Source organism: Diadema antillarum, unplaced genomic scaffold (genome assembly GCF_040938485.1).
Source record: "Diadema antillarum isolate AM-2024a unplaced genomic scaffold, OU_Dant_1.0 seq00000891_RagTag, whole genome shotgun sequence".
Lineage (NCBI taxonomy): Eukaryota > Metazoa > Echinodermata > Echinoidea > Diadematoida > Diadematidae > Diadema > Diadema antillarum.
Genome location: NW_027271755.1, coordinates 194,376 through 250,180, shown reverse-complemented (window position 1 = coordinate 250,180; position 55,805 = coordinate 194,376). Strand labels below are relative to the sequence as shown.

At 38.6% G+C, this 55,805-nt stretch overlaps 1 protein-coding gene across 1 annotated transcript; it reads left to right on the top strand.

The window, feature by feature from the left end:
• The first annotated feature begins 16,019 nt into the window (after positions 1–16,019).
• LOC139740927 (bifunctional apoptosis regulator-like) lies at positions 16,020–38,692 on the top strand. The gene is made up of 7 exons (XM_071651515.1): positions 16,020–16,469; positions 26,035–26,236; positions 27,092–27,251; positions 32,000–32,154; positions 34,444–34,620; positions 36,706–36,902; positions 38,048–38,692. The coding sequence occupies exons 1-7, from the start codon at positions 16,027–16,029 to the stop codon at positions 38,208–38,210; spliced, it is 1,497 nt and encodes a 498-aa protein (XP_071507616.1). The 5' UTR covers positions 16,020–16,026; the 3' UTR covers positions 38,211–38,692.
• The last annotated feature ends 17,113 nt before the right edge of the window (positions 38,693–55,805 follow it).

Here is a 55,805-nt window from a genome sequence, read left to right as displayed (position 1 = left end):
CGGCGACTGGTATGCCTCCGCCATAATGCTTGGTTCTCCTAATAGGTCTATAGTACAATGTCTTGACAATGTGTGATGACAGTTTCACACAATTGGCAAAATATTAAAATGACAGGTTTGCCACAAATCAATGTCTTGACAATGTGTAATGACAGTTTCACACAATTGGCAAAATATTAAAATGACAGGTTTGCCACAAATGTGCTGAATGTTCACTTTCCTAGAACTAGGTTAAATTGGATGAATGATTAAAACGTCAGAGTGCAGGTATTTGGGGAACTGATGATTTTTACTTGACTTTTGACCCTTTTATAAGTTTATGCATTGAGTAATTTTCAAGGTATTGAGAAAAAGTGTAATTTCAGTATCAAATGGTAAAATAGCATTATCTAAACCTGGCCTTTGACCTTTGACCTCACAGTTCCCAAGAGAATCACTGTCAGGTAGAACACGCATAAATATGTAAGTTTCATGATGATACCTTGAGTTACTTTCGAGATATGGAGGAAAAAGTGCAATTAAGCACTTTCACTTGACCTTTGGACTTTTGACATTTGGCAAAAACTTCCCACAGAATATATATTTGGTAATACATGCATACATCAAGTTAAAAAAACAAACCTTCAGGCATTGCATGAATATAAGTAGTGATATTTTGAGGAGTTGACCTTGACCTTTGACCCCCCTGACCTTTGACCCATGACCCCCAACTTTCCTAGATAATCACTGCCCATCGGTACAAGCATATATATACTAAGTTCCATGAAGATACCTTGAACCATTTGCGAGATATGGAGAAAAACATGAAATTTCAACCTTTTTTTCACAAAATAACCTGTGACCTTTGACCTTTGACCCCATGACCCTAAAATCCAAACAAAGTATTATCCCCCAGGATATACCCTCATACCAAGTTTGATGTAAAACCACCACACGGTTCTTGAGATATCGACAAAAACAAAACGGGACGGACGAGACAGACGTACGGACGGACGGACGGACGGACGATCCGGAAGCATAATGCCTCCGGCCACTTCGTTGGCGGAGGCATAAAAACATATCAGAACAATCTACTTTGAAATAATAACGATCAGCGTCACCTGAGCTACCACTTGGTATGAAAAGTTAGTTTGCAGGCACAAACTCTTGTTTGTCAAAAAAGTCTGCGCGCTAAACCTTTGAATGGTTTCATTTGACAATACTGAATCACATCTTTCAATAGTCGAATATTTTCTCCAATATAACGATTTTTTAAAAAGCCTGTCTGATCAAAATCTATTAAAAAAGGCAGGACTTTCTTAAGTCTATTTGCAAGAACTTTTGCTAGAATTTTATAGTCATTGTTCAGAAGTGTGATAGGTCTCCAGTTTTTCAAATGGAGCTTATCTTTACCCTTTTTTGGCAATAAAGTGATGACACCCCGCTTCATCAGTGTAGACAGCTCTCCATCTATAAAACAAGTGTTAAAAACTTGACATAGTATATCTTTTATGTCTTGCCAAAATACCTTGTAGAAATCTATAGGAAGGCCATCACAACCCGGAGTTTTTTCACTTGGAATTGATTTAACAGCCTCGAAACACTCTTTTTCAAATACCGTGCCTTCACAGAGGTTTGCCTGTTCTTCTTTTAACATAGGCATTGAAATATTATCAAAAACTTCTTTAATGTCCCTTTCTTCAACTTTACATGATGTATATAAATTTTCATAAAAATCCTTTTCCATAGTCAAAATTTCAGATGGGTCACAAACGATCTCGTCATTCTTTTGAAGTTTTTGAATATGTTTTTTGTTGTAATTTCTCTTCTCCAAATTAAAAAAATATTTTGTATTTTTTTCACCATCACTGACCCAAGAAGCCCGGGTTCTAATCATTGATCCCCTAACAAATTCTTCTTGAATTTTAGTTAATTCTGCTTTCTTGTTCAATAACAACTTTTCTAGATCATGATCATCAGGATTTTGATCAAAATCGTTTTGAAGTTTTTCTATTGATTTTACTAATAATTGGAAGTTATGTTTTAAATCTCGTCTAATCTTTGAAGATAATTCAATACACTTTTGTTTTACTTTAAATTTAACAAACTCCCATAAGTTACAAACACTCATATGAGAGTGCAACTTAATTGTAGATATTATAACTTTTCTTATTTGTTCCCGATTGTATTCTTGTGACAAAAGAGATGTATTCATCTTCCAGAACCCTGGTCCTCTTTTAGGGACCTTCTTAATAACTATTAAGGAAATAGCTGAATGGTCACTCCTGTGCCCATAATGTATATTACAATCCTCAACATAGTTACAGATATTTTTAGAAACCAAGAAATAGTCTAACCTGCTACGTGAGAGTTTGGAGCGCCAAGTAAATTGTAGCTTACTGGGGTTTCTTTCACGCCAAACATCCACAAGATCAAAATCATCTTTTAAGGTTTCTAATGCATCATAACAACGAGGGTGATATCGAACATGAACTGGATACCGATCTAAAACAGGGTTTTGAACAGTGTTCAAATCACCACCTATGAACAAAGGTTCTTCACAATACTCAGTTAATACATCATGTAAATTTTGAAAAACATCCACCTTATCTTTGTTTGGGCCATATAAATTTACAACTGTAAACTTTGTAGTTTCACCATAAGACAAATTAAGCAAAAGTAACCTTCCTTCTTTGTCTCTGTGTACTTCCAAAACATCTAAACCACAGTTGGCTCTTAATAAAATACAGACACCTGCACTGTCCGACTGACCGTGACAAAAATATATTTTATTACCCCATTCACTTGACCACACTGCTTCACAGTTCTCTGTACTGTGTGTCTCTTGTAGTAAGAATAAATCATATTTTTGCCTTCTAAGCCAACTAAATAAACATCTTCGTTTCACATCATTAGCTAAACCTCTGACATTGAGAGAGTATAACCTAACCTCTATATTTTCACTCATTGTTCAAATTTGTCATCAATTTAGTTTTCATAGACCTGTACATGCAATCAATTTGCCATTTTATCTGAAGAAGCAAAACTACATACATACAAACTACAAAACTCTGTAGTAAATCCAATAGAGGGTGCTTATAATTAAAACAAAGCAAAGTCTTACTTTGAAACCTTTCATCTAGGCACTTATGACAATCCATTGTTTCTTCTCAAAATTCTCAAAAAAAATTCTGAAACTCAGGAAGACAAAATAATGCTCGCAAAATTAACTTTCCTCTGCCATTCAAAAAGGCCCTAATCAATGTCCAGTGTTGAAACACGTTCATTTGTACGAATATCATGCTTTTCCCGCATCAACTATACTCTGTCTATAGATCGCGAATAGTCTTGAGTGGTCCTACTGCTCCCTTCCCTCCTTCCTTATACTTGATGACACGGGGGACAGACCAAGGAATAAATGCAAAATGGCCATCATCGCGCAATTGCTTCACTTTTTTCATCAGCTGTTGGTGTTTCTCGCGCGTCGATTTGTGTACGTCGTCCGATACGAAAATACGGTTCCCACCGAATTCTGCACCACGTTTGATAATAGCAGTCTTCAGCACCAATTCACGGTCTCCATAACGCAAAAAGCGAACGTGGATGGGGCGCGGTCTTTTGTTTCCCCTGGGTTCATCTGGTCGTACCGTCATCCTCATCGGAGTGCGATGGGCACGATCCATCTCCATAGAGTGCGGGATACCAAGAGCGTCGCGCACAAAGGCATGTACCACTGCCTTACAATCTGAGGCATCCTCCTCCGCACCTTCAGGCACATTGTGTAGGACTACATTGTTCCTTTTGTTTCTATTGACTAAATCTACGATCTGTGTCTCAAGCTTGACAATGGTGGACTTGTTTTTTATTTGTTTTTTGTTTTTTACCATTGCAAAAAAGAAAACATTATACGGTACTTATATATGCAGCAATGTCAAAATTCTGTATCTGTTAATCTGTGAAGAAGCAAAATAAAGACGGAAAAAGAAAAAAAAAAAGTCTGCGCGCACCAAGACTACTACACGCACCACTGGCAATGCTGCAAGCATCAGTGCCAGTGGTGCGTGTAGTAGTCTTGGCGCGTGCAGACTCTCTTTACGACCAACAAGGTCTTGTCACAGCTAAAGTGGAAATTTTTACACAGTGAGTTTTCAAGTTTGAGACATTATAACTCCTGAACCGCATATGGTACTGACCCCTAATTTTCTCCAAATATTAATTATATGTTAAGCAAAATTCTTAAAAACGTTTCAAGATAATCCTTTAGTCTTTTTCTGATTTATGCTGAATCAAGCATTTTCATGATTTTCCTTTTTTCAGAAAAATATCAAAAAATGAGTGTTTTTCCTTTATATCTCAATTCAGTTATCACAATCGCCCATAAAAATGGTATCAACTTGTAGGAAATTTTATTCTCTTTCATATGACATCACATTTGTTGAAATCTGATGTTTCTATCAAATTCTATCTTTCAAATCGCAAATTCAGTGAATATGGCGGCCATCTTGGACGCCATTTTGGATTTGGAGGCTTTCGCAACAAATTTTTTGAGGTAGACCAGTGGAATGTTGTTTGTTACAATAAAAATTTGAAAATAAGCATGGTCTACTTAGTTTGTAGAGAGAGTGGAACTCACTTGTTAAGTAAGCAAGTTTTTAGGGTTTGGCCCTCCGGTTACTATGACATTTATTAATTTCGGGAGCTGCGTCTGGCGGCCATGTTGGATTTTCGCAATAAAAAAGAAACTGATTTTAATTCTAATTCACTGAATCTTATTCCTCTTACCATTTATCATCAAATAGAGTAAAAAAACCCATCCCCAGACAAATCTTAACTACAGAAGGCACTTTTTAGGTCCTCTGGCGGCCATTTTGGATATTTGGCGGCCATCTTGGATTTGGGACAGATTTCAAGATGGCGCAGAAGCTTATTTTGTTAAGTATGGTCTAAAGTACCAGAATCAAGTGAGAAAACCTTGACTGAAAAAAAGGCAGTTTTTGCCTGGCTCTGCCCTGTCTATCAGTATGCCTACATCATCTTTTCATTCATTTTTTTTTTTTTTTTTTTTGGGAGGGGGGGGGGTAGGTTTTGTTTTATTTAGTAAGCAAGCTGGTATACTCTGATTTCAAGAGCAGATATTTATGGTAAAATCAGTTGAGCCATGAATTTGATGAAAAATCTCCTTGTGATGGGTTTATCGCACGAGTCATCACAAACCAATAGCAACCGCCGGAATCTGTGTAAAGTATATACCCGCGAACAATGTGTCAATTTCATACTCTCCCACAACAGTGAATTGATGGCGAGACAGAATTTAGGCTTTAATGACCTTTATACTATAAATATTGGTTTTATGATAGATTATAGTTGGTGTAATATTAGTATGCACAAACGGTAAACAAAACAACAACAAAATCGGACATTTATTGCCAACGTGATGTATAATAATCGCTATATTCACGGCGTTTGTATTGAGGAAGGCAATGAGCAGACAATGGTTCAACAGAAAACGAGCATTGGGCGCCTGTCCTGAACGGATACAGTTCGGTTTAATCCGCAAATGAAATAAGGTTCGTCAGTTCAAAAAAGAAATAAAGTTCCGCGTTAATCTGAGAATGTAATAGTGTTCGTCATTCCGAAAAATCTATAATACTAGTAATCTTGTATTTCAAACATGTTAGGATATCACAAAATGAAAACGGTATATTGCCTCTGGGGAGGATGACAGGCCCTATATACATGTGTTTATTTTCAGTAAAGCACTATTTATGAAGAAGGGGAGTGGATCGTAAATCTCGATTTTTGATTTCATCCGCAATTGCCGACTTATACAATTTAGATTGGATCTAGAATATAAAATGTGCGTGGCTTATATTGCCTACCTTCAGATTGGAAGGAGTTTTATGTCTGTCTGTCTGTCTGTCTTTCTTTCTTTCTTTCTTTCTTTCTTTCTTTCTTTCTTTCTTTCTTTCTTTCTTTCTTTCTTTCTATCTTTCTTTCTTTCTTTCGACCGGGATGGGTTGATATTCTTAACGATGATGAAAGTAACGCCAACAAAATAACAGTGTAAAAATGATAATAAATACATGAATCCCACACTTTCTCATATAAAGTTATTCTTAGAGGTAAGGAATACCTTTGAGAATAAGATATAGAACATTTTCAAAGCTCGATATTGCAGCATTCCTTCTGGACATACGGTAATATCTTGTAGGAGTAAGCATGCAGATAAATAAATGCATATGTTAGACTCTCAACTTCAGATAACTACATAGGACCTGACATCATGCACGTCAACGTTTGCTTCGATAAAATACAGATTGTTTAAAGTAAAGCGGACTGGCACGTGATGAACTGAGTTTTTACAAATTTCGATTCAAAATACTACTATACTACTCGTACTACTACTACTACTACTACTTCTACTACTACTTCTACTGGGCCTATACTGTACTATACTTTGCTATACTTAATACTTGAGTAGAAGTAGTAGTAGTAGTAGTAGTAGTAGTAGTAGTATAAAGTAGTAGTAGTAGTAGCAGTAGTGTAGTAGTAGTAGTAATAATAATAATAACAATAATAATTATACATAATAAATATGATAATATATGTATGTATGTAAATTAAGTAAAGTTTTATAATAACGAAAATGAGATGAGGAAGACTGGTTACTTTTAATAATTATTGTTCTAAGAAGTCACGTGTTGACTATCTCGCTTAACATGCTTAAAGGACAAGACTAGTTCACCTTCATAGACATATTGGTCGAGTGAATGCAGCAATATTAGTAGAACACATCAGTGAGAGTTTGAGCAAAATCGGACAATCCGTTCAAAAGTTATGAATTTTTGAAGTGTCTGCTCAGTCACGGCTGGATGAAAAGACTACTATAGCTTGTGATGTCACATGAGTACAACGATATAAACAAAGAATAAAGAAAATTCAACATATTTCTATTTTTCTCGCATAACAAAAGAACACTTGACTTCCCTCTTTCAGAAGGCAGGGGGAATAATATTACCCATGCTTAACATACGTCAGTAACAAGTCGAAGAAATGTGCACTTTATTCAAAAAGTAAAGTTTTGTGAAATTCTCTTTTAATTTTCCTTATAGTTGTACGCATGTGACATCATACACTGTAGTAGTCTTCTCTTCCTGCAGTGACTGCGCAGATACTTAAAATATTCATAACTTTTGAACAGATTGTCCAATTTTCCTCAAACTTTCACTAATAAGTTCTACTGATATTGCTGCATTCTCTCAATCCTTATGTGTATGAAGGTGGACTTGTCCTTTAAATTAACCTATACACTTCTTGAATTCATTCTTTTGAAGTTAAATGAAAAGGGGAAGCTTATCCTTCGCATCAAAGGTTGTGTTGCAACCTGGCCATCATTTTTTTTTTAAGAGGGAAATAATAGATAATGCCATTACCGGTCAAAACATTGGTTTTATATTTCAAAAAAAAAGAGAGAAATAGAAAGTTATGAGTTTATTGTGGTTATACCTCAGGAGATTTTCACGTCTGAAGAGAAGATGCAAACAAGATCAACATTCGGTATATATGTGGATTGAAGACGTGTGAGATTGTGATCTCCACAACTTTCTGCATTATTCAAAATCCATTGCCCGAGTGAGACCTCGGTGCCTCTACGTTTGAATGATTGTATTACATTAATCAAGGTCAACTTTAACATACTATACGGTTTGTAGAAATTGAACTTTAAGCCAACGTTGGATTTTTTTTATTTCTAAACAAAATAGAATGAAAAGCAATCACGTTATCATTGTATGCGTTTTATTGTGATTTATTGTATGATTTCAGACTGCCCCCGTCATTTTGTATGAAAAGAAAACTAGAATGGAGATTGTTACAATCATGATAAAACGTGTCCACTGCAGTTAATGAGTAATTTCATGGATCAATACAATTAGTATTATACATTAGTCTTCTGCTGGAATTTTGCACTAGGCTTTATCAATCCCCCAAACAACATCTGATTACAGCTCTCTATTCACGTTTTATTTTCGTTAATTGCATGGTTAAGCATTAAGTTTCACTAGCATACCACAGTGTTGTGTTATTACTGAGGGCATTGTTGTTCCTTTTACACTAATAGTAGATTGAATCACTTGATAATCACACAAGTGAAATGGAATCATTCATATTATGACAACGATGTTTGAAATATTTATTGATCATAATTTCCCCTAACTCACTTTCTTCACTCACTCACTTTCTCTCCCTATTTTCAACTGTTATTTCAATATATAATCTCTGAATCTAATGAATCGGAATCCGGACATCGCCGATGACAGCACTAGCGTCCAGAGTTGGTTGCGGCTGCTGCGCGGCGTATTGTTTTACTTGAGTTGAAAATGCTTTTCAGTTTGGTTTTTGAAGGCCGATGAAGAATTTGCCTTTTTAATTTCTGGGGTTAAATAATTCCAGTCCTTAATAGTGTTTGGGAGGAAGCTGTTTAGGTATGCTTTTGTTCTGCATTGCAGCGGAATGAAGCGTTCAGTATCCTCTCTCAGGGGTCTGGATGTACTTCATACGGGGGAATGGTAACAGCAGCTTCCTGGTGCAGAGCTTTGTAGAAGAGGGATAGTCTTGCAACGTTTCTTCTTTTCTGTAGGGAAGGCCAATCTAGAGAGTCCATGTATTCTGAAACCCTTGTGACTCGGCGGTAGTCATTGAACTTGAAGACAAAGCGAGCTGCTCGTCTCTGAACCATTTCTATAGTTTGTTTATAAGAGTGGATTGATGGGGATCCCAGACAGATGCCACATATTCTAATTTAGGGCGAACTATAAGAGCTTTGTAGGCAGCTGCCTTAACCTTGGTGTCACACCTTGACAGCCTTCCTGCGTATAAATCCTAATGTCTTGCTGGCATTATTTACAGTGTGATTAATGTGGTTGACCCATGACATATCATTAGACAGCTGTATTCCCAGGTAAGTACACTTGTTTACAACTTTCAGGTCGACACCTAGCATGTTGTAAGTTCCTAATATTGGGTTCTTGTTTCTGGTTACATGCATTGTTTGGCACTTAGAAGGGTTGAAGCTCATCTGCCACGAGAGGGCCCAGTCCTTTACACGCGGCATCTATAGGTCTTTCTGGAGTTGGGTTTGGTCATCTTGGTCATGGATAGGACGAAACAGGAGGCAGTCGTCTGCAAAGAGCTTGATGCTTGTCCCCGGGCTTAAGCAATCACCAATATCATTAATATACAAGAGGAACATCAGGGGTCCTAGGACTGTCCATTGGGGCACACCGGACGTCACATGGATTGGTTGTGACATCTCGCCATCCTCGAACACATTGAGAGCGTTTTGTGAGCCAGGTGTCAATCCACTTCAAGGGGTCACCATCAATTCCATAGTGCTTGATTTTACGTAGAAGCTTTGGATGAGACACAGTGTCGAAGGCTTTGCTGAAGTCGAGTATCTGCATATCAATCTGCCCTCCACTGTATTCGTCAAGATAATGCATAATTTCTTCGATAATATTTATAAGCTGAGTTTCTCAGGAGTGGGCCTTGAGAAAACCATGTTGATAATGCTTGAGTATTTGTTGATCCTCAAGATGATCCATGATATGGTGAAAAACTATGTGTTCGAGTAGCTTGCAGAGGATGGATGTGAGTGATATTGGTCGATAATTGATGGGTAGAGATCGATCTCCTTTCTTATAAATGGGGCATACATTAGCTGTTAGCCAATCATCAGGGAGATTACCATCCATGAGTGACTGATTGAAGATCCTAGTAAGGAGTGGTGAGAGCGTTTTATACCCTCAGTATGTAGGCAGGAATCTCGTCTGGGCCTCTTGCCTTGTGAGCATCAAGGCCTTTGAGAAGCTTGAGGACCCCTTCCTCATGAATTGAGATGTTGCCCATAGATGGATAGGGAGTTGAGTGGAATGATGGTTCAATAGTGGGATCGTCTACTGTAAAAATGGATTTGTAGTGGGTGTTCAGTACTTCAGCCTTTTGGAAGCTACTACCAGTGATTTTGTTAGGTGTCTGTAGCGGTGGGATTCCACTATAATCTTTCTTCTTATGAGCGACAAAAGACCAGAAACGTTTTGGTGCTGCACGGAGATTGTCGGTATTCAGGATACCCTGGACATACTTATTTTGGGCAATGCTATTGCGTAGTGTGCGAAAGTTCTCCCAGTCTTTTGCGTTGCCTGTTCTCTTGGCTCGATTGTATAATCTCTTTCGTTTCCTGATATTTCGTTTTATCCTGACATTGATCCATGGAATATCCTTGTTTCGAAGTTCCTTACATTTCAGTAATGATGTTATGCAATTACCTATCATGTGAATCTGTGTCAATCCTGGTTTACACCTCCCTGAATAGATTATAATGCATTTCCAATCAATCAAAAATCATAACAAGTTAATACAGAGAAAGCTGAAGGTTTATAAAGTCGCATACACAGGATTTCGGACGATGGCAACCTGTCAAAAGAAAACTGCTTCTCCATCAGAAATAGCGCCCTCTAACCAGCACTAAGGTCCAGTTTTCTCACAGCCAAGACTCCTTTGCGTAGAAAACTGAAAGTACGGTACTACGGTAATAAACGTACTTAGTATACGTACGATTATTCGATCGTGTACGTACAATGCTAATGTACGTGAACATACAGTACAATTTTTAAGTTTGAGTATCCTGTGACGCAATCGGAAGAAAATTCTGCTGTCTTCAACTGCATCATAACTCCTGTCAGAATTGGTTCGATGTGATTCTCGGATTTCTTCACTGAGATGTAATCTACCGTATTCGAAAGATGAAGGTGAGTAAATCATACACGATCCCAGCAGTTATCTTCCTAACTGACTGCTGTTTAAAATGTGTCTTGCACAGACTCGTCTGCTGCACGGGTACGGCCGCCGTGGTGGATAACACTCCACTCGCTCTGAGGATTACCGCCACTGCACTGCACTGTGTCCGTTCTCTGACGAGCCTCTCGCAGCTGCAGGTTGGGTTTCGTTTGGTTTAGGTTTCTAACGTTAGTACAATATAATTCATCACTGTACCTTGACCTCGCGGCTTTAATCTTCATGTATGCCTACGTTACCGTAGTTGTGTATTTTACTTGCGTTGATGTATGGTTATAGTAGGTAGTTATATTGACCGAAAGATCGGTCTGTATCTGTCCGTCGGGGAATGTTCCGCGGAGACTGCGTCTGGCTTCACGGATCCCCTCAAAGGAGGACAGCGTTAATGGCAAAATACAAAAGAGTCCTCCGGACAGACGGATCTTTCTGTCTAGAGTCTAGTAGTTATAGAGCCCTATGTTTGGTTGGGGCTGGCTGCGGGTCAGCATTACATACCCACTCCCAGCCAGTCCCAGGTGTTTTCATTGGACAATGCAGTACAGTACCATCATACATCAGTAGCCAGTAGTCGTAGGCCTACACCTGTAACTGTTAGTAGGTTAGAGAAAAATGAAAGAAAAAAAATGCAGACTACAGTACAATGTAGCATCTACTAATGTTAGTTTAGAGTAAAGCCCCAATTTTCGGCCGGCCTCCAAAATCCAGACACTTGTCACTAATATCATCACAACTTAAGCCAGCAAATTCTATACTGTCACTTGTCAGTGTCACTACATACAACACATACAACACATACAACACACGGGAAACCCGCTCACAAGGCCTGCTCCCCCGTATGAGCACTCCCCGCCTCACAAGGCCTGCCGAGTACCTCCATGAGGCCTCCGGGGAGAGAGCCTCCAGAAGCTCCAAATTCACTTTTTATTCATGTCACATCTGACATACAAATTGTCGCAACTTTGCACGGTGATTTTTTGTTACACACACACATGTCCACTATCCATGATGAAAAGAAGAAAAAATTCTGTCTGTTTCTTTTTACAAAAATCGAGTTTTAATCAACCGATGCACAACGACCCATCAAAACACGGGCACCAGCGTGTTCGCACAATGCAAGACTGCCGCACCTAGCGGCCTGATTCGACTAAATATTATTTTTTCTGCGGCTCTCACGTGCTCACCTCTCCGCGCGCTAATCAGCTTCGTGAAGCTGAAGTCGTGACATCTTTTTACAAAAATTTGTAACGAGAAAAATAAAATCAGTACTAACCTGATCTTGTGCATATTATATTCCAAATTACTATTCCACATTGATAGAGTAGGTAGGTTCTCCAGTTTGTTAGCAAACTAATCACTTTGTAGATATGACGAGTTCACTTTCTTAGTCAATTCCGCCGCCTGCTAACCTTTGGTCAGTTTGGGCGCTTTCCTGGCATTATCCCGCTGTGCGACGTCACATCACATCACGCATCCAGAACATACAGACAGCGCGCAAGAAGTGAGATTTTCAGTAGTAGTGCAGTGTAATGTTTGCAGGTTTGCGTGCCTGTACAGTGACTGAGCATTTAAACAGCACATTACTTGATATGAGACCGTTCTGGAGCAAATAATTTTCACACAACAATAGATAATGTACCCTTTGATGAATCCCACAAGAATTGGAACAATCTTCCCCCAGCATTCCCACTGATCAGTTACTAGCCATCCCCTTTAAAGTGGAGATGACTGCACACTGCATTGAAAACAGAATAACATTGATAAATTACTTGAATATTTCATGTTAGGAAAGTAAAGTGTAGCCAAGTGCTGCTTACACTTGTATTGCATCTTTATTAGATTGAGGTAAATATACACAGCCCAGTTGCTGTATGAATAGCAACAGGGCTGTACCGGCACGGCCCACAACACAAAGAGAGCTCGGCAATCGCTTTACGATCGCTTTTGAGTTTTGATACTTGACATCATTTTTTGTCACCTCAAACTCATTCAATGTAATCTTCATTAATGACAAGTCCTATGTTATCGATATTGACATGTATTACACATTTCACAACTTACCGAAAATGAAGATTTATGCAGCATATTTGAACGGTACATCTGGGCCCTATTTCATTAAAGTTGTTAGGATGACAAGTCTTGCTGGAATTACAACTTCCAATAGCAACAGCCAATCAGGAAGCTGGATTTTGTCATTACTATAATTGCCATTCCAGCAAGAGTTGCTGTCATATCAACTTTTTATGAAATGGGGCCCTGATAATCGGCAGTTAATGCGATCTATGCACTTTTAAAGGTCACACAGTCGACCGTGCTGCTACCAAAGAGCGTATGCACCCCATAGATCGCTGCACTTCCAGCCACGCATGCGCACGCATAACTTGCTGAGTGGTCAACGCGCCTTTTTGAATTCTGCAACGATGAACCCCGACGGTCCGGGATTGCGCTAGAAAGTGCCATTTTTTTGTTCAATCGACTTGCCGTGCGGGCTCTCTATAGACTTGTACATAAATGTATCTACCTTCTGTTTAAAGCATGCACTTTATGTGAGTAACATACAATTGGTGTACAAATGTCTATAAATGAATTGATAAGTTTTGTAATTGTGTTGTGGTGCTCCACTTTGATGGCGAGGCTCCGTCTGTCTGACGCTGTGCATCGGATAGCGTCTGGTCGGGCTAAGATTGATGTCAACATTTGTGAGTGATATTTATGTTTTTGTGCTCGTATGAAATCATGTTGTTTAATAGCAGTTTAGAAGGTGTTAGCCCAATTCTTCTTCCTGTCTGGTACAGTCGGCTGCCGGCGCATTTAGCATTGTACCTTGCTGCTTGTCAAAGGTTGAGTGTACAGTGGGCAAATCCTCTGACACAATAACTGTATGTGCAGCTAAAAATTCAGTTCAATTTGTAATTAGTTTCTAGTTGATATGACGATTCAACAGGAGGTTGCCCACAAATTTGCAGGTCATACACATTCTGTGTGTAATTTAATTAATTTCTTTGTTTTGTACCCTGATGTAATTAGAAGTCAGTTGTCACTCTTTTTTTTTAATCATTTCTATCACAAGGTTTCCCAACAGTGATAGATCATGGAAATACACATCGTATCTTGTAAACACTTTTAAAGGGATAGTATAGTTTTGGTTCAGATGGGGCTTCAGTTTCCAACTTTTTTTGTGAGATAATGAGAAAACTCTTTTGAAATATGAAAGAGCATAATTCTGAGAGGGATTCATTAATTTGTTATTATCACTTTATCTTACATTGTACTTTGTTTTTGGATATCATCTCAGCCATTTCAGAACCAGTTTGCATGAAATAAATTTGAAACTCCTCGTAAAATTGTATGCTCTGAAAAAATTTCGTTTATAAGTGGTTTCTTACATGTAGTATCTCGCAGAAATTTAGTTTGAGCTCAATCCACATCTCACCATCCCTTTAAAGTCTTGGCATTGTCGGTCTCTTGCATAAACTTCTCATGGATTTTAAACTGCTCACTGTACAATGTTTACATACGTGTGTAGTGTCTATTGAAAATTGTCAGATTGCAGCTATGGAGCAGTAGTAATAATTTCAAAATTATCCACTGCCTCTTTAACCTTTTGGTCTCCCATGCATGGCCTACTTAGTACATGTAGATCATGCAAGCCTCCCCCCCCCCCCTTTTTTTTTGAAGGCCATAGGTCTAGACATGACAGTGTAGTGCAGGTCCTGTCGTACATTGTACCTGAGTACTGTTCTCAAGTACCAAGTTTTTAAAGATAAGGCAGTCCTCAAGCAAACAGTCTGCTTGCTTTGGTTAGATAATTGTTTAAGGGCAGATAATACAGCCACCAGGAGTAAAATCCAATACCAGTAGGTACAACTGTATAAGAAAAAGATGGCATAGGGTCCGCCTAGATGATGATTATCAGGCATGCTACTGAATATGCATCATCAGCAGTTGCCGTAAAGACTTCATGTTTTGAATAAGTGTGTGGTACACATTGTATCTTACAATATACTTGACCCTGCTTGAAGAGATTGTTATGATAAACATTGTTCAGATGACAGATACAATATATGTAGGCCTATATGTACATGTATGTGCATGCAATAGTTTGAAGACTTCACCAGAGCTACTCCTTTCATTGTGATAATAGAAGAAGGAGAAAATGGACGGTTAGATGAAAAGGAAAAAGAAATAGAAGAAAAAGAAGATGAAGAAGATAAGATTGCAGTCTCTCAGTCCTGGTATGCATTTTGCTAGTAACTTGAGTCAACATGAGAACAAGGGTATGATGAATACCATGCAGGGAGATGGGAAATGTCTTCTGCTCTTTGAGTAGCAGGACATATGTATTAAGTGTGACCGTCTTTTCTTTCTGTGGTTTTTATTTGTATTTAATGCTGAAATAATATCACGATACTACAACTGTATGTAGCTGCAACTATTGTAAAGAATTGTAATTTTAGCATCTTAGTTACTATTGTTTTGGCCTCTTAAAATTCTGTTTTAATTTTTATATCAGATACATTTATGATTCTATGGAAAACAACACACTTTACAATGTAGTAGTTTTCATGAGAATGATTAGTAGATTGTGCAAAGACATGCTGGGAGCTAATGTACACAGCTTGAATGAAGAGACATTTTATACACAGCCCTATGCCATGAGCAGAGCTACCAAGTCTCACGCATTCTGCGTGAGACTCATGCCTGTAGGGTTCATCTCACGATATCATGCATGGCACCGTTTTTCTCACACATCAGGACCATACAATGTAACTCAAAGGATTAAAATGATAATTGCAATTGAAGGTATATATTTCCCTTTTGTCTTTCAAAATAAGTAAAAAATAATCACTTACTGTAAGTACATTGTATGCACCAGATCGCACCATTAAGAGCTAAAAATTCAAAAAGCTCCCTACCGTGGGAGGGGGGACACCCCCCTCCCACACCCTCCCCCTGCTCGGTCGCTTTGCTCCCTCAATCGCGCACCAAGACACAAAGTCATGAAAATCTTATTCGTGAAATTTTTTTGAACTTGCCATCTCTGCATGAGAGTTGAAAAGTTTAATGCCCTTATGTAAGTGTTTTTTCTGTTCTTTCCACAGACCGGGATATCAACCATGACAGCAGATTACAGCAATGGCGGTTGGCAATCTCTTGCCGCGGAGACGTTGGCGTTCATGTGACACATACCCTCCAATGAGAATGAGCTCACAACAGGACAAGTCATCCAGCCGTCACTCAAAGAAACGGCAGCCATTAACAGCCATGAAACTGAATGGGAAGTTGCGTCACCAGCACTCCGCGGATCGGTTGTATGCGACGGACGATATCCCAGCCGCCAAGTTGCGGGGCAGGACACTCCCCCCGTCGGGAAGATTTGGACCGGAGGACTCAATTTCGGTTCCGTCCGCGAACGTTGAGGACGAGGAGTGTGCATACGAGGAAGAGACGAGCTCGTTGGATAGTAACTTTCTCTGTGCGTGCTGCTACGAGCTCATGGTGCAGCCCACGACACTGAACTGCGGCCACAGTTTCTGCCGGCTGTGTCTTGCTCAGTGGTGGAGGACCTCACAAAAAACCACATGTCCGCAATGCCGGCAACCGTGGTCTGGCTTTCCGCATGTGAACATTATCATCAGGTATCTATTGTGAAGGAAAATAGTCTCTGTGTTGGCACACAAACGCAGTGTTACATCAGCGTTTAAGCAAAGTCGAGCTTAGTCGGTACAACTGTCCATCGCGCTTGAAATTTTGGCATTTGTTTTTAGCTCACCTTAGCCAAAGGCTCAAGTGAGCTATTGCGATCGCCCTTCGTCCGGCGTCCGTCGTGCGTCGTGCGTCGTGCGTCGTGCGTCGTGCGTCGTCCGTCGTCCGTCGTCCGTCGTGCGTCATGCGTAAACTTTTTACATTTTCATCTTCTTCTTGAAAACCCCATGACCGATTTTCATCAAACTTGGCAGGTAGCATCCCTAGGGGGTTAGGAACTCAATTTGTTAAAATGGGCACCATGCCCCACCCAGGGGGCCCCCAGGGGGGCCCAAACCCCCCAAAATTAAGGAATCTGTAAAAATCTTCTTCTCTAGAACCAGAAGTGATAGAGCTAAGTTAATACTATGAGTTAGTACATTGATGACTCTAGTTTCAAGTTTGTTCATGGCAGAATCAGGGGTGCCCCCCTTGGGACCCAGGGGAGGGGGGTGGGGAAGGGTTCTAATGGGGCCTAAATTGTACATTTTCATCTTCTTCTTGAGAACTCCATGACCCATTTTCACCAAACTTGGCAGGTAGCATCCCTAGGGGGTTAGGAACTCCATTTGTTAAAATGGGCACCATGACCCACCCAGGGGGCCCCCAGGGGGCCCAAACCCCCCAAAATTAAGGAATCCGCAAAAATCTTCTTCTCTAGAACCAGAAGTGATAGAGCTAGGTTAATACTATGAGTTAGCACATTGATGACTGTAGTTTCAAGTTTGTTCATGGCAGAATCAGGGGTGCCCCCCTTGGGACCCAGGGGGGGGGGGGGGGTGAGGAGGGGTCCTAATGGGGCCTAAATTGTACATTTTTATCTTCTTCTTGAGAACCCCATAACCCATTTTCACCAAACTTGGCAGGTAGCATCCCTAGGGGGTTAGGATCTCAATTTGTTAAAATGGGCACCATGCCCCGCCCAGGGGGCCCCCAGGGGGCCCAAACCCCCCAAATGAAGGAATCTTTAAAAATCTTCTCTAGAATTAGAAGTTATAGAGCTGAGATAATACTATGAGTGAGTACATTAATGACTGTAGTTTCAAGTTTGTTCATAGGAGATCCAGGGGTGCCCCTCTTGGGGGTAGGGGGGGGGGGGGGGGGGTGGTTGGAAGGGTCCAAATGGGGGCCTGAATTGTACATTTTCATCTTCTTCCTGAAAACCTCATGATGGATTTTTGTCAAACTTGGCAGGTAGCATCCCTAGGTGGTCAGGATCTCAATTTATCAAACTGGGCACCATGCCCCACCCAGAGGGCCCCAGGGGGCCCCAATTCCCCCAAATTAAGGAATCTTGAAAAAATTGGGCCCTTATTGTACATTTTCATCTTCCACTTGAGAATGCCTCGTCAAATTTTGGTAGAGCTGTGAATAATTTAGATTAGTGACTGCGTGAAAGGTGAACTTGCGATACTCAGGTGAGCGCTAGACCCGCGGGTCTCTTGTTCTTTTTTCTTTTTGCTTATTAAATATTTTGTTGCACACAGCTCACCAAGCTATATTGTTGGCAGACATTGGCAACATCACAACACTTTATGCTTGTTTGTTTGTATTTTGAGGGCCTGTATTCCTGTGCATTGATATCTTGTAGTATATTCTAAACCTAACCAGCTAAACTAACAAAAGCACCAATTATTTAAAGTTTATTTGCTTCCGCCACGTAGTGGTGCTGGAGGCATTATGTTTTCGGGTTGTCCGTCCGTACATCCATCCGTCCGTCCGTCCGTCCGCATTTGTTTACGCGATAACTTGAGAAATATTGACTGGAATTTTACCAAACTTGGTCCAAGTATAAAGTATGATGGGGCAATTACTTGATTAGATTTTGGGTGAAATCGGCCAAAGGTCAAAGGTCAAGGTCAAATCATGAAATTGTATCCGTTTACGCGATAACTCAAGACTGGATTGCGCAAATTTCACCAAACTTTGTCCGAGGATGATGTATAATGGGACAATTACATGATTAGTTTTTTAGTGAAATCGGACAGAGGTGAAAGATCAAAGAGCAGGGTTAAATCCCAAAATTTAAAGGGATAGTACAGTATTGGTGGAGATGAGAATTTGGCTTTTAACTTTTTGCGAGATACCAAGAAAACACTTATGATATAGTCCACAGCATACCATTTTAAGAGGAATACAAAGTTTATTTGATGAAAATCAGGTTTGGAATGACTGAAACATCCAAAAACAAAGTAAAACAAAGCAATCGTAATAAAGTGTGGGTCCCACACTTTATTAGGGCAAGTCCAAGATAAGGTCCCCTCAGAAGGCAAAATTTCATCTTTGCTCAATATTAACATGTTTGGTATCATTTTGAAGCTTATGAGTTGAAGTTTTGATTTCCATGGAGGAAAAAATGATATTATGTAAATTTATGCAAATTTCAAGGGCTTCATTTGCATAAATGTGAAACACAGCGTTACGTATGGGACATTTATAACAATTCATATTAATTCAAAGGAAAGCAAATAATATTTGATTAATATGTGGACATAAGAAGTTCATCACATAGTTTAACGTGGTATAAAAATTTAGGGATTATGCAAATGATTATGCAAATTAGCTCGTGTCCTATCATGAGATGTCCCATACGTAACAAAATGAGGTCATTTTTTTAGGTTTTTTCTGAAATTGCTAAGGTTATTTTAATGCCCTTTTGGAAAGTTCTAATTTAGTGTTTAGAGAAATCAAATACCAGAGAAAAAATTAAAAAAAAAGTAAAAGAAATAATTTTTATTAGGCATTGAAATAATGTTACGTATGGGACAAATGCGTTACGTATGGGACATCCTCATACATATTGCATGTCAATGCATGTAGCTAGCTGGGAAGGTCTCTCAGTACACAAATGGTCAATCATCCTGAAGAAAGCATCCCAACATTGTAGGTAATTTTTGAGTTATAGACACTTGAAACAATACATGAACTTGACTGAACAATTTTCAGAAAGGGGGAGGGAAAATGGCAAAATACACAATGAAAAATCAGCATTAAAGGGATGGTGTAGTTTTTTGTAGAAATGGGGATTCAGTTTTCAACATTTAAAGAGATGACTGGAAACCAATTATATGAATTACTTAAGAGCATAAAATCCTAAGACTAGAGGAATTCAAAGTTTATGTGATGGAGATCCAATTTGAAATGGTTGTGATATATATAGAAAAAAAATAAAAAGTAAAATGATTGTTTTTTATTGCAAGTGATACACAAATTGTCCTTGTTCAGTTTTCAGTAGTAGCCACAACAAAATTCATGGGTATATATACTGAGGTGTGACTCAAATCAATGACCTAACTGCTAGACAGACATCATGTATCTACTTGATCACTGCGGTTCCACGCAGCAGGTATTGCTTATTTATCAAACTTAATATTTCTTGTGTCAAGTTGTTTTTTATTGAAACTAAATGGCAAACTGCCCTTCATCAATGGATGTAAACACTTTTAAACTATTCAATTTTTCATTAGTAATTATCCTGATAAAAATAGGGCATACATACTCAGGTTGGTCATAAAAAATATAGAATATGATTGAATGTGATTACATTGTATGATGGTAAATATCTGGGGAATATTGTTCCCTTGTCAATCTGGATCAGTATTTGAGTAATTTCAACTGATTCCACCTCAATAATTATGCAAAAATTTGTTTATGGGTATTTTGCAAAATTATTTTGCAAAATACCCATAAACATGGTTCTCCACACACTAAACAAATGGGGGACAAAGGGCATGCATACCCAGGTTGGTCATAAAAATATAAAAATATGATTGAATATGATAATGATGGTGAATATTTGGGGAATATTGTTTCCTTGACAATCTGGATCAGTATTTGAGTAGTTTCAACTGATTTTACTTCAATAATTATGCGAAATACCCATAAACATGGTTCTTCACACACTAAATGAATGGGGGACAAACTGTCCCATACGTAACTGTCCCATACGTAACACGTCATGTCTGTCTTTAATTAGAACCTGTAATTAGAGCTTTTTGCCTAATGACATGAAACTTACCAGTGATAATCTTGAGTGTTGTGACTTTCATCACAGTGAGTTACAAGTTGTGGAATGATATACTTTCAGAGAGTTTTGAGGTTGAAAAAAATGTTCAAAAAAACAAAATTTTTCTGGTCCCATACGTAACGGCACATATTTTCTCTTCTAGAATATAATTGTCAAGGTCATTTTTCTCAATGTTTTACATGATTATACTTTTTCTGGATATCAATCACCATGATGAAGTTCATTATGATCAAAGGCCATTAACACTAATTTTCAGGTCATTAAAGTGTCTGAATGTCCCATACGTAACGTGCGCGTTATCTTGGACTTGCCCATTAGAATCGCTCTTTTTTGGATATCTCAGCCATTTCAAAACCAATTTTCATCAAATAAACGTTGAATTCCTCATAGAATTACATGCTCTTTCATGTTTCATAGGAAGTTTCTCAGTATCTCACCAAAGAATGTTAGAAACCTGAAATTAGGTCTCAACCAAAACTATACGATCTCTTTAACTTTTTACGTAATAACTCAAAACTGGATGAAGCAGCTTTCACCAAACTTGGTCCAAGGACGATGTACATGGGGCTATTAGTTGAGGAGATTTTAGTGACATTGGCAAGAGGTCAAAGGTCAAAAGGTCAAGGTCAAATGCTAAAAATGTTGCTATTTCCCCCATATCTATGCAATGCCCAAAGGTATTTTATTGAAACGTAGTGTAGACATGTACACTGCTGCGTAAAGATTCTCCAGAGAGAGTTTCATGTCATAAGGTCAAAGGTCAAAAGGTCAAAGGTTAGGTGAAAATGTTGCAATTTCACTTTTCTCACAAATGGTTCAATGTATCTTCATGGAACTTGGTACATATGCATGTACTGACTGACAGGGATTATTTAGGGAATTTAGGGGTCATGGGTCAATAGTCAGGGGGTCAAAGGTCAAGGTCAAGATCAACTCCTCAAAATTGTACTGTTTCCCTCATACACTAGTATATGCAATGCTTGTATTATTGGTTTTAAAACTTCATTACCTAATGGAGATTCTCTGGGAAATTTCCAGCCAGAAGGTCAAAGGCTAAAGGTTAAGGGTCAAAGGTCAGGTTTGAATGAAAAAAATCTATTTTGTACTGTAATTACACTCTTTCTATTACCTTGAAAATTACCTAATGCAGAAACTTATAACAGGGTCGGTCAGAAGTCAAGTAAAGATCCTCAATTCCCCAAATATTTGTACCTGTACTCTTAGACAATTATAGCAAACCCAGTTTGAGGAAAGTGAACATTCAAGTTATTTCTGACAAACCTGTCATATCAATATTTTGCCAGTTTATGTGAAACTGTCATCACACATTGTGAAGACATTGTACTATACAACTATTGGGAGAATCATGCATTATGGCGGAGGCATCAGTCGCCATAGCGACATTTCTAGTTTAGAATATGGGACGAATACCTGTATTGTACATTTTGGGTGCCAATGTGCTTTCTTGATAATTCTTTAACTTTCATACAAAGGTTTTTTCTTATGGCTCAGCAGAGTGTCAGTCACAGATGATATTCTGTGCATCAATTGTGATAACATTTTAATGAAGCTACAATTGTATTTCTCCTCTCAGGTGAAGGAAAGTCCCCCCCCCCCTTTTTTTTTTGTACCTCCACGTGCAAACATGGTGAAATTCTCAATTTTTAGAATGATGATTAATGCATCCATGTGTTTGGACTTCTATCCTGTTGTTCATGTCAGGGTCTCTAGTTTATTCAGTATACTGCCATTCCAAAACATATTGCCAGTACACACTAAGCAGTTGCTAGGCAGAGGTCAAACAAACCTGTGGAATGAACCATCATTGGGGTAGAACAGCAAATACTGTATACGCCGAATATTTTGCAAGGTTCTTATTTTTGCAAATTTCGCGAGTCAGGTGCTATTCAGGAAATTAAACACACGCACAAATATCGACTCTGATCCCGATGTGAATATGACATACGCGTGTAGGTGTGTACACTTCTCCTTTCAGTGCTATACTCCGCAATCGCGAATTGAACCACTCACGAAATTGTTGGGAATTCCCTATTTGTAAAAGTTTAGACTCACGAAACATATGGCGTATACAGTATAAGCCCATACCAAACTTGCAAAACAAGTGTGCATTCATTTGAGTGGAATATCCTGAAAGTCAAGTCAGCATCAGAAATTGTGAACATGAATGAAGTGAACATACAAAAGAGTGTGCATTGTGCTTTAGGCCCTGCCCATCATCCACATCGTTCTGCTCTACATGGTTTGAATGGCAGCTGAAGTTGTTGTGGCCCACGTGGGTAGTAACAGAAATGCTGATAATATGTGACTCTGCAACACAAAGCCACCAAAACGTCACCAGACATGGGATTTTCAGTTGAGGATAGATCCTGAAAGAGCAGACTCTCAGCTTTGAAATGATGTATTACTCAGGATAGATTGACTTCCCCTCTCCAATTGCAGTAACGTAAAAAATGTACACACATTGGAAAGTTGTTTACTTGGGAAAAAGGCTTAGAAGAAGTTTTAGGGTGTAAAGTGCAAGTGCTTAATTTGGCCAAGTTGTGCTCTGTGCAATGAATGGGGAAAAATCAGGATGTAAAACTCCATAGCATCTACGATGAAGGGATTATCAGATTAATCTGAAATTCTTTACTTCGCACATTCCATTCATGAGTCATGAATGGAATTTTAAAACTGTAATGTTATCCTTTTCAGAGTAATCAGAATTGAAATTGGAGAATGTTTGAAGGATTTTAAAGAAATGTTCCATTTTCGTTACTTTCAAGTTTTGCGGTACCTTTCGCCAAAATGTCCCTACCATCTCATGCAGGCTGAATACAATACAGAATATGTTAAGAAGTAGCTGTAGGAGAAACAAATATATTTGAAATACATAGTACAGAAGATTTGGCTGGCATAATGGGGGGGGGGGGGGGGGAGGGGGTGTTTGTCTAGAATTACTGGCACTCCATCCCATATGAATTGTACATATTGCAAATAAAGGCAGTACACCCTGTACAATAGTGAGACCAAAAATGAGTCAAATTTTGAGTGTAAGATCAAACCAGAGACAAAGAAACATTGGATACCCTTGTTTGATAAATAGGTGTATAAAGCCACTTTGCAACTTAAAGATTGGGAAGTCTGTCATACACCTAGATTGTAGTTCCATTGTAGTTACGACCCTCCATACAATTGGTCATTCTGCTGTGGCTGCCATTGTAGTCTTTTGGTTGGGGAGGTCAAGCTCAGATTCTGCTGTTGTATTGTAGACTGGGGGACAATCAGACCTGATTGCTTTCACAATAAGCCCACTCAGACGTATATACAATCTTTATGACCCCTATTTCATGTGGGTTTCAGGCGGCCAAAATGTACCAACATGGGGGGGGGGGGGAGAGAGAAGAGAAGGATTGAAGAGAGAAAGAATGGAACAAAGGCAAGAAGGAAGGAGGTGCAAGAGAAGGAAGTAGAGAAAATTATTAGTTTGAATTCTAAATTCTTAGGTAACTTCAGTGACTCAATACACGTAATCAAGCTTATCAGATCGTGGAGATTTGTATAACAGAAGAGCTCTACTGTTGCCATTTGCAGTATGGGCATCAATACAATACACTCTTCAGCCTTGCACAAAGATAATCCAGACCATGTGAATTTCTAACCCCCAATGCTTAAACATATTTTTAACAGGGAACCTACGTGTATATCAAGCCAGTTCGGAGTTAGCGCAGTGTGCACATCTTTTTTTTAGATACTTAAGTCGTTTTCAAAGCGAGGTAATGCATTTCACAAGCTCGTCCAACATAGTGCACCAAGTTATGGAATTCATCAATCATGTCCAAACAAAGGATGAACTTGTGTAGACTAGGTGACTAGCATGCTCCATCAATTAACACTTGGGAAAACATTCATTTTATTAGTTTGCATGGATTGTATAAACATGCTCTTTCTGTTGATATTTCCAAATTCCATTTTTGTTAATGTCAGGTACTGTAGATAAAGTACTAAGCAAAAACCATTTATAAGGATTACATTGTACTTGAGTAATCCTTACATCACAGATGCTTATATCAATGAATTTAAGAATCAGCATGCCCTGTTGGTTAAATGACCTTTTTCTACTCATGAGCAAAGGGAACCCTGAACTGGCTTATTGCCAGTGACAAGTTGGCCCTACCAAAAGTCTGTCTCATAGGCCATTGAAGCGTACCATCATTGTAGCAGCCATTTATGCATGAAGGTCTACATAATTGTCTAGCAGTGTGCGCTGCCTATACCCACCATACATGTACAAGTATTAAATCACGGGGATGGTTTTGACGAAACCTGTGCCATTTTCATTGAGGAAGGTACCATATTATCTGAATTTGAACTGTTGATGGAGCTGAGTCATGTACATACATGTAGTTTATGTTTGATACATCTTTGAAATGACTCAAGACTTCTTTAATACAAAAATACAGAAATGGAATATTTATGAAGAGAAGTGTGCTTTGTTTGGAAAGAAGGGTCCTGTTTACATTTACTCGTCTTCATCCTTCCAATATCTACCTTTGGCCTTGTTTATAGAAATTATATTTGGCTGACAATTTTCTGTATAGTAAAAATGAAAGTATTAGCATAATTCCAACAGAATTTTTGGCAGTCAGACAAGATGAATTTTGCAGGTTTTTATTTCTACTAGAAACAGTAGACACATCACGTGTGCTTTTGTAAACCTGAGAGAACAAAGCATTAAGATCTGCCTTTATTTGTTTGTTTGTTTGTTTGTTTGTGTGTGTGTGTGTGTGTGTGTGTGCCAGTATATTGCATACTGCAGAAGCTTTCTCTGTAGAACGATTTGTTTACTTTTTAAATGTAGAGTATGTATGTACAGATATCTTTTATGGTATGTACTCACGAGGATGACTGTCATTGTGTTTTTATCGTATTGTGTGTGCCATACACTGTACCTGCTTTTGTGGCAATGCTTGTTTTATACACATTATAGTGGACCTTTATAAGCCCTCAGGCCCTTTGAGCCCTCATGCATGCTACGGATTTATGATGGAAAGCTTAACATACGTTGCACCATATTAGTAAGAATAAATTCAATGTCTGCAATAGCATTCTGTCCTTGAGGAAGTTTTACATATTAAGTGTTTCAACAATGGTAGACTATACACCTGCCCAAAAAACAAACAAACAAACAAACAAACAAAAGTGAACAGTAACGTTTTGTGTGCCTCATTCCACTGTTGCCTTTTAGATCTTAAACGCTTGAAAAAGAACCACACAGAAGGCATGATATAAATGCAGAATGTAGCTGTCAGTTTAAAATGCAAAGATGTGGTGCTGTTGGTATACATTGTATTCTGATTACATTCAGTTCTCACTTTTGAATCCCCCCCCCCCTTCTTTTCCTCTCCCCTTGCCTTTCTTTCCCTCTGCAGGAATACGCTGGACAAAATCCACCCCAGCACTGTGAGGAAGCGCTCCGCCTCCCTGGACTCGTACGAAAACATCCGGCTCCTGCAGGAGTTTGAGGAGTTTGGGGAGCAGCAGGAGAAAGAGCAGCAGGGGGCTGGAGGGAGGCAGGACAGGTTGAGGAAGGGCTTCGTCTGGGGCGTCCTCACCACCCTCGGCCTCGTCTTTGTGAGTCTCTACAAATTCTCGGTCTCGCCATTGCGCAGGAACCTTCTGCAAATGCCAAAAAAGCCCTGTCACAGATGCACTGTGGGATTCCTCGGTGCCATTGTCGCTTCCGGTTGTCTTGCGCTTGTCTTTAATAGTTTCCATGCAATTCAATGCAAGTTTCGTCTGCTTTTCTTTCATCGCTACTTTTTTCTTTGCTCATAATTCAACTAAAGAGTTTAAAATTGCAAAATTTTACTGATTTTCGGTCACTAAAGTCATGGTTCACGACTGCAAGGCTTCAATGTGCTGGTCACATGATGGAAAGCAAAGAAATCTTCAACAAAAAATACCCCTGGATAAAGATGGAACGTGACTTGAGTGCATATACACCCAAAACCAGGGCAGGTTTGTCCCTGAGCTATCCCATGATGCATCTGAAATGCTGCTCTGCGCACGGCACCTTGGTTTTGGTGATACCGAGAATTGATGAGTCATTTTACAAGGGGCTGTGTGATCAGGCATAGTGGGTGGTGGCTTGCATCTGCCTCTACCAAGTACATTTGTAGAAGGGTGCTGGTTCTGTGCCCAGTGAGATCAGATGGGCAATGTTACAGTATGACAAAATGAAGAAACAAATATCCCAGTTTTAAGATTTATGGTTAATGTAGCAGATAGGTTTTACCTGAAAACCATATATACAGGTGTACACATGTGCAGAACTCTGAAATCATAACAAGACTCAGTTTTTCATGACTAATGATTGTTGGAAAGCTGTCCCCTGTAATTTTATTTTGTTTGTCTTAAAAGGTTTTGTAAAGTTCAGTCAGGCACACCAGTGTGACAATGATATAACCACTCTCTTTCCCATTCCAGTTTTTCCAAATCCTGTTCAACTGGAATCGCCAGGACAGCGAAATGCTGGTGTACAAGCCCCTGGCCAGATGGAAACCAGCGGACGTCTCGCAGTGGCTGTCTGAGCTGGGCACGTGGGCAGCGGAGGGCTACTGCCATCATTTTGAAGAAAATGGAATAAGTAAGAAACTGAGCATTACATTCACAATGTTTTTCCTATTCTTTTATGTGATCTTGTATATGTAACATGTAGGTGTAGGTGTTTTGTGTGTGTGAATGCATTCTTGTACAGTGTATGTTTGTGGGAATGTGTAAGTGTAAATTTATGCACATGTGGAGGTGTAGGTACGATGTAATGTGTATAGGATGTGTACGTGTGTGCGTGCGCAGGTAAATTTTACTCTCCAAGTGGACTATTCCAGGAACACTGACCTACCTGGTATACATACAGTGTAGCAATCAGTGATGGACATGCAGTAAAGTGTAGTCAGTAGTGGTCTTGACCACTTTGTTAGTAGGGGAGGCACTACTGTTATTAGCTCACCTGAGCCAAAGGCTCAAGTGAGCTATTGCGATCGCCCTTCGTCCGGCGTCCGTCGTGCGTCGTGCGTCGTCCGTCGTCCGTCGTCCGTCGTCCGTCGTCCGTCGTCCGTCGTGCGTCGTGCGTAAACTTTTTACATTTTCATCTTCTTCTTGAAAACCCCAAGACCGATTTTCATCAAACTTGGCAGGTAGCATCCCTAGGGGGTTAGGAACTCAATTTGTTAAAATGGGCACCATGCCCCACCCAGGGGGCCCCCAGGGGGGCCCAAACCCCCCAAAATTAAGGAATCTGTAAAAATCTTCTTCTCTAGAACCAGAAGTGATAGAGCTAAGTTAATACTATGAGTTAGTACATTGATGACTGTAGTTTCAAGTTTGTTCATGGCAAAATTAGGGGTGCCCCCCTTGGGACCCAGGGGAGGGGGGTGGGGAGGGGTTCTAATGGGGCCTAAATTGTACATTTTCATCTTCTTCTTGAGAACCCCATTACCCATTTTCACCAAACTTGGCAGGTAGCATCCCTAGGGGGTTAGGAACTCAATTTGTTAAAATGGGCACCATGCCCCACCCAGGGGGCCCCCAGGGGGCCCAAACGCCCCAAACTTAAGGAATCTGTAAAAATCTTCTTCTCCAGAACCAAAAGTGATAGAGCTAAGTTAATACTATGAGTTTGTACATTGATAACTGTAGTTTCAAGTTTGTTCATGGCAGAATCAGGGGTGCCCCCCTTGGGACCCAGGGGAGGGGGGTGAGGAGGGGTCCTAATGGGGCCCTAATGGGGCCTAAATTGTACATTTTTATCTTCTTCTTGAGAACCCCATGAACCATTTTCACCAAACTTGGCAGGTAGCATCCCTAGGGAGTTAGGATTTCAATTTCTTAAAATGGGCACCATTCCCCACCCAGGGGGCCCCCAGGGGGGCCCCAAACCCCCAAAATGAAGGAATCTTTAAAAATCTTCTCTAGAATCAGAAGTTATAGAGGTAAGATAATACTATGAGTGAGTACATTAATGACTGTATTTTCAAGTTTGTTCATAGGAGATCAAGGGGTGCCCCTCTTGGGGGCAGGGGGGGGGGGGGGGTTGGTTGGGAAGGTCCAAATGGGGACCTGAATTGTACATTTTCATCTTCTTCCTGAAAACCTCATGATGTATTTTCATCAAACTTGGCAGGTAGCATCCCTAGGGGGTCAGGATCTCAATTTATAAAAATGGGCACCATGCCCCACCCAGAGGGCCCCAGGGGGCCCCAATCCCCCCCCCCCCCCCCAAATTAAGGAATCTTAAAAAATTTGGGCCCTTATTGTACAGTTTCATCTTCTACTTGAGAATGCCTGGTCAAATTTTGGTAGAGCTGTGAATAATTTAGATTAGTGACTGCGTGAAAGGTGAACTTGCGATACTCAGGTGAGCGCTAGACCCGCGGGTCTCTTGTGTTATGATGTGAAGAAGTTTCTTAAGCCCCAAAATGACAAGCAATGTGGTAGAATATAATGTAAAATTTGATATCTAACTGTTTCTATACTCAACATAGTAAATCTGTTTGAAATCCCAACTGTCTAGAGGATTCGAATAGAGGGGAAACTGTTTTGGATCAATACTTTCACCAAATGCCTGTTAAGTGCACATCTTGGTGAAGCCCCAAAAGCCAAACTTTGCAAAGTGGGTTACTTCCTGTGGGCATGAGTATATCGTGCTTGATGGGAGTCCAGAGGGGCATTTTGTCAAATGGTTCATCAGATATTGGGTTTTTCTTGACACATTGACGCTCTCAGCCAATCAGATGCAAGGATTTCAGTAGCTAAAAACAGTTTGTCAGAAAAAAAATCTGACAAAATGCTTGATGAAATGCCCCTTCCCCCCCCCCCCCCCCCCCGACCAGAACAGAATGTCTGATTAGCCAGAATGGCACATACACAAAATTAACAGTTTTTGAAAATCAGTTTTTGTGTGTATACGCGGAAAAAAAAAATGTTAACTCTCATGATATTCATCATGATGATTGAATTCTTTTTTTTTTAAATCCTGTCATGCAACTTGCTGCTGTAGGACACTTGGATGCCTTGGGTTACGTAGGCCCACTGGTCATTATTAACCCGTTGAGGACGAGTCCCGAGTATACTCGGGCAAGTGTCTATGGGAAATGCGTGTTGTAGCAAAATCAAGCCATCCTCAAGGGGTTAAAATGTGTGGAGGCAGTCTGAAAATTCAAATCACTTCACTTCCAGCCAAGTGATTTTTTTTTTTCATTTTCAAATACTCTAGTGGTAATTTGTCTGTGCTGCAATTGTGTGAACAGTGGTACAATATTTTGCATTGCAAGGCAAAAAACTTAGAACTCCTGTACGTGAATGCATCTACACAAATGTAGTGCACTCAGAGCACAGCCCAACATTTATCTCCACTGTCCTCCACCACTTCCGAGTACACAGCTCCGTAAAGTGACCCCTGTGTCATTTAGATTGTAACCCTTGAGGTCACACATCCTGTATAGCGTAACACTAGATGTGCACCAGATATCCTTGGTTCTGTTAACTTCCCTTGTATTATCAAGGCAGTATGAGTCCAGTCAGGCTTTTTATGGAATGTGAAGTTTTGTCTCTCTCACAGCAGGTTGAATTAATGCTTGGAACTCTTAGACAGAGTAGCAGCTTTCTCCTTTGGTTCTGTCAACTCTCTCTTTTTCTCTCATTGCCTCTTTCTATTTCTCAATTTGTTTTCTTTTGTATGTTTGTCTGTTTGTTAAAAACACCCAATTTGTGGGGTTATTTTTGATGTACTGAGGGAATAATTATCATTGGCTGGGCTGTCATTCAAAAAGAACTGAAACATCACGTCTTCTTGTTGTGATTTTAGAATTCCATTAGCACTGCTCAGACTTGCGAAATGGCCAAACAAATGTACAACATGTAATCATTATCCAATCAGTTTTCTCTAATTGTTTAAAGTAATGCTGTTCATCAGTGTGAAAAAAAAAAAAAATCTGAAATTGTATGAACTTCTCTGTCAAGGGGTAGGCTTTACGCCAACATGGGTTCATCTCATCAGTTGTAACCACCGATGAGAGAAATCACATGTGCATTGTGTATGATCTTGTGTGAAATGTCCACAAAATTCCACTGCAAAATTACATTATGAGATGGCATAAAATGTCGATAGTAAGAATCCAATGAAAGCAAAATAATCAGAACCAGCATACTGTATATATCATATATTTAGCGAGTCTAATTTTTTTTTTTCGCAAATCTGGGTCTTCTCAACCATTTCTCATGTGGTTAAATTCACATTCATGGAGTACAGCAATAATGGAAGAAATGTACACCTACTCATCGCACTCATGTTTGGACCAGAGATCTTTGCAAAAATAAGATCCCGCTGAATTTATGGCATTACCGTTAGTAGGAATAAGTAGAAGGTGCATTTAAATGAGAAACTTTGTTGGCCAGTCCACAGTCAGCATACACTGTGTCTATACAAGCTTGACAGAGTTCTGTCCAGCACATGATCGAATGTACAGTATTGATGCACAGTGTGCACAACAATCAACATAGTATGAACCACAATTCTGAATGCATGGTCATTATTAGTTTCATAGGATGCACCTTCCACAAGTGATATAGATATATAATAGGACACACATGCTGTAATGATGCAACAGTGAATACTTGTTACTGCAACACACATTAGACAATTAACATGCAGTTTTCGGGCTGGTACCCTGATGATTTCACTTACTACAGTTTTAACGCTACTATGCCATACATCATTAATGATTTAGCAAAGATCTTGAGCTGGACTCTGCTCTGCGTGATGGAACATTTCCTGACTGAATTCAGACAGACTTGAAGATTTCAACAGACTTCCTGACATGTAGTGAATTTCCAGAAAGCCAAAGAACTTTTTGAAATTTGTGAAATGGAAAAATTGGGGGGATACAGTTATAAATGTGTAAAAGTATCAAATTAAATGAAAAAAGTAAAACAATGTGGCATTTGCTGACAAGTTATTCATTTTTTTATGTTATCATTTTGATTTAATATGAGACTTCTGCAGATTCCAACCATGGTCCATTCTCTGCTTTGAAATTAGTTTTGAATGTATTTAATGTATACAAGACAGGGTCTTTACAGGATATTTTCATACCTTCATCTATTTTGTAGTATAGAATTTAATGTTCACTGATAATGAAAACTGACACCTTCATAAAGGAAGTTATGCAAAAGTTCCTAATATGTTTGCTCCTGAAAACAGAATACGCAAATATATTTTATATTGTAGTTATATGCCTCTTCTACAACAACCTTGACAGAAAATCATTTCATTTCTTGTTTAACTCCCCTCCTCCCCTGTTGTGTTCTGCCAAATCTGAATCCTGTCTTGCCCAGATGGTGTGCTCCTGGAGGGCCTCCAGTCAGAGGTGGAGCTGGAGACGGAGCCATTCAATATCAACAACTCACTACACAGGCAAGCCATCCACATCGCCCTGGAGAAAGTGAAGCAGCTAGGGGGTAAACCTCCACGGGACCTCTGGGAGTACAAGGTGATGAAAGTTTAGGAAAAAGAAACATCATCTGAAAGAAAGAGATTAATGAATGCAGAGGCATGAAGATGTGGTAGGACAGATTATCAATTTTCATCCTGTTTACATATATGTATTTGTGAGATCGCAATTGCTGATCTCCATTTTAACAAACAGAGGGAAAAGGAACCAGTAAGATTTGAACATGTCATCTGCTCTTGCTTTCGGATGCACCAAAATCTACTGTTTTCCCGTGCCCCATAAGGTCCCAGACGACAATCAAGCTTTACAGTTTGTGGGAAAGGCTCTACAAGTTTGCCTGCTTTTCAACTCTAATGATTCAAACAAGCCTCAGATATCTGTGGATGGCAAGTGGTGTCAGAGAAGAATTTCCTCCCGTGACGATTACCTCGATCTTATTTTCTCCAAGGACTTACCATGAGGCTTAGGGTTGTGATAGTGTTTTTGGTTTATTTTGATTGGATGATTAGGGTATGGGTTAGGGGTATGTTTGTGGGTAGAATTTATATTTGGTTCAGATATTTCATGGGAGCAATTGTCGCATGAGCAAATGCCATGGAACCCAGAGAAGTAGAGCTTGTTATGATTTTTTTTTTTTTTTTTGGGGGGGGGGGTGGGTTGGGGTGGCAGTAAGATATAAACATCTCTAAATAGAAAATTCAGCTTTTACTGTTTTCAGAGAAATGTCTGATGTACAAGTAGTTCACCAGTCAGATTAAGTACAACAAACCAATATCTACATTGTATGCGAAATTTACCGGGCGATTGTAGAAGACCAGTGCAAGATTTAACATGCCTCAGCAGAAATTGTCCGTTTGTTCGGCCTGAAGCAGTTCGTAGAATTCCAGGTGGCAATTTTTGCAATGAATGTTATATTAGGTGCAACCCAGTAAAAAGAAAAAAAAATAGAAAAAGAGGGCAGTATCAATACAGGAGTTGAAAAGGTTACACCACTACCATTTCCACTGTCTTTATTTCATTTATGGTCATTTACAGTGCGCTCCCATTACAGTTTACGACAAACACAGTCATAACAAGTTATAAAATTTGTTACAGTGAAGTTAAGATTCAGATCCCCAAATTATTATATGTATATCTTTATATTCTTCATTTGTTCGGCTTAACGAAATGTCATTATAATGAAACAAAACTGCTGGTCCCAAGGACTTTGTACAGACACAGTCACCTGTATTATTGTTTTACTGTTTGCAACTTTGACAGTTGGATTACTGGTATATTTTGCTTTGTGTAACCCATACAAGAATTAAACCAAGACATTCTACACCCATACAAGCATTACACCAAGATCTCATACACCCATACAAGATGTACACAGAGATGTCATCTGGTATTACTAGAATTGCACTGAGATATGGTACACCCATTCTGGACTTATACACCAAGGCATTCTACACCCATGTACAAAAATCATGCTAGGATATACACGGTTGTACACCAGTGCAAGAATTATAATGAGGTATCCTACAGTGTACACCCACAGAAGAATTACTCTGAGATATCATACACGATACAAGAATCGCACTGAGATATGTAGGCATGCCAGCATTACACCAAGATATCATACACCCAAGCAAAAGTTGCACCGAGATATCATACATACATGTATCAACTAGAAAAGCACTCTGAGAGTGCAGACCTCCGCCAAGCATAAAGCTTATTTCCACCACTACACTGTCACTGATCTTGTTCTTCCATAGAGATGTCATAGGTACACGCCACATCGGTGCTAACAGTCGCCAGATTTCCAAATATAGAAGCCTTTGTTACGTCATAACCCTTCAGCTGCATGGCGCGATTCGCCCCAGCAGAAACTAGAGCACGCACTTTAGTGCGCGCAGGCAAACCTCAAATACGCGCAGCCTGAACTCCCAAGTTCATTGACCCTACCTGCCAAAACATCAAAAATCCTTCATAAATTCCCCCAAAATTTTCGGATCACTACCAAAAGTTAATCGTTTGTTACTTGTGTCATTCTCAACCTTTCCTGCAAGTTTCATCCCAATCCGTTAACTACTTTTTGAGTTATTTTGCACACGGACAAACTAACTAACGAACGAACGGACACACAAACCAACGGTATTACTGGGAAAACATAACCTCCTCCCTTGGCGGAGGTAATAATTGTCCATCTAAACCCTCTTTGATATGCGCCAGGCGCTCATCTGGAATCATGTCTCAGCAGCATTCCCTTACAAACATTGGCATACCTTTAAGATGTCTGATCTACTAGAGTATATTGTATTTTCGACTCATTTTCTTCTCCTCCAGGCATTACACCAAGGCCTGGCCACATTCCTGTCGTACACGGTCAGGGAATTCCCCCGCCTCACCATGACGGGCATGTACATGTTCTACTACGAAGACGTCTTCCTTCCCTTCATCCACATGGTGTGTCCCGTGCAATCCTCAAAGCTGGGAGACACTGACATCATAGTGCAATATTATGTGAGTACTGTCCTTGACATATCGGCTCATTTGGAGAAACTTACCGGTAGTGATTCTGTGTACATACTCTTTTCAGGTAAAATCTGTGAAAACACTAAGTATATCTTAAAGTAGAGCGGTTTTATCGGTCTGTGTTATTTTTTTTTTTTTATTTGGATTCCTTTTCGCATAAAGACTGACGTTGCAGCAAATCAATTAAAAGCCTCAGCTGATACAAGATCTTTCTTCTTCTTTTTTTTTTACCTAGTCTTAGCATTAAAAAGAGGAACTGTATTTTCAGAGATGTCAACTAGTTTTTTTTTCACAAAATTTTGTACTGCTTTTCTGCCAAAAATACTGCAGGGTTCATGGAAAATACAGTTTTTCCGAAATTGTATGAATACACATGTCTCATGCAGGTGAGGTAACAGTTATCAGTTCCACACACACATGCACAAAGCCTTTTCAGTGCTCGGTATACTGTAATGCTATTCAAAAGGTTGACATCCATGTATTTGCAGCATAACCTTGTTTGATGTCTATTGTGTATATGGCAGTCGTTAGACGTCACGGTAAATAGCCAGCAGCTATAGTGTAGGTAGACAGTGTCCCATTTTGAATCTTCTGGGTAATGATGCTCAACCAATGAATGTTTCAGATGAGAATTATGGACCCGAGCAGTGCATATTAGAAAATGACATCCTAAATGGATACTTTGTAATAGGGGAATCCCGGATAATTTCATAATTTAACATCATGCAGTACACAAATTGATAGTGTCATGTGCATTGTATAGATTTGTGGAATTTGATTGTGGTTTTTGAGCAGATAAACCAGTACGCTCAAAAAACCCAACGAGGATGATGACGCAGGAGGTTCACATAATACATATACCTGTAGCAGTGAAATTCCATTACCACCACTTGCTGATCAAGTTCACCTGTGTAGAATTTATGCATGCTTTCTTCTTTTGTTCTGCTTCCATGAGCAGCCAATCATGCATTCTTATGGTGAAGCTGATTCATTTCATATCATTTCATTTATTTCCAAATTCTCATTAAAATACATGTGACAAAGAACAAGGTGAAGATAATAACATTACATTCGGTAATAGTATACATGTACAAGAAAAACAAGAACAATGAAGAGGAAAAAAAAGATTGAGAAAAACAAAGAGGAAATTCTAAGAGAGAAAATGGAGGAGCCAGCTATGATAAGCCATCATCCTTGCTCATTGTGACTTGTTATAAATTTCGAAAACATTCTTATTCCTTATCCCACTCACTATAAATTCTATAAGTCTATACTCAGTATGATTCTGACCAATTTATAGCTATTCAAGTGCTAAAGTCTGAAAATCATGTGGAGTTCTCTTTTAAGCTCTATCTGACTTGAAATTGCAGTGCGAGAATTTATAACTCCAATATTCAAAGCAAGAGTTGAATTTAAAATAATTGCCTGTATTAAAAATACAGCTTTTTTGAAAATAGCTGATTGCAAACGGTTTTTTGCAGAGCAAACATCAAACATATTTGGGATTTGAAACAGTTTCCCAGTGAATGAATGTTTGGTTTTAACCAAAAACAAAAACAAAAACAAAAATAGAGAAGCACTCTGAGACTGCATACCTCTGCCAAGCAGCTCATTTCCACCACTGATCTTGTTGTCCAAATGAATGAGATTAGTGATTTCCACCCATGCGTATGCTTGCTGAAAGTCGCCCGATTTCCCAATATAAAAGCCTGCTGTTACATCATCAATTCCAGCTGCGCTGCGCGTCACCGGCCTAGTGCGGGTATGCAAACTTCAAATACATGAAGATTGAACTCCCGTGTTTATTAACCCTACCAGCCTAAATATAAAAAATCCTTCCAAAAATCCATAAAAATTCCTGGATCACTACCAAAATCTAATCATCTGTTCCTTGTGTCATTCTTAACCTTTCTGGAAAGTTTCATCCAAATCCGTTCACAATCTTTTTAGTTATTTTGCACAGACAAACCAACCAACCAACAACCAAACCAATGCCGACGAAAGCATAACCTCCTTCCTTTTTGGAGGTAGTAAATTGACATCTTTATATGTTTTCCTTTGTTCTTTCTTCAGAGTGAGGATATCGCCTGGGAGCAGTGGGTAGAGTTTATACCCAAATTCCTCTTCCTCCCCTACTATCTGTACGCCGAGTTCTCGTGGCAGTTCGCCGACGTCAACGCCCTGCCCGTAGCTTTTACCCTAGCTAACTGTGCCTTTCTCACCATGGTCGAGGCAAAAGCCATCACCGCATTCTTTAGGAGGGGTGTCAGGTAGGTGTGGCTAGGAAAACTCGAAGATAAATTGTGACCGCCCAGTCAAAACCCACAAAAAGTAAACCCAAATTGTGTTTCCCCTTTTCTGTATAGTTCAGAAGAATAAGCTCCAAGCTTTGAAATGGTATGTAACTTTTTTGGGACCATCCTAACCCTTTCGAAGAGTGATTGAAATAGGCGAGAGTTAGAAGGTGCAGTTTCATAGAAAAGGGAGAAAAGAGGATTCATAATAATTAGGGTCAACTGGGCGTGCTGTGCAGAAGCATCAATGAAACAAAAAAAAAAAAATGTCTAGAAAAACCCTAATATCTCAATTTTAGCTGTGTTTTAAGCTCCCAAATTATTACATAGGTAGAGAAGAGACTACTCTCTTAGGTAAGACACACTTGAAATTTTGAGTTGGTCAACCCGAATGACGTATTTTGGTCCATTACTGCATAGAATCCTAATCTGCGACTTTTTGTGGGTTTTGGGCTGGATGGGTCACAATTTTGATAATAATTTTAAAAATTAAACTAGCTAAATATTATGGCGGAAAAATAAGCAAAGAAAATGGGATTCCATCGGGATTCGAACCCGAGACCTCCCGATTGCTAGCCCGGTGCTCTACTGACTGAGTTATAGAAAGCCCTAGTGACGTGTTCATCCCAGAAACCCTTAATTCTCAATGCTCGAATGGTCAGAAGCTATAGCAGTGTGTATGTGTGTGACACACACGCACACACTTGAACCTGACATTAACCTGAAGGATAACTTATAAGAAACTTGGGGATAAATGCAAGGTGTCACCGAAGTTATGCAGCGTTTTGTTACACCTACTCAAATATTATGGCATGTACATTATTCACTAACTCTCAATCTTTCTGCTTGAAAGGAGTCGTGGACTCCTAGTATGAACCCCCTTGAACTCATGTTGGCAGTTTCCATCCTGGTATCTTCATTCCACTTTTTGCCTGACAGGAAGTTGTTCTTCCTCCTTGTAGGGATGTGTAGAAAAAATAAAGAAAGAAAGAAAAGAAAAAAAAAAAAAAACCAAAAAAAAACCACTTCATCCATGAACTTTTCTGTAAGGATTCATGGAGTTGGTACCTGTGTTTTGAGGTCTCCCCTCATAGGATTTCTCCGTCCTCTTTGTACGACAGGACAACGTTCTTCTCCCTGAAGCGACAGACTAACACCCTGGTGGTCATCTTCTTCAGCTGCCTGCTGTGGCCGATCATTCCCACCGTCTTCACCGATCTCATGTTCTACATCTCCATGTACTACTCGCCCTGCATCAACTTCTATGAGGTCTTTATGCAGTAGCACGGGACTGTGCTCCACCCCCAGTCACCGTGCTCGGCCACCCAGGCACCAGGCCCCACCCCCCAGTTACAGTGTTCCCGCCCCCTGGTCACTGTGTCCCCACAGCAGTAGAAACCAGTGGTTTGGTATGAGAGAAACTTACACTGTTGGCATTACTTGAGGGGCAGACTAGTTATAAAGGTATTCTGATTACCTGTCTGAGTTTTTATTGTCTACATTTCATTGTTATCATAAGCTCTCTTTTTTGTTTTGTGTGTGTGCGTATATGTCAGCTGCTAGTGCTAGTCCTAATGATAATTTTCATAGCTGCCTATTTATGGACTTTACCGCTAAGAGATATTGTTTTCCCTCACACAAAACAAAAGAATCCTTCAAGGGGTGTAAAAATTCAGCAGTAGATTGTAAAGAGGAAATAAATTTTCCTTGAGACTTTTATTGTACATCCAAAGTCCCTCGTTGAACATGATTCATCATCATGATTCTCATCTGATTATGAATAAAGCTGATCGTGCCATCCTTCTGTTGTTGTTGTTTTGTTTTTTTGCCCCATCCGTTCCCCCCCCCCCAAAAAAAAAAAATAGCCAAAATAACCAAGTAAACTTTTAGTAGGCTGTAATAGTGGATGTCATAGTCTATGTGGGTGAGGCATTCTACCTTGCAGCATGCAAGTTCGTTTGTGAACTGTCCGTATTCTTAGATTAATCATGTATGAAATACTCCCATGTAATGTAAGTCTAAATTTGCCCAAAGAGACGAGTGAGCATCCTTTAAAGGGATACTACAGTATTGGTGGAGATGAGAATTGGGCTTTTAACTTTTTGCGAGATACCAAGAAAACACTTATGATATAGTACAGAGCATAGCATTTTAAGAGGAATTCAGAGTTTATTTGATGAAAATGGGGTTTGGAATGACTGAAACATCCAAAAACAAAGTAAAACAAAGCGATCGTAATAAAGTGTGGGTCCTACACTTTATTAGAATCGCTCTTTTTTGGATATCTCAGCCATTTCAAAACCAGTTTTCATGAAATAAACGTTGAATTCCTTATAGAATTACATTCTCTTTCATATTTCAAAAGAGGTTTCTCATTATCTCACCAAAAAATGTTAGAAACCTGAAATTAGGTCTCAACCAAAACTGTACGATCCCTTTAACACCGACGATAACGATGATACTTGCTCCTTTATCAAACTATGAAAGTTGTGGTAGACAATTGTTTAGTGGACTCCCATTATAATGAAGTCCTCGGTGACCGGCAGTTTTCTTTCGTTTTATCAAAATTTCATTATAACCGAACAAATAAACAATAAAAATGCATAGAGTGGATAACGTTGTGGCCCTTATTTTTACTTTGTTGTAACCGGAATTTTGTTAAACCATGTTCGTTGTAACGGGAGTGCTCAGTACATGTTTATTTCAAAATCCTACCAGCAGCGATGATGGCAAATATATCCATCATTTTGGAGCTTCATCAAGAGCTTTATTGATAACATGCATTCAAAGATTTTGCAGTTTTGAATTTCTAGAATAAAGTGAATATCCAAGTTAGTGAAATTTTCGCATCATGCTGTTTTACATTGCAACTGATTGACAAATTGCCCTTCAACAATGTCTTATTTGTAATAAATAAAAGACATTTCGATGAAAGAATTTATCAATTTGAGTAAATATGCAGTACCCGGTGCATGCTTTGAGGATAAGAACCAGCACTGTCTATCTGGTGGAAGCATGGTAATCAAGGGGTTAAGACACCTGTCCGGTGATCAGGAGGTCATAGGTTCAAAACCTGCTCGTTTATGTTTTCCAATTTTTTTATATTTTTTTTTTTATTGTGGCTACGACTGAACACTGATTAATTTGGTGCTTATTTACGTCAACGTAGGGCACTTTTGACAATCAATTGTAAAGTGACTGTCACACTCAACTTACCAAATTGCATCATACATATGATGACAGGTTATTTCTCTTCTTGATTATTTCTAACTAAATTTTTATTTTGCTGAAATTTCTAGTCATGTTACTCTGAGGATGGTTATGTTTTACAAGCATTCAAATGCAATAGGGAAACATTCACAGCAGTTATATTTGACCACAAAACTCTCCAGTTTACAGTTTTTTCAAGACTCATTGTGATTTATAGGAAATATACTAGACTATCTCATCGTTGACCTGTCACACACGAGCATTGTGAGTAGTTTTCATTTCCTAATCTTAATGATGTTCACTCCTTCAGATTTTATCGATGCTGTGTCTGCATTGTTTGAACTAATCGATTACTTTGTGTAATCAAATGTCATTTGAAATATCTTCAGGAAAAAAAACAACGATATGTATGATTCTTGTTTGTTTATGTGTTTTTCTGCTTGAAAAATGAAATGATTTTATTAATATCATGTGTAAGTTATATTATACGTGTGTTATTAAGAAAGATAGATCTATACAACTGCAGGTCAGTGATTCAGGTTACACAGTGGAGAAAGGTGATTCATTTTTAACTAATGGGGAGCAGAGGGGACAGTTTTAGTGTCCACTTTCTGTTCATTTTGACAGAGAAAAGCAGGGTTATCTTCTACTTCTTGAAGAAAAGTTGGAGTATACAACTGTATGTGTACTTTCGTAATGTATTATACTTCAGATCGTACTGGAGAAAAGTTACGCTGTTCTACCAAAGTACTTGTTGATCTAGTTTCCAGTATTCCACCCTTTGCTATTTAAAGATGACAAAAACACGACAAAAGCTGCTATCGTGCATCAGAAAAGCTCAGAAGCGCTTCATCTTTTCATGCTAGAATTGTAGACATTTCTCAGTGAAATGGTACAGCAGAGTCAGAGACCATTGAAGTGAGATCGTTTATTGGGAAAAATCCAGAAATTGGAACCGAAGGAAATACTGATCTCAAGGGACAGGGTAGCACCACACAGTTTTGTGGAAATGTGGGGTGAGATGGGCCAAAGTGAGCTATCTGCCCAACTGGGACAGATCTCTAGTGTAATATGAAAACTCTGCATTTGTTACCATGGCGTTTGTATTGTGTATCACGTGCACAGAACGTAAGACAGGAACAACAAAAACCTTTGGGGTTTGATTAAACTTAAAGTGTATCGTTGTATATGTCACATCTACAAAGTGACTGGTAGCAATGCAATGGGGCTGTAGCGGCTGAAAGTATTAGGAATGCCTGTGTCTGTATTGGACTACCACGGTCCATATTTGAGTTCATGAAGTTCCTGTATGTGTGCTGAGATTTCCAATTATTGAATGCACAGAAATTCTGTGTCTGATAAGAAAGACTCCCTCTTGAAGTATGTCAAAATGCCAGTGGAAAGTTACGGATTAGGAAATGTTACATAGATGATGAAATTGTGAAGGAGCAGAAGTGGAGTGGTGTTCAAAGAAAGGTGCATACTTTGAAATAGATAGAATGATTCTTTGGAAGCTAGGAATTGAGATATTTACCACACTTTTATCAAAATATAGGTGTATTCATTTACTGTATGGAGAACATTAGAAACAGGCCAAAAGTTCTTACTTTAAATTTAAAGTGTTTTGCAGTTGATTTTTTTTTCACTCTACTGAATAAGTGCACAACAATAACAAGCATTTTTTATCACTTTTTTTGTCTGTGCATATTAGAATTTGGACCAAATACTCTCATCAAGAGAATTAGGAATACACCTTTGTAATTGGAGTTCACCGAAATTGGCACTGAGTGAAAAAATAAACTCAATCTCGTAAAATTTTCGTCTTGAAGGTTATAAAGACTCGTACACCAAACTTTCTAGCTACTCATTGTTCATTGCGTACTTTTTGCAGATGTGACAGGATGCACAGTATGTCTGGTGGCCTGTGTAGAATTAACTGCAGAAAAAAGTATATCTGTCTGTCTGCCCATAGCTCTGAGTATATCAAATGATTTATCCTAATCTATAGATGTCATGCTTATGGTGAGAAAACTGATACAGTATATGACATGTCTTCTATCAGCTCGCTGCAAGTGTTATATTCATGCCATAGAATATCTGAAGAAGCAGTAGAAAGTGTTGATTCTTCAAGCAGCCTTTATACAACACTGCTGAGTTTCTTATACTCTGATGATGTTATATTGTTTAGGGATTTTTTTTTTTTTGGAATAAGTATATTTCTGTAAAGTGTAAGAAACAATGCCCCATGCAAAATTTTCAGATCAGGGTATCCTGTATCAAGAATACTGTTACATGTCTTACAGTCCCAGAATTTATGGATTCAAAAATTTCACAGAGCTCAGTTTCAATATGTCTAGAACTAGTCTTGTATTTTGTTTTGGCTTGCAATGTGGCTATATTATTAATGATTTTTAGCTGGATGTATAACTCTTAATGAGATATCTTGAATGAAATAGGAATGCCCCCAAATCTGGATTCCTTGTGAAATTTGTAAAATCATATATATGGCATCTTATGTTGGCTAATTATGACATTGTCCTGTAATCAACAGGTTTCAGTCGTTATCGTAAAATGAGGTATGAGAGGGAGTGAATCTCCTTGCTTCATTCGAAGAAATTAAAGATATCAGAATATTTCTAAGCAGTGAGTCGCATGCAACGAGTCTTGATAATTTGGCATGATTTTGGCCATGCATTGTGAATTATGTTACATTAAATGTGATGGTGATCTGTAGATTATTTCTACACAGCAATTAGTATGATACTAATTGCATGTAATGTGTATAAAACTATGTATACAGTTTTTACACTGTTGCATAAGAATATGTCTACAAAATTTCATGGCTGAATGAGTGGTCATGTGCTTTTTTTTTTTTTACTTTTATGTATATGACTAATTCAATACAATCAAAAAAATTTTGAACAAGAATGTTGTTATTTAATTTCACTGATTTGACAGTAACACATGTAATGCTTGCCACAGAAATATATTGTACTACCACATGCCCCTCCCCTCTCAACTTTGACACTTGTCACAATAACTTTTGACCTCAGGTCAATGCAATAAGGTTCATTGCCCAGAGATCATTTTTCTTGTTTCACTTGTGCAAGGGTATTGTCCTGTCATGGGATCATTACACTGGATGGTCGTTTTCATACTTCCTTTTCATGTTTTGTTTGTTTGTTTTGTTTGTTTTTGTTTTTTATGGAGGGACTTTTGTTTTTTTTTTTAGTGTTTTTTTCTTTTATGAGGATAAGTAAGAGGGAAGGGATGTACATTGAATGGGGCACTTTGACGAAATAGTTGGGGTTTCAAATATACAGTGCATATGTATTTCACTTTCTTTTTTCTTTTTCTTTTTCTTTTTTTTTTTTTGTTTGAGTTCTCATTCTAAGCAGGAAAGCTGTTAAATCAGAGTACCTACCAACTAGAATCGTTGTTCCAAAGTTGATGCCAATTTGAATTATGTAGGTATTATGTTTGAAGCAAAGAGGATTTGCTATTAGTACCTCTGGAATTAGAACTCTGACATTTACATCTCCATTAATGGCTGCAAAATAAGATCACTGATATGAATCTAATCTTTCTTGTCTGTTTGCATTTGTTTTTCTTTTCAAATACCCTGTGAGAATGTGCATTTATTTGCACATATATCTGAGTCCTTTATAAATTTTGTGTTTGCTCATCTTAACAGCATCACTTGTACCTTCTTGGCGAGAGTGTATGATGCTTTTTGTGTGGTTTCTCATTATGAAGGTATACCATTATGCAGGGAAGCTGTTTGAAATGATGTTATTGTGTTTTGTTAAGGAATTAAAGAGCAGATATGCTGAATGTTGTGAGAATCTTGAACACAGAAGAAAAAAAACCATGAAAGGCATAATTGATACCTGCTAAACAAACTCTTCTTTGGTCTCACTCATTTTTTTTTTTAATCTTTCAAGTTAACATTATTTTATTTTAGTTTTGCATTAAAATCATACAAACATAATACAGTACAGGACATTTAAATCCAAAGTTTGATATTTTCTATTGGTCTCATTGTCATTATTGCTATTGCTGCTATTATTATTGTTATTATTGTTTTCATTACATCACTTCCACCATCATACAATATTCGTAATATTTGGCAAATTACAGTGACTTTGTAAACTTTCATGCTATCCTACTACTCGCAAAAGTTTTACTGAGTTCATGTATTTTTTTTCAGTGAAGATGATTATGCTTTATGGATAGCTTGTACATTTATTGTCAAATGTACAAGAGCATGAATATTTTTATCAAGAATGAGTAGTTTTTATGTAAATAAACTGAAAATGTTATTTCAAACTTTCTGAGTGTGAGCATTCTTGTGGGTGTGTCAAGAGAAGAGTGGCAGTTTGAATTACTTTATTGTCAATATTTCAATGTTTGTACGTTGCTCAAATCTTTTATCCGGTTTTAAAGCTAGCTGGAGCCACTTATTTGGAGGATAGTAACTATTGCCTTCGTCATTGCCTTCCACGTTATTTAATGTACATAACTTTTTTATTTCAATAATCTTTATTCTTCCACGTTCAAACCTGAAAAGTAGACATTCCGTCAACTTGTTTCTGACATAATTATGTCAAGGGTAATGTTACAAATGTAATATTCATAGAAACACACATTTATAGAACCACTCATAGAAAAACACACACATACATTTAGATACAGATATTAAGATTTAAGACTTCAGATTTTCATAATCCAAAACATTAGATTAAGTTGAAAATGTTTTTTTTTTTTTAGTTTGATGGAAATAAAGTGAAATTGAATCGAATTGAATAATGATCAATAATTATGTCCAAATATACATTCATCTTCGCTTGAATCTCCGTTCCTTTGTTTGGCTGCCTTTCTCTTTTCACTCTCTCTCTCTCTCTCTCTCTCTCTCTCTCTCTCTCTCTCCCTCTCTCTCTCTCCCTCTTTCTTGAACTCTACATACTTCGACTTTTCTCGACTCTGTGAATATCACCTTTAGGTACGGAAGGTGTGACAAAAGAAAAAACACCAACAAACAAACAAAAAACAAATGGGACCGTGTAGACGTTATACATGTATTTCAGCTCATGTGCAGCTTTCAGTCTTTGTCTATCTGTCTGTGTGTGTGTGTCTCACCTCCATGGTCTGTGTGTGTGTGTCTGTCTGTCTGTCTGTTTCTACCCCACCTCCTCCGCCAGAGGTTGTGAAAGAGGCAGGCATACGACATCTTGAAAATTGACTTTGCATATGGCACACAAATGGTAATGCGACGGAATGGTAGTACAGCTGTAGTTGTGAGAGTGATAGACCTGGGTCAGACACACTGAAAAAGCACCTGCTTTCTTCTTCTTCTTCTTCTTCTTCTTTTTTTTTTTGTCTCCCCAGACAGATCAAATAGGCTGCTGTTTAACCTCAGCACGAAGATAATAGGTGACATGATGTGCGTGTATTCTGATTCGTGGCAAGCAGAGAGAGGGAAACTGCTCCGAGAGGGTCACTCCTGAGTAGGTGGTATGGAAGTGAGGTGGGCGTGTAAAGTAGTACGAGAGGTAAAGGGGGTGGAGCAGCCAGGGGCGGCGGAACTTCTTGCACCCCACCTCACTCCTCCCCCCCCCCCGAAAAAAAAACCCCAAAACAACCAAAAACAGAACACAACAAAAAACAAAAACAAAAACACACAACATAATTAAGACTACCATTGCCCTCAGCGGTTACCCCTGCAACCTACTATGGAAGGAACGATCATGACCTCAAGTTCAACATACCCAAGACAACTATTGATGCATTCAAGTACTCATTCTTTCCAAGGACAATTTGGATCTGGAACCGCCCGCTTAGTCAAGTTGTACATGCCACCACCCTGACAACATTCAGAGAAGCTGCTCTCCCTGTCCCATGTATTACCATGGAGCTACTACTCTGTTAGTAGCTCCATGGTATTACAACCTTGCAGCCTTCTTCTGGATCACTCATCCTTTAAAGGAGGATGCATTCAGATTTTACTCGCACAGTGCACACTTTTATTGTAAATAGAGATCATCACCATGGCACCTCCCAGTGGCACACATGTGTAGTTTCATCCCAGTATAGCTTCTTGGAGCTGCGAGAGGGATTACAGTATCAAGTATCAAGTATGATACTGACGGCCACTGTTGTGTGCTCTTTTTATGAACTGATCTTGCCCTGTTTGGGGTTTGATGCCTCACACAGTAAATGAAACTTGATCTCTTGTTTGTGAGTCAGTCTTTCTGTAGTACACAGGGGCGGATCCAGGAACTCCGTAAAGGGGGACTTTACATAATTAAAAGGGGGCACACGCGCCCCTCTTTTTTCTTTTTATTTCTTTTGTTTTAACAAAAAAATAAAGAGGGGGCGCGCGCCCGGTTCGCCCCCTCTGGATCCGCCACTGGTACATGTACTTTTAAAAAAAAAAAAAATCTTCTCGAAATTCATACTCATTGTAATCAAATAAGGTATTTTGTTGCCTCACCTCGCGACACTCATTTTTTTTACCAAATACAGAAATATTCATTTTCGGAACATTACTAAGTTCAACAAAGTTTAAGAACTGATACCAGATGTGGCCCGTAAAGGTAAATCGATGCCCTTTGGAAAGCGAAATTGGTTCCCCATGCTGAAGATGACAGATAACTTGAAGAAGAAAGGATAACTTATTTTGTACACGAATGCGTATGAATTCAACTGATAAGCTGCAAAAAAACAATATTGAACTCAAGAAAGGGAATGATGTGAGCATCAGTTCAAGTTAAGTAGGACCTAAAATGGCATCCTCCAGGGACCCGTCCAGGTTAGGTTGTCACACGCTCTGAGCTTTACGTCATCATTTGTTATATATATAAAAAAGAAAGTTTTGCGTAAAAACAAAGTTTCTTTAGAATCGGACGCGAAACAAAAAGTTGCGGACTTTGAAGGTATCATTATTAGTACGTTTTCACAAGACAGTGATGGCACTGCATGGACGCGCCCGTTATTTCTGCAAGGTTGATGATGAGATTAGAATTCTTCATAAGAAAGATCACCAGAATCGTGTTGTAGGTACATTATAATAAGCAAACCTCTCCGTTATCAAGTTATCAGCGCTATTTTGTTTTTCATCATGAATCAGTGCGAAAGCCCCGTTATTGATACTTTTTATTTCGCTTAAAAACAGTAAAAATAAGACTTACACATACATGTATCATGCATCTTGCAATGTATTGAATATGTTAATGAGATACCTGTGAAGGGACGACGTTCAGACCTCATCTAATTTGCATAAGTCATTGCATCACTTTCAGCAACTTTTAGGTGTCCTTACGTTCTTATTTTCTGTTCATTTGGAAGGAAGCTTTTACTTTTCAATTGTTCATTTTGTTGTACTATATAAAAAAATAATTTTACCGGAAGTCAACTTATTGTATTTTTCATTGCCAACTGGGAAGGCGCTTCACTTTAAAGAGAAGGAAAGTCGGTGATACACTTCGTCGGATCAGTGCGGGAGCAAAACGACTTCATCATCACTTTCTCGTTCTGGGGATACGAGGGAAAAATGATGGGGGGGGGGGGGAGAAGAGAGAGAGAGAGAGAGAGAGAGAGAGAGAGAGGGAGTAAATGTCTTGGAAGTCGAGAGAGCAGAGAAAATCTCTACCTGTAATTGAAAGGACCTACATTGTCAAGTGGGGTTACAAAACCGTGCAATTTGCGTGATATTGCATTTACAATCCCAAATTGCTGAAGAACATGCTAGTATGACCCAATCACATTTCCAAGAAAATTTGTGAAATTAACATCCTTTGACAACGCATGAATCTGACTTTGTGATCATGGTAGAGAAACGCAATCAAAATTGAGCGATGTGATTAGAATTAGAATCGTAGTTATTGAGTCTCTGCACCCGTCTGTAGTGAAGTTGTCCCTAATTAGACATCTGAACAGCCTTTTTCGTATCTAAAAAAGAAAGAAAAAAAGAATAGTGAATGTGATAACTATAGAAAGTGCAAATAATTGTTGTTTCAGATTTAGCTTAGACAATTTGGAGCAAAGATCATAGAGTTTTTCACACAGGTAACGATCATGATATAGCAGGTAAGAAAAAAGGTCGTAGGACCTCGGCATCCTTTAAGGTCTAACTAACCTCAAGGTCGTACAAAGAGGCTCGTCACACCAAGACTTGGAGTGGAAGCGGTGAGGAGCACAGTTTGGCGTGAACCGGGCGAGAGAGATCCACTGGTAGAGAGCCGTCTTGGAGGTCCTCCCGATCGATAACTTTAGCCGCATCTCTTTACCACCTTTCGGGTGAGTTGCTTTATACGGTCTGATAGGATCTTCTTTTCCCCCCTTTTCGTTTCTATGACACTTCATGTTCAAGAGTTTGTACATCCTCAAAAACGCCTTCAACCCACCCATTTTAAACTGTGATAGAGTTTTGCGTGGGCCGTGCCGCTGGTGGCAAAAGGCAGAAACATTCAAAGCATCCTTGGTGTTTAAAAAAAGAGGCTGAAAACACCATTTAAGTTTACAAAAGCGTCCCAGCGTAATCACATTTAGTTAATTCATGGTCAAATGGAGATAGCGAAAATTAGATAAAATAACATGAAAAAAAGGAGGAAAGAAATCACTTCCTATTTTATTGACCGTGAAGTGAGTTCTATAGATAGAATTGTCCAATAAAAACATACACCCCAAAATAAAAAGCTTGAATCGAAGAAACGAGGAAGGACAATAGACTATATAGAAACGCATTCTTTTTTTCTTTTCTTTTCTTTTTTTTGGCGGCATTTACCGGTAGGGTGTATAGTGATACAGACAAATTAAATTTCCTTTCCTGTTCTCTTTGCCGTTGTCGTTGAAAAAGTAGACCTCTCTAAAGGATTTTTGTTTCTATTAATAGCATCAATGCGTATCCAATTCAGTATTATGTTAGTTTTAAGAAATGACATTGATTGCTTATTATGACTATTTTGTTTTAAGTTATATTTTCTTATAGAAAGATTTAAAAAAATGTTAACTTATATAATTCAATTAATGCATACGGCGACAAAGAGAATTTGGAAGAGTTTGCCAGACATTCAACGCATCATAGTCATCCTATAAAACAAAATAATCAATAGGGCTTTAATATACATCTTGAGTTGAACTGTCGAAAGCTGTCATCTTGCCACGTCAATGATATCTGATATTATCAAGTGCTAGTACCTTTCACCCTAGACAAAAATGACCGCCGCCAAAATCTGTCGTCAGATATATCTATCCCATTAGAATGTTAGGGGTCTGTGGACTCATCCGCTAAGCCTCTTCAGAGAATCATCATATTATTGAAAAAATACATAAATAATCAAAAAATGAGCAGCATCCTCTCCAACCGTCACTTAAAGGTAGGAAATGATGTTATTATCTTTTTCAATAGAATTTTATTTACATTAGAATTTTTGCTATACCGGATATGAAGTAGTACTTTCTGGAGACGGACATGTTAGCGCTGCCGCTATACCACCCCGATATTCTTGTTTATTTTACTTGCTTATTTGATGTCATGGCAAACGTTGATATCATGCATCATATAATTATGAAAATACATACTATAGTATAGTCCTCATTTCGTGTTTATTTCGTATACGTCTGGTGGGAAAAAAGCAAACAAACGTGTTTCCAGCTTGTGATCGACTGACAAGTCACGCTGCGCTGTGCAGAGAAACTATGATAAAACATCTATAAGATTCTTTGAAGAAGTCGATGATTTATTTGTTTTGTTGCTATTAGTGATACTGTGCTTTTTATTGTATTTTAGGGGAAAATATTCTCTTCTCCCTTAAAGGATGTTTTTATGTTGTTTTCGCTTTGTTTTGAATTTGTTTTTGTTGTGTGGTTTGTTTGTTTGTTTGTTTGTTTTTATTTTTGATTTTTTTTTTCCGGGGAGGGGTGTTTGCTTTTTTGCCCGTTGACGTGATCACCAATTATTAAAAAGGGAAATCACATTTTTTTTTAAAATCTCATCTGGAACCATTCTATAAGAAGGCTTGTGTTTTATTGTATTATTTGTATTCATAACAGCCTTGGCGTATGAACGTCATTCAGATCCTTACCCATGAAAGAGAAAGTATTTTTGAAACCCTTTTCACTTTCTCTTTTCTGCATTTATTTTTCTCTTCATTTATGTTTATCACGAATGGAGTCTCAGGGAGAACCTGTGTGAGGTTGTTCTTGTAAAGGTCTCCAACCTCAGTAGTAATTTTCTCCTGATTTTCACATCACAAGCAAAAATCTTTCAAACTTCTTATCTGTTTGATTTCCTTTCCCGTGAAGAAGAAAGTCGAAATATCGACGTGATCTTGACCTATTTCTCAGCAGTCGAGTACCCGAGGCTCAAAGGGTAAACGAATTGGAATAAACATCTTGATGCTGAAACGTGCTGCTTGGTCAGCATTGGTGCTCAAGTAACGAGGAGCGACACAGTACGCGGGAAAAATATACAATTTGTAAATTGATAGTTTGGAACAAATCGCGCATTTTTAACAATGGTCTCCTTACCACCATCGTTGACTGCGTTGACATTTTTTTTTTTTTTTGGGGGGGGGGGTTGTAATAGAAAGTATAAGGGTCACGCATCAAATAATGTAACTTGTTTGTAATGTAACACATCTATCACTCCTGTATTTAGTAAGCTTTTAAAGAAAACTTGTTAAATTGTGATGAAGTAAGATTTTATGTACACGATTAACAAACGAGACACTAATAATGCCATCTGAAAAAAAAAATGACATCGGTGGCAGCTATACAAACTATAAGGCGATGACACCGCCTTAATATTGCATTGATTCATGAATGGAGATATGGTAATATTGTGTGTGTGTTAAGGGTTTTTCGGTAAGTGGGCAAAAACAATTTATTTCTCTGAAATAATCATTGCTAAGTCAATAGTATCTTACTATGATGTCTTCATGTGATAAAAATAGCGAGAGAATTTATGACTTTTTGTAAATTTAGACTTTCAAAGAATAACGTAATCACTTTATCACTTTTTCTTGTCTCCGCATAATATGCTATAAGGTGACATCGTGACTTATCACTGTCGTGTGACAGGATATAGTTATGTTTGTCTTATTAATTCTGTCCGATTGTGATGCTTACCATTCTGAAGGCGGGTTTTTTTCGCTCTATTATCGAAAGTCAACTTGTGCATGAAGTTACATTTTACGCTACTATGTTGCCTTCAGGCACGTCAGGATATCAACATTTATTTCCTGAATAGTTTGGAAGAATTGGGACTGTCCTGTCCATTCCAAGCGGACATGTCAAAGTAAGCTCTTCTTTTTAGAGTTGACAGCGGGTCCGGTTGGAAAAAAAATATGCCAGATTATGTCAGAGATAATATGCCAGAAGCAAATATGTAAAAGCTGAATATGTCAGACGAAATAGCTTCGGAGATAAACATTTCTGAGGAAAAGATATTTGTGATACCGGTGTACAATGTCAAAACGATATTCATACTGACATTGATGTACACTTTCCTTTGACTTTATCCGTTTGCATATTTTAGCTGCTGACAATCATTTAACCTCAGATTGATAACATTTTACTTCTCTTATTTCTATACCTTTGATATTTCTACCTCGAATACTGGTACTGGTGGTATCCTTACCATTGATATTTTACAGCTGATGTTTGCCTGCCTTCTGAAAAAAAGGAAAGACACCCTCGTCATAACAGATACTGTAAGAGAAAGGCGATATCGTGTTTGATATTATGTGTGGACCACATTGCTTGAACGTTGAAATATCCATCAACTCATTTGAGATACCCCAAGGGTTAGAGTTTACACTGCCATCAGGTAATTTTCGGGGCAAGGGCAAACTAATTCTGCTCTGAGTATTATATGTAAATTGCGGGTGTGAATTTGCGGCTTTCAAAAGACAGTGACAGAAAGAGAAGAGAGTTCAAAATTGCAGATGTTGTACCAAATATCCAAACTGCCATTTGCTCGTTTACTCGTTTTGTCAGGATTTGTCACTTGTTTTTCAATAAGGGAGTTCGTCGGGTTTTTTTTTTAACTGCGATCTAAATTCAATTTGAAAGAGATGGTGAAGACTTCACAGTTGCACGGTTAAAGAGAACGGACCGTGGCATTTTATTTTTCTGGAAATTCATATCAAAATAACGTTTGGTTTAAAATATTTAAAAAGCTACAGTTCCCTTTTGGGGACTCTACACGGAAAGATCAAATTGTGTAGTGGTTAGCTGGTGGATTCAAGTGAAATATGTTACTTAGTCCTTTAACTTTGGAGTCTGTTGTTTTGTTTTGTTTTGTTTTGTTTTGTTTTCAGAGAACAGCCAAAATAAAATGGCACACTTATATGGTTGATGTGGTGTGCATTTACAATCTAAAAAAAATCATGGGGAATTTATCCCAAAGGTTGCAGTTCATTATTTCGTAAAGGTACTCCGCAAAATGAAATAAGGTTCGTTATTCCGAAGGTTCGTTTATTGGAAGATTCGTTAATCCGAAAACGATACAAAGTTCGTAATTCCAAAAGTTCGTTAGTACGCGTTTGTTTGTTTTTTAATTAAGCCTTAACGAATCTTCGGAATAACGAACCCTTCTTTCATTCTCGGATTAACAAACCTTCAGAATAGCGAACGTTATTTCAATTTCGAATCAACGAACCTTCGGAATAACGAACATCATCCTATCTCAGAAATATACTCGTAAGTGGATTTAGAGAATGCAAAAATATGAGTAGAATACATCAGTGAAGTTTAAGAAAAGCGAACCAACCATTAACAAAAAAAATAATCAAAGGTTGTGTTAAATCCACTTGTCGTCATACCTGGATGGGAAGGAAACTGCAGTCTTTGAAGTCACAGAAGCGGAACTATAATAAGAAAATATAAAGAGAATTCCACATACTTTCAAGGGTGTGTACAGTTCTGGTTGAGGTGAGGATTTAGCTTTCAACGTTTTGCGAGATATTCGGAAACCACTCTATGAGATGTCAAAGAGCATGCAATTCTAAGGGGTATCAAAAGTTTATTTGGTGAAAAACGATTTTGAAATGGCTGAGATATCAAAAAAAAAAAGGGTGAAACAAAAAGATCCTAATAAAAGGCGTGGCCTGTCGCCTTTTATTATTATCACTTTTTTTTGATATCTCAGCCATTTGAAAACCAATTTTCATCAAATAAACGTTGAATCCTTCTTAAAATTACATGCTCTTTCATATTAATTTTTATAAGAGGTTTCTCATTATCTCACTTAGGAATGTTCAAAACGTGAATCCCCACCTCAACCAGTACTGTACAGTCCCTTTCAGTTCTCTAGCATAATGAGAGAACACATGACTTCATAACCTTTTAGTAGCAGAAAACAAGGAAAATAGTATATATAGGCCTACTACTACTGTTGACATGTCTATCATGTCGATAACAAGTTTAGAGTGTATGTGTTTGAATTGTAAATGTGAAATTCTGTAGCGTTAATTTCACTTCTCTCTCTTTTTTTAATCCTTATAACATTACGCATAGACCTATCCAGCGATAACAAAACAATATACGTAACTTTTTTTTTTGCTACAGTTTTATCAGGAAACAACTTTTTGATGGATTTACGCACGCGTACACATAGTACGGTTGGGTGTCCATAATACCGGACACCTAACGTTTTTCTATCAATAGAAACGTGAAAAATCTCACAATTGGCCTGAAATTTTACTCACGTGTGGAGAAAATACTCCGGATTCACAAGCGCGCACTGAAAATGCGATCTGAGGTACGCGCTCTTAGATGGCGGCTTCGAACGCGTGGGGTGTCATTTTTTCCGCACTCAGTTGCCCTGTTCATTTCAACCGGCCACCCTGACAATACGTATAAAGGGCACTTAAATGCGTTTTTTCGACAGGCCGCTGTTTTTTTCTAGCCGTCATTTTTTTCCCAATAATATTTGAATATATTTTGAATCCTTCGATATTACTTTTGAAGGACCGTTTGATGAATTTGAATTGATTTTCATAAGGAAACTTTTCATCGTAATTGAAATAAATTAGATGAGTCGGTTTGTTTTTTCACATTCATTTCTCGTTTCTGCATCAACTCGTACGGTCGTAGCGGGCGACAAAATGTTTATGTCATGTGTATGTGTAACGTGTGTGCTCGATCGTACAAGCGGCGGTGACAATTTTGCGGTCAAAATCGTCAAATTTATTACGGAAGGATACTCTACATCTAACAACGAGTCAGCAAAGGTAGGCCTAGTTGTAATATATGTAACGTTAATTACACGATAAACCTTATTCGATTTTGCTAAATTTCGGTAATTTAGAGGGAATACTTAGTTGTTTTCGCCACATTTTACTCGGTAGCGTAGCCAAGTGAATAATCGAACACCGTTGCGCGTAGTCCCATGCGTACATTTTCTTTCTGTACGCGCAATGCCACTATAATGCGCGGCCGGTCGTTATGGACCCGGTCGGTAGGTTGGACACCTACATACTGTTAAAGCCCAAACAAAGTTCTGGTACGCCTGCAAAAGTTGTCAAATTTCGCTCCCAAATGTGAACGTATGCTTAGGAAATGGGCAGGATAACGATGTTATTACAAGATATTCGATGGGTAACGACGAAAATGCGAAATATTAAGCAAAAAGGTTCAGTCTCAGAACTTACCCGAACGGGGTCAGGCTAAACTCGGACTCGGGGATAACTCGGCTTCGCTTTGACGGCGGGATGATGGTTGTAATGGTTGTCCCTCTGATTGTACAGTGTTGTCCTATGGGAGCGGCCTGTATAAACTAGCGCTTCAAGTTCTGGCTACTCGCAGTAATGGTTCGAGTTGTTACAACGCGCGTATCAAAAACCTCTTTTGCGCGCATGCAAAATTAGTGTGCGCCTATCAAGCTTGATAAACAACAACAAAAACTCCAAAGACCGCGCGTCTCAGCAACTGAGGACCGCGCGCTGTCATTTTTGTTTTGTTTTGTACCGGATTACGTTAGCACGCACTTTCCTGTCCATTCAGTTAGGCCTCATTTGGTATTATGCAGTGGCCAGTAGAATGTGGCGATCACTTACTGCGTGTGAGTTGTCTGAAGTAGGGTCGAATTTTTCCCGAGACCGAGTTAGCCTGCAGCCTTCTGGAATAAAAGTCGGTTTTCCTACTATTATTATTTTTCTCAAAATACTCCTAACCGACTCATCATTCCGGCAAACTGCGTCAGCCAGGTAAGTTTCTTAGTGGACTCTTTCGATATATTGCAAGCAAAAATGAAATGGTGCTAGACATCTATTTTTTTTTTAAAGCCGGAGTGTATGATGTGTAGTCAATATCTTGTGGAACGTTGTGGACATGCCTTGTGGAACACAGTATTAGTGGTTTCTTTTCATCTCTACATTTTACTGCTCAAAATGCCAAATTTATTCTCATTTTTCACAACTCTCATCTAACATATAATTACAAAATCAATAATTCTTGATATCAGTAAAATTAAAGAGGTAAAGCATTAGCATAATGATGAAGTAAACAACGGTACATTGGTATACCCTCTCCCTATATATAGACTGGGCATAACTTGCATATCTATCCCTATTGCTTATGTAATAAACAAAAGACATTACAATCAAGCAAGCACTTAAGGTGCATTGTCTATTGAGATAACTGAACGTGCGTTCCAATGTCTTT

Excerpts from the sequence above, each read along its gene's own strand:
- LOC139740927 (XM_071651515.1), top strand. The coding sequence starts at position 16,027 with ATGAGAATGAGCTCACAACAGGACAAGTCATCCAGCCGTCACTCAAAG. Across the intron at positions 16,470-26,034 it reads CATGTGAACATTATCATCAG|GAATACGCTGGACAAAATCC; the intron begins GTATCTATTGTG and ends TTCCCTCTGCAG. Across the intron at positions 27,252-31,999 it reads TTTTGAAGAAAATGGAATAA|ATGGTGTGCTCCTGGAGGGC; the intron begins GTAAGAAACTGA and ends TGTCTTGCCCAG.